At 48.7% G+C, this 71,428-nt stretch overlaps 1 protein-coding gene across 4 annotated transcripts; it reads right to left on the bottom strand.

Moving 5' to 3' along the window:
• Positions 1–31,793: 31,793 nt before the first annotated feature.
• CXCL12 (C-X-C motif chemokine ligand 12) lies at positions 31,794–68,498 on the bottom strand. 4 transcript variants are annotated; one of them, XM_059662153.1, is made up of 4 exons: positions 68,340–68,498; positions 63,923–64,040; positions 63,133–63,219; positions 31,794–31,815 (listed from the first exon to the last, which is right to left on the bottom strand). In XM_059662153.1, the coding sequence occupies exons 1-4, from the start codon at positions 68,398–68,400 to the stop codon at positions 31,809–31,811; spliced, it is 273 nt and encodes a 90-aa protein (XP_059518136.1). In that variant the 5' UTR covers positions 68,401–68,498; the 3' UTR covers positions 31,794–31,808. The 4 variants fall into 4 exon arrangements, with proteins under 4 accessions (XP_059518136.1, XP_059518133.1, XP_059518134.1 ...); XM_059662150.1 differs by lacking the exon at positions 31,794–31,815 and adding an exon at positions 42,187–42,292; XM_059662151.1 differs by lacking the exon at positions 31,794–31,815 and adding an exon at positions 55,193–58,206.
• Positions 68,499–71,428: the final 2,930 nt, after the last annotated feature.

Below are 71,428 nucleotides of genomic sequence, written 5' to 3'. Positions count from 1 at the left end.
GGCTGCTAGCTCTCCCTGCCCCATGCCACCCCTCTTCACCCACTGATCTCAGCTGCCTGCAGGCTTTACATTGATGCCGCTGGGGGAAGCCTGTGGTTCCATAGCTCAGGTGAGCTCACATCTTCTCGCTGGGCCCTGCCTCCTTAACAACTATTTTCCAGAACGGGTGCCCAGGCCCCAGCCAGCTGCTTTCACTCCTTATCCGCCCTCTTTTCCTAACACCAGCCAGTGGCCCAGGCAGGCAACCCTCCGTGCATCAGTAAGAGTGCCCTCTGCTGGCAGTGGTGTCTTCTCTCTGGGCCTTTCTCTAGACCAGCGGTTCTCAACCTGTGGGTCGCGACCCCTTTGGGGGTCGAATGACCCTTTCACAGGTGTCACCTAAGACCATCGGAAAACACATATATAATTACATATTGTTTTTGTGATTAATCACTATGCTTTAATTATGTTCAATTTGTAACAATGAAATTGGGGGTCACCACAACATGAGGAACTGTATTAAAGGGTCACGGCATTAAGAAGGTTGAGAACCACTGCTCTAGACTCAACCCTGGGGAGGACACAAACCAGACTTAAGGTCCAACCCTGCACAAGCCCCCTTGTGCCAACCTGGAAAGTACCTGTTTGGACTCTGCTTAAACACTTTCAGTGATGGGGAGCTCATTAGCAATCCATTACATTGTGGTCAACTTGGACCATTGGGAATATCTTCTTCATGTTGAGCCAATATCTGCCCTTTATCATCCATTCCATTTGCCCTAACTCTGTCCTCCCAAGTCACCCTGAGCAAGTACAGCTCTGCTTACCATGAAAACCTTCAGATATTTGAACCCAACAATCACCTAACCCAGTTCTTCTCCTCTTTCTAACCCTTCCTAGGGCCTTTAGCCATCACCATGCGATGTAATTTCACCATTTGTATCCCTCCATTCTGGGCCAAATCCATTTCTCCCCCCCACACACACACCATGTGGTGCCTAGAAGTGCACCTGACCCTGTAGGTGGGGTCTGACCAGCACATAGATGAGGTGCACCTCCTGGGTCTGTCAGCTGGACTTGAGCACATAGAGAAGGTCATAGCCATTGATGTGCTAAAGCCTTTGCACCTCTGATGCACTTTGAGATTATGTTCAATTTTAATTCATAGGTAAAGATATGCTGCTAATTAATCTCATCAGTGAATCCAGCCAGCAAGCATTTAATTCCTATTATGTGCCATCCATTTGCTATTATTGTTATTCAATCTTGGTATCTCTTCATGATTTCTATTTCAATTTTATCCTGGTTTATTATGTCCATAACTCTGATCTATAAAGACCATTTATGTTATTGAGATATAGATAGATGATAGATATAGATAGATTAGATATAGATATAGATATAGATACAGGTCTAGGTATAGATCTAGGTATAGATATAGATATAGATATAGATATAGATATAGATATAGATATAGATATAGATAGATCTCCAATATATCCATGTATACCTTCCAGATCAATTTAGTGAGTTTGACAGGCAGCCTTTCAATGTCCAATGTGTCTGAACAGCACAATCATGTTAATATTTAATCAAAGGGGCTGCACAGCTCCTAGAGAGCCTGCTGGGTCCACATCCGTCACTCCCCACTGTGAAAGCTTTTCCAGCCAAGCCGTCATGAGGAGCACATGAGGATCCGTGTCGGTTTAGATGTATCGAAAAGCTTCCACATGCCACCTTGTCGCATGCCGCAGAGAAACCTGGAACCACTAAGCCCATCACATTTCCCTACGTGTGGCCTAGTCATTGCATGAGTGTCCCTGCCCTGCACTGGGGTTTTGACGTAACATTTAAGCCCCCCGACCTAGTAGATTCTATGGCTATTGCTCAGCTGACCCTGCTGGACACAGAGGCACACTCAGTTCTGGTGCAAGCTTCTGCTCTGCACCCTTGACTCAGAAAGGAGGCTGGGCCTCAGGCTTTGTCCCTGTGAGTGTCCCCTGGGAGGGCTGCACTTGATTTCCTCCCTGGGCTTAGCAGTGTCTCATCCTGGCTGAAAGGCCTCAAGTCACCGGCCCACCTGTGTCCTGGGAGAAGCAATTTTAGTCTAATAATAAATGACAGATTTAACAAGAATTTCCTGATTTCAGTCATAAATTGTCCTGCACTGACTTCATACTATCATTCCCTTCTGCACTATTATCCCCTCCTAACACCCATCTCCTCAGGGAGTGACTGAATATGTGCACCATGTGTATTGTATGTATGACAAATATCTTTCACAGATATTACTGTTGCACATGTATTTTATAATTATGTATGGTATGTATAATAAGGATCTTATACAAGATATTACTGTTGTAAATATATTTTATAACACATATAATATGTTACTGCATACGTGTTTGTGCTATTGAGTTGCTTCTACCCCCTGGCGACTAGAGGCCTGGTGCACAAATTCATGCACCAGTGGGGTCCCTCGGCCTGGCCTGCAGGATTGGGCCAAAACCAACTCTACAACATCCCCTGAGGGGTCTGGGATTGTGAGAGGGTGCAGCCAGACCTAGGGACCCCACTGGTGCACGATCGGGGCCAGGGAGGAATGGGGGAGGTTGGCCAGCCCAGGAGGGACCATTGGAGGTCTTCAGGGCATGTCCAGCCCATCTCACTCAGTCCTGATAAGTCAGACAGACCCCCGCAGCAAGCTAACCTACCGGTCAAAGCGTCTGCCCCCGGTGGGCAGTGCACATCATAGCGAGTGGTTGAGCGGCCTTAGTATATCATTAGCATATTACGCTTTGATTGGTTGAATGGACGACTGGATATTAGGCTTTTATTATATAGGATATTATGTATGGTATGTATAATAAGGATCTTATACAAGATATTACTGTTGTAAATATATTTTATAACACATATAATATGTTACTGCATACGTGTTTGTGCTATTGAGTTGCTTCTACCCCCTGGCGACTCTGTGAATGAGGGATGTTCTCAATGTCCCATCCTCAATGCCCTTCTCAGTTCCTGCAGACTCCTACCTATGGTTTCTTTCACAGAGTCAGTCCACCTCATATTTGGTCTTCCACTTTATCTGCTGCCTTTATTTTCCCAGCATTATTGCCTTTACCAAAGAGCCTGTCTGCTCATGATGTGCCCAAAGTTGGCCAGCTTCAGTTTTGTTATTTTTGCCCCCATCAGTGTTTCAGTCTCAATTGACTCTCAGACCCACTTGCTCATTTTCCTGGTCCAGAGTATCTGTAGGGCTGTCCTCTAAGGACTCCTTTCAGATGAATCATTTTTTTCTTCACAGTGTAATTTATACAGGTGTCCCAAAAAAAATGTACACATGTTAACAGTTGATAGCTCAATTGATGCTTCTTTCTCTTCAGATTTAACCCACTGGAATTAATAATGGCAGTCAACGTGTGTATACATTTTTGGGGACACCTTGTGTATATACTATACTATACTATACTATACTATACTATACTATACTATACTATACTGACTATACTTTATGTACTGTAAAAATACCTATGGAAGTTGAAATTCTCTTCTCACTTCAAAATATAGTAATGTGATGGCTGAGGCCTACGCTGTGTCCTTGGCCTGGTGTGGGAGTGTGCGACTAGACATCGGGAGTCCACTTTAATCTGCTGAGTGGCTTTGGAGAATTGCTTCCTCTCTTTGGGCTTCAGTTTTCTTGCTTATATAATGAATGGCTGGGACTAGATGACCACAAACATCCCTCCCAACTCTTCCCAATGTACCTGGCTGATCACTCCGAATACAGAGCCATTATTCCTGTGATGGGTGACTTCATGGACATCGTAGTACTGCTTTACTACTAGTACTCCTGCTAATAGACACGCATTGACTGTGCATTTGTGACTTTAGATTCATCAATTTTCTTCATACTTATAACAAACCTATGACTTAGATACGCTATTCTCATTTATACACGAGAAAGACTGAGGTCTGTCATGCGCAAGTCACTTGTTAAAATTAACACACATTATGTGGCAGCTGGTAAACCAGCCCTGCCTGAACGCATTCTGTTCTCCTGCCAGGGGCTACAGCATGGCGATTCTACCTGAGTGGACACAGAGAATCTAGAACCGTGCCGTCCAGTGTCCAGTGTGGAAGCCACCACCCCATGTGGCCGCAGAGCACTTGAAATGCGGCCAGTCCCAGCTCAATGTGCTGTAAGTGTGAAATGGGCACTGCATTTTGTGTAAGTGCAAAATATCTCATAAATAATGTTTGTGTCAATTATATGTTGAAATGATATTTAGTTAAAGCAAATATATTATGAACATTAATTTCACCTGTTTCTCTTTGATGTGGCTACTAGATAGTAAAAACAGCTGGTATGGCCCAGATTGTATTGTATTGGTTTTGGACAAAACTGACCCAGGGCTTGCATCTATTATTTGAATGGGTCTTTGAAGCTCTCCCCACCCATCCACTTCCTATGTTTGCAAGCATGCTGCTACAAATGGGGAGCTGCCACGGTTAGGGTTGGAATCCACCACAAACTCACTTCCGAGCTGCTGCCCTAGGGTATTGGCCTGCATGAGCTGGAGAGTGAGACAAGGGGTTGGCCCACACAGCATGAAAAGGGGCTTCCTGGAGCCAGGAATGGAGAGAGAAGCTGGGGCTCCCAGGAGAGCACTGGTTTAGGAAGAAAGGCCTATGCAGGGAGCAGGTGCTCCCGTAGACAAGGGTCCTGAATTCAGCTCACCTGGCTCTCTTCACGCCTTGGGTAGCCCTGGTGAAGGGGAGTTAGCTTCTCCCCTTGCAGGTAAAGAGGTGGCATGATTACCAGCAAGACTATTACTTACTTCCAGTTCATAAACAGGGGCCCAGTGAGTTCTGCTCCATTAAAGACTGCCCGGCTTACAGGTGGCAGCAGGGGGCTCACAGTCACTGAGTGTTGCCTCTGAAGTCTCAACAATGTGCAGCACTTCCTGCAGCCTCTCAACCACGCAACAGCACCAGTTCCCCCAGCTTCCCGCTCTTACTTTGAGTCAATTCTCTATTGTTGTTGCTTTAGTGCCACTAAGGATAGGTTGCCCTGCCCAACCCACTTCTTTCTGTGTTGAAATAAATAAGATTGGTCTCAAAGCTGCACCTGGCCAGTCAATTGGGAGGTGCTCCTTTCACAGGCCCCAGCCTCTCCCACCAGCACTGACTCCTCCCACCTGCCCCAACCCACCATCATTGCCCTCTCCCACCAGCACTGGCTCATCCCACCTGCCCTAACCCATCAGCACTGGCCTCTCCCACCAGCACTGGCTCCTCCCACCTGCCCTAACCCATCAGCACTGGCCACTCCCACCAGCACTGGCTCCTCCCACCTGCCCCAACCCATCAACATTGCCCTCTCCCATCAGCACTGGCCTCTCCCACCAGCACTGGCTCCCACAGCTCTCTTTGCTCCTGATGACTAGGGGGATCTTCAGGACCTCTGACCTCTCTTTTTGGTCACTGCTTGCTGGGGATTATGACTTGTAACAGGACTTGGAAACCTTTTTTCTTTTACTACCCCAAACCACCCCCTCTAAAGGAAGTAGGGGTTTAGCTGATGCTTAAAGGTTTGGCAGTTGAGGGGAATTGGGTGAAATGCCAGTAGCATGTGTTAAACAAATAAAACTGAATGTAAGCCAGCCCTGTCTTTCAAACTGCGTGGCCATCCTATGCGAATAGGAATTTCTCACTGAACACATTTCTCCTAAGTGAATCACATGGCTCTCCCCTCTTGCCTCCTCCTCTCCCCTGAAATGCATCCACTTTTATCACTGGCCTTTCACACCCGCGCTCCCTTTGATTTCTTAAACTATGTATTTTTGTCTATATCTTCTATGGATTTTCCCCAAATAACATCTTGGGAGCCTCCTCTTTCACATTGCAGTGGCGGACGAAGGTATTTTGCTAAACAGAAATCATCTAATCTGTAGCTAAATTATTCCACTAATTCAGGTTCAGAGGTCAACAAGTGTATTTGGGGGTTTGTGTTGCTTGTTTTCGCTCTGTTGCACACTCACAGACACAAAGCAAGGCTTTACTGTGAACTGTACCTGGTAAGGGCCAGAGTGAGAATATCATTCAATGTGTCCCGTCATACATCCCATGGATGCTGTTGGCTGTTACTGGGCCCAGATCCTTGTACATTTCACTTTGGATCATGATTTCGGGTCTGGCTCCATTTTTTTTCTGGCTCCATTTTTTAAGCAAGACAACTGTGTGTTGTAATTAGAGTGACATGCCCCTGATGACTTCCAGATTTCCTCTTAAAAAGACTTTTTTCAATTATAACTTGAGTTTATCATTTCATCATCAAATAACTTAGTAGAAAATACTACATTTGGGTCCCATCATGGATAATTACCCTAAAGAAAGGGTTCCATTCCAGGAAAGACTGAGGTTGAGAAATCTTGGTGAATTTAAGGCTGGGAAGCCAACTGCCTTAGCAGACTGAGCTGCATGCGGTCACCCTGAGACAGCTGGCCAGGAGGGACTAGGCACTGTCTCCCTCCACTTCCCTTTCTTTGCCCTGGGTCAGGTGCCCTGCGTCACCCTGTGACAAAGAAGTGCTTCCGCTTCCTATCCCTTCCCGCCTGTGGTCTCACTGCACGCTGAGTGGGAGCTACGGAGGAAAGGGCCCTCAGGCCATTAGGAGCTATAGAGACTGTTGCCTTCCTCCTGCAGGTGTGAAGGGAGCAAACCCGTGGAGCCCTCTCCTCCATCCTTTCCCATATTGTATTTGCATCTTATATTCTCTTCTGCCCCAGAGAATGTTGCCCATTCTCTGTATTTTACTCTGTATTTACTGTATTTTACTTCTTGTCCTGTTTCAGTTCCTGGAGACATTGACCACATGCATTGTACATCCAGCTGCAGCATGTGTGGCCATATGGCAGGGGGCAAATGGACCTGTGTATTATCTACCTGATCTGGCTTCATCATCATAGCCTTCAGATATGCACAGTGCTCTACGGTTACCATGCATTTTCATACCCATTCTTCTTATTTGATAGCCACATGCCGGGTTAGAAAGGGAAAGCTGAAGTGATTGTACCCCCTGTGATAGTGGGAAAGTTAATGTGGAGGCGGACAAGGTGCTTCTCTCAAACAGGAAAGTGGTAGGTTTTTAGCATCTGGTCTAGACTACTTCAGTTCTACTGAAATGCATCAGAAAACAGAATGTATTTGCCTATTAGTCTATTAAATACTGGGGCATCATTATTCAAGTGCAAATAAATTATATAAACATAAGAGGGAAAGTTGTTATCTAGAGTTTTGATGACACCAAAATAGCTTCAAACAGCTCCTGGGGTATGTGAGGGCTGGAGAATGAAGCGAACTGGTGGTGGGAATCATAGGAAAAGCCAATTATGCTAGCTGATAAAAGGCATCTATGAAAAGCTCACAGTAGATCATACCTAATGGTAAAATACTGGTTCTCTAAGATCAGGAGCAAGACAAGGATGTCTGCACTTGCACTTCTGCTGAACATTCTAGCAGGGTGGCAATCAGGCAAGAAAAGGAAATAAAAGAGATCCAGGTGAGAAGAAAGAATTAAAACTATTTCTATTTATACATGCTATGATCTTCTATAGAGAAAGTCCTAAGGAATCCACTAAAAAACTCTTAATACTATTAGAAATGATTTCAGCAAAGTTTCGGAATACAAGGTCAATATACAAAAGTCAATTGTATCTTTATATACTAGCAATGAACAATCTGAAATGAAATTAAACAATTTCATTTATAATAGCATCAGAACAGCAACAAATTTAAGAATGAATTTAACAAAAGAAATGAAAGACTTGTTCTTTGGTAACTACAAGACATCATTGAAACAAATTCAAGAAAATGTAAATAACTGGGAAGACCTCCTATATCCATAGATTAGAAGACTGTTAAGAAGGCAAAACTTCCCATAATGTACATGTAATACAATTCCTATCAAAACCGCAACCTTCTCTTTTGAAGAAGTGAACAAGCTGGTCTCCAGATTTATATGAAATTGCTAGTGGCTCTAAATAGTAAAAAAAATCTTGAAAATGGAAAACAAAAGTTGGAGAACTCACACATCCCTAATTTAAAACTTATTACAAAGCTACAGTAATCAAGAGAGGGTGGTACTGGTGTAGGGATGAACAAAGAGATCAATGATTAGAATTGAGAGTCCATACATAGACTCTCACATGCATGGTCAATTGAGTTCAAACCATTTAGTGGAGGAAATCATAATTTCTCTTTGTTGAGTTGATTATGAAACAACTGGGTATCCACATGCAAAAAAATAAAATAAATAAATAAAACTGGACCCCTACCAGACATCATATAGAAAAATTAACTCAAAACAGATCACAAACAAATATAAGAGCTAAAATTATAAAAATTTTAGAAGACGACATGGGGCAAATCTTAATAACCTTTAACTTGTCAATGCATTCATAGATATGTCACAAAAAGCACATGCATGAAATGAAAAAAAATTAATCAGTCAGACTTCATCAAAATAAAATAAAAATCTTGTTCATCAAAGGGCACTATCAAGAAAATAAAAAATTCAGCCTATATGGGAGAAAATATCTGCAAATCTTATATCAGATAAGGGTCTAGTATTCAGACAAGTAATTTTAAAATGGGCAAAGGATTTAAATAGACATTTCTCCAAAGAAGATATGCAAATGGCCAATGAGCCCATGAAAGGATGCTCAACATCATTTGGAAAACCCAAATCAAACCACCTCACACTCACTAGGATGACTATAATAAAAAAGACCAACAATAACAAGTGTTGGCAAAGATTTGGAGAAGTTGGAGCCCTTATACATTGTTGATAGTAATACTGTATAAGATGGTGCAGCCACTTGGGAAAACAGTTTGGCAATTTCTGAAAGGTTAAAAGTAAAGTTACCATATAACCCAGCAATACTACTCCAGGATATATGCCCAAGAGAATTTAAAGTACATGTCCACACAAAAACTTGTACTCAAATGTTTATAACAGCATTATTCATGATAGCGAGAAAGTGAAAACTGTTAGGATGAACCACCCTTAATCTCTCCTGTGTGGACATGTTTTCTAAAATATGTGTTGTTATAAGCCTTTCCCCATAGCTTGGAGCAGAGGGCCAGCGCCTGCAGAAGCAAAATAAGATGAGTCCCCCTTTGACTGACAACCTGTGCACCCTCTTGCCTTCCTTGACAGATTCCTGGCCTCCTCTCTGCCTGACCGACTCACGCACCACATCCAAGCCCTATATTGCATACTTTTACCCTATATGAGAGAACCTAAACACCCCCTTAGTGCTGACACCGACAACTGGTCTCAATCTGCTGTGAGAACATGTAATAAAATTTCTTAAACTCTCAACGTCTCTTGGCCCGGCTCCCGCTGGCGCAGACCTAATAAAAACAACCTAATGTCCATCACCCGATCAATGGATAAATACAAGTGGTATGTCAACACAATGGAATATTACTTGCCACTAAAAAGGAACACAGTATTGATAATGCTACATCATGGGTGAACTTTGAGAAGAAGCTAAAGAAATAAGCCAGACATGAAAGCCCTCATACTTATGATTCCTTTTACTAAAATGTCTAGTATAGGCAAATTTATAGAGACAGAAAATTGGTTACTGTGGCCAGGGTGGATGTGGTTGAGGGTTATGATGAGGGTGATTATTATTGGGTATGGATTTTCTTTTGAGGGTGATAGAATACTCTGAAATTAGATAGTGGTAATAGTTGTACAACCTCATTAATACACTATACATCACTTAACTGTACACGTTAAGAGGGTGAATTTTATGATATGCAAATTATATGTCAATAAAGCTGTTATTAAAAATAAGTTTATTATTTGTTAGTGTCACAAAACTTCACAGTGTATAAAGCTGAACTTTTTGTCCACTTAAGAAGATTTGATCTTGATTACCTTAGAAAAGAAACCACTTTTAACCTGATGACTGGATAGCTGGACTGTGAGCAGGATGCTCAATTGTGAAAGGTGGGCTGAGACTATAGCACCGAAGAAGTGCAGGTGCTACGACCATCTTGGTCATGAGGCTGTTCTTGGGTGAAGCTTCGGAGTGATGGCACAGCTTCTTTCTGTTACTATGGTGCGGTCCTAGGCTCCAACAGGTTGCCTTGATGCAAAATAAAGTGCGCTTTCCAGGGGAGTCTCCTTGGTCAGTTAGAAAGCCCATCCTCTCCCTCCTTCCCCAACTCCTGGAAAGGTTATTATCTAGGGTCAGAGGTTACACTTTGCCATGAGTGGGTATGGCCTGTCTGCCCAGCAGCCCAGCTCCCTAAGCCTCATCTGACAGGTACACGGGTGGCCTCCTGAGCAGATCAGGCAGGGCCAGAGCCGAAGACAGGAGATGCAGGGCTGCACACCCACCTTCCAGCACAGCCTGGGGTGTGTGTGTGTGTGTGTGTGTGTGTGTGTGTGTGTGTGTGTGTGTTGAGACTTCAGCTTGCCTGTGCTATAGCCCCAACTGAAAATTAACAATATTTTTTTAAAAGAATGTCATATAGTTGGACTCACATAGTATGTAGTCTTGTCATATAGGCTTTTTCACTTAGTAATGTGCATTTAGTTCCCTCCATGTCTTTTTGTGACTTGATAGCTTATTTATTTTTAATACTGAATTATTTTCCATTGTCTGGATGTACTACAGTTTATCCGTTCACCTACTGAAGGCCATCTTGGTTGTTTCACAGTTTGGGCAATTATAAATGGAAAAGTTACTTTTTAATAAGAAGCTTATTGCCAATAATGTCCTTCTCATTTCCCAACAACTCTTCATAGAGCAAGATGTAGAGGCAGCAGTAGACCCAGGGACATAGGTCCTGACTGTCACCTTCCAAGTGGACCATGGTGGAAAAAATAGGGAAAAAATCAGCTACAGGCAACTAATTCCTCTGGCTTTCTTTCTTCTGTTTTTCTTACAATCCTAGGAATTCCCAATTGCCAAGATGACCAATGCTGTTCCTATTATAAGCAGAAAAATACTTTTGGTAGACTCTAATCAATGTGTGCCTGGGACAGGTGACAGGAATACTCCAGCCCAATTCCTCTACAAAGCCCCAAAGCCCCAAATCTACTGAAAAAGCCAGGAGTCCCAGCATCAATCTCTTTGCTGTCCCCTCAGCCTTGCCCTTCCCCTTTCCTTAATTGCCACCATGGTCATGCTCCAGCTGAGGCTGGGTTTAATCTCAGCCTCCCCACTGTGACTGTCCCTGCTCAGAGCTGTAGCATCCCAGGTTATGAAGCTTTCTAAGGAAGCTCTGTATGCCTTGCCTGAGCTCCAATGTTATGGCCCCAGGCTTGTCAGCCTCCAGGGACTGTATGCATCCTTTGACTTCCTGGGGCCCTATTGCCACACTGACAACATTCTCTCCAGATACTGTTGTCTCTGTAGGCCTCCAGTATGTCTGGCTTCTGCTTTCTGATCTCAAATTTATTTTTCTGAATGGGGTCCCCTCTAGTGATAAGAAATAGAAAGTAGCCATCATCTTTTAATGACCATCAACAGGCACAGAATTATTATGACTCATAGAGCACTTTTGATCCAATGTTACACGTGATTCTCCAAAATTATTTTGGCTCAGGTATTATTGAGCATCAGAAGTGTCAGATGGCTTCCCCAGCAACACCGGGAAGGTGGAATGAAGCTAGAATCTCTGTCATCACATTTGGCCAGACCCGTATCTTCCTGCATCATTGCTGTACAACGTTATGTTAAGTGGCTTTCCTCCATGACTGAATTCCCATTTGGCTGTATCATTTTCACAGCAGTCTACCTTCCTCCTTTAATTTTTCCCTCAATCATATACAGGGTGGAACAAATGTAAGTTTATAGTTGTTCATAAAGAAAATAATACAATAATTAATAAATAATAATACAAGAATGAACTCTGTTTCACGTACTCATAATTGTAAACCTACTTTTGCCAACCCTGTATTTAATTTTCTCTGTAGTTACTCACCTGTTTCCCTTAGATCTAGTTCTAGTTTCTCCCTAACTTTTGGAAAGTATAAGACAAAATAATGGATGTCAATTGATGATTGATCCAAAAGCAGGTATAGCTGGAGTGGCACTTGGTAGGGTCTACACATCTGCTGAAGCAGCCATTTCTTTTAGGATGAGATTTTTGGGGTGTCTGGCTGGCTGGGAATGTGGCTCTGCATGGTAGTAAACTCAGTTTCAGTTGTACTTCCAGGTAATGGTTAGCCCTTGCCATCTTGGCTCTTAGCTGTTCCTGAGATTTTTACAAAATCTTGGGCATTTATATCATCCCAAGAACCTCCACAGACTGCCCTGGCTTCCCCCTTCTTCTGTATTTCCCCTTCATATCCTCCCTTCTGTGGTATCCTGGAAGGTAACTTCACACTGGCCTCAGTGTGGGGGATGGTGGGGAATGGGTGGGAGGAGCAATAGGACTGAGAAGGGACACACAGGCTTCTGAGTCAGAATCTCTCAGGATTCAGTCCCAGCTCTCCCACCTGCCTGCCATGGCCTTGAGTGAGCCAATGAGTTTACCTGCCTGTGACATTGGAATATTACTATTAGTATTACTTACTTTGGAAAATTGACGTGGGAATTAAAAAAAACAATATGTTGAAGGAGCCTATTACTGTGCCCAGCACAAATTCACCATTAATGTTAATGAGATAAGATGGGGGGGGGGGGAGTTTTCTCCTTCAAATGCTCAAAATCCCAGGGAAAGAACAGTCCATGAAAGGATGCTGGACAGCTGTTTGCTTTGAGAAAATGTATTGAGGGAAAATAGGACATTGTTTCCATTTTTATGAACAGCTTTTGTAAATAACTCAAGCAAACCAATTTTTTCCACATCCTCTGAAGCTAACAAGATTATATTTTTAAATACTTATGGATATTTACCATATTTGATGAAATGTTCATTTTAGGGGCCAACTATATGAGATCTAACTGTTTACAAATTATTTCCCACATAATTTTAAAAGAATTTGAGGCAGTTACATGAAAGACACATTTATAATTCCAATAATGACATACTAAGGCTGGATTTTCACATGGCATTGACTTTTTAAAGCACATAGAGTTCTCTTATATAAATAGCACACAGTGCATTCAGAACCAATATATTAGTGAGTTGCAGTGTGAAAAATTACTTTCCTGCAAAACAGAAAACTGGTTCTAGTTTTCTCTGTATCTTTAAGCAGCTGTGTGACCTGAGGCAAGACTTGCATCAAAATTAATGAGAGATACTGGCCTGTAGTTTTCTATTTGTTGTACTGTTTTGGTTTTCTATCTGTAATATTAGCCCCATAAAGCAGGTTGGGATGTGTTCTCTCCTCCTCCATTTTTTTGGAAGAGATTATGTAAGATGGATGTTAACTCCTTTTTAAATGTGTGGTAGAAGTCTCTAGGAAATCCATCTGAGTCTGAAGATTTCTCTTTGGGAAATTTTAAATTATTAATTCCGTTTCTTCCACAGAACTATCTAGGATGTCACTGAGTTTTGATGGATTGGTTCATTTGTCCTAAGTTATTGAATTTATAAGAATAAGTTGTTCCTATTATTTCTTTCTTATCCTTTTAATGGCCTCAGAATCCTTGGTGACATCTGTTTCATTACTGATATTGTTGATTGCTGTCTTGTCCTTTTTCTTTGCTAGAAGTTTATTAATGTTATTGTTGTTGTTTTTAAAATAGTATTTTATTTCATTGATTTTTTTCTCTATTGTTTTTCTGTTTTCAATTTAATGAATGGCTGTTTTTCATTATTTTCTTTCTTTCCTTCTTTCTTTATTTTTATTTATTTATTTATTTTTTTTTTGCTTGTTTTGGGTTTATCTTGATTTTTTTGTTCCAGTTACTTAAGGTAGGAACTTAAATTATTGATTTGAAGTTTTTCCTCTTTTCTAAACTAAGAATTTAGGAATATCAATTTCCCTCTAACTGTATTTCACATATTTTAATGTGCTGTATTTTCTTTTTGATTTAGTTTGATGTATTTTTTTATTTCCTTTGAGATGTTTCTCTTTGTCTTGTGAGTTATCTACAAGTATGCTATTTAATTTCCAAGTTGTTGGAGATTTTCCTGTTGTCTTTCTGTGATTTCTAGTTTGATTCAATTATTTTAAATTTGTTGGTTTTTTTTTTTATAATTTAGGATATGGTCTATCCTATGAATATTCTACAGATGCTTGAAAAGAATGTGTTCTATGGTTATTGAGTAAGATGCTCTCTATATATCAGTCAAATCCTGTTTGATGATGGTGCTGTTCATTTCTTTTACATCTGCTTATTTTCTGTCTAGTGCTCCTATAAATTGCTCAGAGTGAGGTGTTAAAGTCTCCAATTGTAATAGTGGTTTTGTCTATTTCTTCTTTTAGCTCCGTCCAGTTTTTCATATATTTCGAGGCTTTGTTGTTTGGTACATGTACATTTAAGATCAGAGTAGCATAAACATTTTATCATTATGTAATGTTATCCTTTTATCTCTTTTTTTGTTCTGAAGTCTACTTTATGAGAAATTAATAGAGCCACTTCTGCTTACATTTTAAATTAATTTTGTTATGGTATATCTTTTTCTGTTCTTTTCCTTTCAACATACCTAGGTCATTGCATTTGGTGTTTGTATGTTGTATTTGCATATGTCTTACACACAGCATATTTTTTAGCATATTGTTAAATCCACTCAGTCAATTTTTGTCTTTTGCTTAGTATTTAATTCATTTACATTTAAGGCAATTATTGATATGACAGGACTTAAGTCTGCAATTTTTTTCTGTTGTTTTCTTCTATTTCTTGTTCCTTTTTTCTCTCTTCTTGCCTTATTTTGTATTACTTGAACAATATTTTAGGATCCCATGTTGATTTATTTGTAGTTACTTTCTTCTTTTTTTTATTAAGAAAAGTTGCCATTTAAATGGCATGAGCTTTTTCTGCGTGAAAAGCTCAATTTAGATACCACATGTGACTAGGGCAAAAGCCACAGCACCTAGCACCCAGGCTTCTGTGGGGTGGAGCACCCATAACTGATGCAGGCTCTTTCTACCCTTCATCACAAGAACATTTAATAGAGCTCACAGACGTGAACAACAGTAATCACCAGGACCATCCCCTGGCACTGAGACAGAATTGCCCACATTTATCATAGATGGAGATACCTGAGAGGGAAGATAGAGCTTTCCATGGTTTGCAGGATGGGTGCTCCAAATCCAGCTCGATAAAACTGTATTGGCTTCAGTCTGTACCCAAACCTAGTGAAGACTATTCCAGAAATGCTAACTCTGTCTGTTCTTAGTCAGAAATATGTCTCACTGCAATCTTTTTCCCAGCGGTGCTTTGGATGTAGATGTTCTTTAGGAGGTGAAGAAGCATGGAGACAACTTCCACCATCCAACATGCCCCACAGCAGGTGAGACTGCGTGGCCATGTGTCCTGTGGCAAGCATTTTTCCCAAGATGCTCAGAGCTTTCACAAACTCAAACTAATGAGCCCTTGAATTAAACTTCAAGGACATTTTATCTGTCCTGTATAAGTGAGAAGATTAAAGAATAATGGATTCTTGCACAAAGTCACATGCTAATCTAGTTGTTGAATTAGCAGTCAAACTCCCCCTTGGGAAACATGAGATAATTGGCTATATAGGCTAATGTCTGCAATGCTAATTATTTCTTATGCTTAATTTATAACAAAACTTGGACTTCTGCCTTTACAGAATGAAGTGTGTGTTCTGTTCAGTGAGACCTGGCTCAGCCATGGTTTATTAAGCATGATATATAATGATGTGTGTGATGTATAATGATAATAGTGCACCTCACCCCAAGGCCTTTGGGCCTTTTTCTGAGAGTTTTTATTGGACTAATCCTTCATTACTTCCTTCATCCATCAAATAATCCTTGTCTAAGGCCACTAGAGCCAAGCAGTATCCTGAGTCAGGAGCTGTCAGGTTGGTGAGAAAGGCAGCCAGGTGAACAATTAGAGACTCAGGAATATGTGCTATGAAAAAGGGAGCTAGGAAAATGCAGAAGATAAGAAGAGGGGCTAAAGCAAACTCTTCAGAAGTGGCTGCGCTTTATTTAGAAACCTGGCAGGCAGCCAACGGGCAAAAGCTATTGGCTGGAGACCAGGAGGGCAAGCGTAGATTTATGGGGACCTCGGCCTCGTAGAGAAGCTGAGGCCAGAATAGAAGAGGCCCCGACGTCCACCACCTCCAAAGCAGTGCACTGTGGTGGAAAGAGCACTGACACTTAGGTCACATTGAACTTTGATACCAACTCTGCCTTGTTTAAGGGATTTTTTGCTTTTCCTTCCTCCCAGTCATCCAAATAGTTGTCCAAGGTGTCTAAGGCACTAGGTGTGTAAAGAATGGATTTACAAAACCATAAATATACCACCGTAGTGTCATTGAATAGTTTGTATATGTGCCTGGATATAAAATCAGCTATTGGGGCTTGAAGGTACTTTGCTCTGGTTATAGGATCTGGTGAAGCTTAAGAAATTGGCTGGGAACCAAGCTGTTCAGAGAAATTGTTTGCCAACATTTGTTTCCAAGGTACCTGGAGCAGCGGCCCTCAACAGTCCAACTCTCCACTGCTCCCTTACAAACACCTAGGGAGCGAGCTCCCCAGGGTCCCAGCTCAGTGCGAGGAATGCTGACATACAGATCTCAGACTGGTTAATGGTGTCCACAAATAACACTTGCATTCACACACTCTTCCTAAATTTGACTCTGAGAGAGAAGTTCCTGGGATCAATATCAGTCAAAACTGATGCCCTTTCTCATCTTCCTCTTTTTTTCATTCCTTCTTACTTCCTTAAGAGATGGTGATTTATTGAGTACAGTAGCCAAAACTGGAAAACCGTGTCTATGAAACCAGAGCCAATGGACTTACCACTTCGTTTAGAAAGCTGTCTACACCCAGGCTGGGTGATGCCTGCGTTGACAGTGCTGGGATGAACGAGAAAAATGTTATAGAGATTTAAAATGTGTGACCAAGTGACTTCATTTTTGATGCTCCACCCTCAGAGGCGCCTACTTGGAAAACTGGATTTTCTAGAGCTGAATTCAGCAACTGCCAAGAGAGGTCATCGCTTCTCAGCTTTATTTAAGGACAGCCAATTGATGTACACACATTACTTTGTACATACCTCCCAACTAAAAATATGCATATCACACAGATTCACACCACAGAACATGGGCATGCAACTTCCTCCTTGCAGAGCCATCATGCACGTCCCACTTGGGACGAGGAGTGGGGCAAATCAGCATGACAGCAGTTGTAACCAGGCAAGCTCATATGCGAGGCCAGGTGCTCAGACAGCGAATCGTCAGTAACCCTTGAGGCAAGCAATGGCCTTTCATTCACAAGTGGAGAAACAAAGGCTCATTGAGGCTAACTTACTGGCTCCAAATCACACATCAAGTCACTAGGTTTGTCTGATTTTCAAGTGCATTCCCTACACCCTACACCACACCGAACCACAGACAACTGAATCAAAGGGAACTATGAAGAAGCCCAATTCCCACAAAGAGGAATCTCATGCCCATCCTTCATAAATGCATTCATTCTATCGCTTATGCCCATCATTCATAAATTTATTCATTCACTCAGCAAACTGATGTACACAGGACCCACTACATGCCACTCACTGCTCATTCTGAGAACCCGTTAGAGCCTGAAACAACATCCCCGAAGCAGCTCCATCTCCAACTCCAGGTTTCCATTTCATCTGCATCGCACATGCCCTGAACAGAGATAATCCCAAAAGTCAGGCAATCAATAAAACAAGAGATTAGAAGTATCTGTGATGTCTCCCCCAGGCCCCCACCCTAGGTCTGTGTATTAGTTTCCTAGAGCGAGTGTAACAAATTGCCAGATATTGAGTAGCTTAAAATAATAAAAATGTATTCTCTCATGGTTCAGGACGCCAGATGTCAGAAATCAAGGTGTCACCAGAGCCATACTCCCTCCAAAGCATCTAGGGAGAGAACTTTTCATTTCCTTTTCCAGTATCTGATGGTCACCATGAATCCTTGGCATTCGTTGGCCTGTGGCAGCATAATTTCTGCCTCTGCCTTCACAATGTTTTTCTTTAAATCTATGTGTCCACTCCTCTTCTTATAAGGACACTAATCATATCGGATTTAGGACCCGTCCTAATTCAGTATAACCTCATCTTAACTGATTACACCTTTGAATATCCCATTTCCAAATAAGGTCACAAACTGAGTTTCCAGGTAAACATGAAGTTTGGAGGGACACTATATTAAGAAACAAATCAGGGAATATGTAGTTTGGCCTCCCATTTACTCCTTTGCTGCCAACACAACTATCAGCTAGTTTCTCAATTTATACCTTAGTATCTACTTTTCTCACACCTGTTGGCCCAACAAAATCTTGGTTGGAAATCCTTGGAATCACTCTCTTGCTCCAGACCAAGGCACTCAGGACAATAGACCCAGTGTTCCAAGATTCTTACTCAGCTAGGAGAGGATATAAGCCAGTGGGGAAGATAAGTAGAGTCAGACTAACATGGGATCAATTTTCAGCTCTACCAACAAGTAATGAGGTCTTGGGAAAGTGATTTAGGTTTCATAAACCCCAGTTTCCTCATCTGTACACTAAGGAATATATAACTCTCAGGGTTATTGAGAGGAGTCAATTAGGGAAGATTTAATGCTTTTAAATGGTCGTTGTTAATAGTAGTAGTAAAGTGAAAGACACACAAGACCTTCATGGTGGTTACAGTAAGCTCTATGAGTTTACCAGAAGAATATGACTTGGATGAAAGACATTAGGAATTCCCTCCCTTGATTGCTCCAGAAAGTGGTAGAGTCTTCTACCACTGTACCTGAGAGACCCATTGTCCTATTTTACCTGCAATGAGAGATTGAGCAAGAGAGACCTAAATAGCTCAGAATGCATAACATATTTCTCCTTGTCTACTTCTCTAGCACTTTATGGATTTCCTCTAGATTTTACTTCCAATTGTCCATGAACTCCTCTCTCATTACCTGTCTCTCTTCCTGGTGGAAGAGTAAAATTAAATGACTGGGTTAAATAATTCTGAAAATAAAGAAGAAATGGAAGCAATTCATTACAGCAGGTAAAATTTATATTATAAAGCTATAATAATTAAAACAGTATGGTTTTATGAATGGAATTGTGTCCACTCCATATTCACATGTTGAAGCCCCTTGGGAGGGTGCCAGATGCAGAGCTCATGGCTGGCAAGTGCTGCTGCAGCAGCACAAGCCTCTCCCAATCGGTACTGATTGGGCGCGAGCCTGCAGCAGGCACAGTGGGGCCAGGATGCGTGGGATTGGCAGGTAGGAACTGCAGGCAGCATTGGACTACAGGTTTCAGCCCAAGCCCTGCAGGCCACCCAGAGGGACCCCACTCATGCACAAATTCATGCACTAGGCCTCTAGTTACAACAATAAAAAATACAGTTAGAAAATTAGATATAAAAATATGCCATTTTGAATCCTGTCAATACAACCACAGATCTAGTAATAAATCTAATAATAGATGTGCAATAGCTCTACACAGAAATCTCTAAAACATTGAGATAAATTCATATCATACCTAATAAATTAAGAGATTTACCATGTTCATGGATAAGAATACTCAATAATACAAAAATTTTAATTCTCTTTTAAATTGACCTACAGACTTAAGGCAATCTCTAAAAAAATTTATATGAAAAAATTTTAAAAGCCAAGAGTATCCAATATAATTTTAGCAGAAGGACATAGTTGGAGACATTACTCTGATAAGTATCCAGTCTTATAAATCTTCAATAAGTAAGAGTTTGTGACAATCCAGCCAGTATAGCTCAGTGGTTGAGCATCAACACCAAAACCAAGAGGTCACTGGTTCTATTCCTGGTCAGGGATAGATCCCCATAGAGGGCATGTAGAAGGTAACCAATCCCTGATTTTTTATTTTTTTACCATCGATGTTTTTATCTCTCTACCCCTCTCTCTTCCTCTCTCTCTAAAAATCAATAAAAACATATTGAAAAAAGAGTTTGTGACATTAGGAAACAATACACAAATAGATAAATGAAAAAACAGAGAGCTCAGCAATATACTCAGTTAAATGTGGGTAAATAATTTATGATAAAGTGCAATTATAGAGCACTTTATTCAAAATATGTTTTTATTAATTTTAGAGAGAGAGGAAGGGAGAGGGAGAGGGAGAGAGAAAGAAATATCAATGTGAAAGAAAAACATTGATTGCTTGCCTCTGCACACACACCAACCAGGGACTGAATCCATAACCTGGGCATGTGTCCTGACCAGGAATTGAACTGGCAACCTTTCAGCATGGGAGAATGCTCAACCAGATGAGCCACCCCAGCCAGGACAAGAAGGCTATTTCATGAAATGATGCTGTATATATTAAAACTCTTTGGGGGAAGAAATGAAACTTGAGCCATATTTCACATCACAGATACACAAACAAAAATACTTTCAGGTGAATTATGACTATGAATGTAAAAAATGAAGTTTTGGGAAGATAATAAAGGAGAATATCACATGATTTGGTAGATACAAATATTTCTTAAATGGGAGCTAAAAAGAACCAATCACAAAATAAAATTTAAGAACGCCTGCACATTAAAATATCTAATTCAGAAAAGGAAAAGGAAAGTCATGAAGTAGTAGAAAATAGTTGCAACACACAAAGCTCAACAAAATTCCTTGTATCAAGAACATATGAATGCAGATTGGTGCAACCACTGTGGAAAGAAGCATGGTGTTACCTCAAAAAATTAAAAATGGAACTGCTCCACTTCTGGGAATTTATATGAAGAATCCTGAAACACTAATTCGAAAGAATATAGGTACCCTAGTCAGAAATATTACTGCCTATGTTTTCCTTTAGAAGTTTTATGGTTTTGGATTTTACATTTAAGTCATTCATCCATTGGGAGTTTGTTTTTGGAATATAATAAAAGAAAATGGTCTGGTTTCCTTTTTTTGCATGTGTTTGTACAGTTTTCCCAACATCATTTATTAGAGAGACTACCCCATTCTTGCCTCCTTGTCATAGATTAATTGAACATATAGGTATGGGTTTATTTCTGGGCTTTCTAATCTGTTCCAATGATCTATGTGTCTGGTTTTATACCAGTAGCATTCCTTTCTTATTTGTATATCCTTGTAGTATAGCTTGATATCAGATACCCTGCTACCTCCAACTTTTCTTTCCCAAGATTGCTGTGGCTATTGGGCTATTTTGTGTTTCCATATAAATTTTAGGATTATTTGTTCTTCCTGTGAAAAATGCCATTGGTATTTAATAGGGATTGCATTTAATCTATAGATTGCTTTGGGTAGCATGAAAATTTTAATAATGTTAATTGTTTTCTAACTATCCATAAGCACAGCATGTGTTTTTATTTAATTGCATCTCCTTCAATTTTTCTTAAATCTTTTTTTTTATTTAAAATTTTTTTATTGAATCTATTGGGGTGATATCTTATATCATAAAAGGCTAATATGCAAATCGACCGAACAGTGGAATGACTGGTCGCTATGACACGCACTGACAACCAGGGGTCAGATGCTCAATGCAAGAGCTGCCCCCTGGTGGTCAGTGCACTCCCACAGGGGGAGCACCACTCAGCCAGAAGCCAGGCTCATGGCTGGTGAGCACAGTGGCAGTGGCAGGAGCCTCTTTTGCCTCCGCGGCAGCGCTAAGGAACCCTTGGGGGATGTCTAACTGCCGGCCTTAGCCGTGGGGAGCAGGCGTAAGTCGGCAGTCGGACATCCCCTGAGGGGTCCTGGACTGAGAGGGTGCAGGCCAGGCTGAGGGGCCCCCTGGACCCCAGTGTATGAATGTCATGCACCAGGCCTCTAGTTGGTTAATAAAACTATATAGGTTCTAGGTGTACAATTCAATACTGCATCATATGTAAATTGTATTGTGTCACCACCACTAGTCAAGTCTCCTTCCGTCACCATTTATCCCTCCTTTACCCCCATCCACCTACCCCATCGTAGTCACTATACCAGGGGTGGGCAAACTTTTTGACTCGAGGGCCACAATGGGTTCTTAAACTGGACCGGAGGGCCGGAACAAAAGCATGGATGGAGAGTTTGTGTGAACTAACATAAATTCAAAGTAAACATCATTACATAAAAGGGTACGGTCTTTTTTTTTTTTTTTTTTTTTTTTTTTAGTTTTATTCATTTCAAACGGGCCGGATCCGGCCCGCGGGCCATAGTTTGCCCACGGCTGCACTATACTGTGCTTTCCCTCTGGTAGTCACCATACTGTGGTGTGTCTATGAGATTTTTTTGTTGTTTTTTTGCTTAATCCCTTCACCTTTTCCACTCAACCTTCCAACCACTCTCTCCTCTGACAGCTGTCAGTCTGTTTTCAGAATCTATGAGTCTGTTTCTATTTTGTCTGTTAGTTTATTTTGTTCATTAGACCCCACAGATAAGTGGCATCATATGATATTTGTCTTTCTCTGACTGGCTTTTTTCACTGAGCATAATGATCTCCAGGTTACCTTTCTCCAATGTCTTATGATTTTCTGAGTACAGGTCTTTTACCTCCATGGTTACATTTATTCCTAGGTATTTTTTATGTAATTCTAAATGAGATTATGTTTTAAATTTCTCTTTCAGAATAGTTTGTTATTGGTGTGTAAATATGCAACTGATTTGTGAGTATTAATTTTGCATCCTGCTACTTTACTGAATTAAATATGAGAGAAAATATGCTCATGCTAATGTGTTTGTCAAAATTGTGGAAATTTAGAGACTTTTTATTTTCCTCATTACCTGTATCTGTATTTTCAAGATTTCCTACAGTTGAACTTGTATTAATTCTACAATCAAGCACTAAAGTTGTTATTTTAAAAGAAGATAACATATCATACTTAATACCTTTTAGTGAGTACTTTTGTGCCTGGCACCAATTTGCCCTGTGAGGAAGTGGAGACAGAGAAAGGGGGAAAGGGAAGCAAACTAATAAAGCCCGATGTTCTTCAGAAAGAACAGGCATGTCTCCTTCTGCCCTGGACTCTGAGTGATCTCAAGCTGGCTGGAGGTGTGTGTGTGTATGTGTGTGTGTGTGTGTGTGAGTGTGTGTGTGAGTGAGTGTGAGTGTGTGCATGTGCAAGCGCGATTGTGTGCCAAGCTTACTGCAGAAGCTGACAGCACAACCTCAAATCTCAGTCGGGCCCAGTGGCCCACATCCCAGGAGCCTTTTAAGGTGAGCGGGCTCCTGATTTGCAGGATCTTGCCAGGCACTGGCTGGGAGGCAGACCTCAGTTTCCACGTCCACCTTGCCCATGCTACTGGGTGACAGAGCCATTCCCAACACTCCCAATCCCCTCTCTCCCTCCCACACCAGGCAAATCAAGACTCTTGCCCTGCCTCAAAGCCCTGAGGCTCTGGAGATAACAAAGACCTGCGTCCTTTTGCTGAGCACGCCTGCCTTTCTCCCAGACCCAGCTGTCCAGTCCAGATGTGCGCGCGGCCACTTCCAGCCCCGGTCCTGAGGCGGGCACAGTCAAAAAGCCAAGGTCAGAGGGTGGATTTGCTTTCTTCTTGCTCAGCTATAAATGACATCCTTCTGAGGAAGAAACCGGATAATTACTCTCAAGCCCCTTAGAGCCCACACCACCACCTGCTTGATTTCCTAGGGATGTAAGGAGGTCCCCCGAGACTCCAATCACGGCCATATGCTGCTGAGCAGCTCCAGACTTTCTACACTTCGTCTTTTTCCTGTCTGTCTCTTAGAGATTCTCTCACGGAGACTAACCTTTCCTTTTGCCATAGCCCATACTGTGGGGGCAGGGCTGGGGCATCTGCCCCATCTGTGTGCTCTCTGAAGTCCCAATGTAGGCAATGCAGCATTCAGATTACACAGGCCCCGCCCACTGGGGCTGGCGTCAGGTGTCCCAGCATAGGCATAGAAGAGCCACCCCCCTCTTCCCTGGGCCTGGCCCTCCCCCTGGAAGACCAGCACAGCCACCTGCTTCCTGACGAGAGCAGGTGGGAAGGGCCGGCTGGGCTCTGCTGGGCCGAAGTGCTCTGAGGTTTGTGGTCCTGGGCAGGGGTTAGCGGTAGTTATTCTTAGCTGGGAGATGTTCATGACTCACGGGATACAATTAGAAACCAATTCCCTGCTAACTCCCATGCCCTGAGCACAGCTGTGGAAAAAACAAGACACAGAGAGGTCAGCTTGACCAGGGAGCAGAGGGTCCACCGTGGGAGGGGAAGAGGGAGGACAGGCAGGGCGAAGGCTGAGGGGCGTGACGAAGGTGGCAGAGTGCAGCTGCCCTGGCCTGCATGGCGAGCCCGTCTGCATGGGCTCCTGGCCTGGCCCACACTGCACCTGCCCTGGACCGGCTCTGTCCTGGAAGTGTGATGTCTGTCAGCCCTTAGTTTGAGGATTTCAATTTAAATGTATGGACTATTGCTAGAGTGGAACACAAGCTTTTAGAGCTGCCCTAGTGGTTGTGAGAAGCCTAAAGAGCCGGTGTGGGTATGGATTTTAGTCCACCAAGCCCATCTGTGTCCTTGGAGAGGAAATCTAATCTCCCTGTGCCTCAGTTTCCTCATTTGCAGTAGAACAAGAGAACTGGCTTATAGTCTGTTAAAATAATTTAATACATTGGAGCCCTCCCACACAGGGCCTGGCACAGAGTAAATGTTGACTGTGTGATTATAATGATTCATGGTATTTAGATATAGATCCAACCAGGAGGGTCTTTAGCTACAGTCTGTGCCTTCAATTCTCATGTTCCTAAAACAAGTGCAGTTGCCTGCAGGTCACAGGTGGGCACCGAGCAGGTGAACAGCATTCAGTCAGGAAACACTGGAGACACCTGTGCTCCACGCCTGAGCCCTGAGCCTGGCTAGGCCCACCCCCTTCAGCAAGCAGCACACACGTGCTCTGTGCAACTGCAGTGGATATGCCAAAGGTGCAGGCCCCGGGGCGCCGGGAGGCTAACACAGTCAAAGATGCAAAACAAGAAAAGGGAGGTGCAAGCCAGCTCGGGCCCAGCCTGGATGCTGAGCATACAGCGAGGACAATTGCTGAGAGGGAAAGTCCCAGGTCTGCAGGGTAGGCTGGAGGCTGGAGAAAAGGCAAGTTGATGTTGCATTGCAGTCCTGAGAGCCAGGTCGGCTGGAGGCAGAAATCCCTCTTCTTTGGGGGAGGTTAGTCCTTGTTCTCTTCAGGTTTTCAACTGACTAGATGAGTCCAACCCACGTTATGGAGGGTCATCTGCTCTATTTACAGTTTACTGATTTAAATGTTAATGCATCTTAAAATATGCCTTTCACATCGACATACAGACTAAACTAGTGTTTGATCAAGAATCTGTATATCATGATTTATTTAATGTGACATTTAAAATTCACCCCCATAGGCCCTCTCTCTTGGAATCCACACCACGCTGGGAGCCACCTAAACCTCACGCGAAGGCCAGGAGGAAGTGCTGTGGTCAGCAGGCGGAGCAGAGCCTGGCCTGCCTGCAATCCAGCCCTGGTGCCAGACACTGAGTGAGAACACCCCCAAATGGCTCTAGACCAGCCCCCCCACTGTTAGCATCACCCCTGGCCACTCAAGTCGTTCCAGCTGTGGCCCCAGAGATCATGGAGAAAAAACAAGCCACACTCTTCCACCCTATTCAAACTTGTGGCCCACAGAACCTGTGAACACAGTGAGAGGGCGGTGATTTTATGTCACTGCACTTTGGGGTGGTTTGATAGACGGTAATACATAACTGGAATACTGACATCTTTAGGAGAAAAGTTCTGATACAGCCGTCAACTGTAGCTGAGGGAGAATATTGTGTTATGGCTGAAAGCCACTGCTCCCCAGTCTTCATTAAACCAAATCATAAGACTTCGCACATCGTCCTGTCTCATCTTTGTTTTTATTCCACAGAAATATAGCCTTCCCTGAGCATTCCATGAAGTCTAATTCTAAAGCAGCCACTCCCCAGCTCCCCCTCATTTCATCTTCTTATGTGCCACTGAACTCAGCAAACTGGGTCTATGGGATGGATCTGTTTAAGCTTAATAAATTCAATTATATGTAGGCTATGAAATCTTTATTTTAAAACATTTAGCTGAGGCTACATTGAGGATTACTCTTTTAGCAAAAAGAAAGGAATGTCACAATGACGGGAGTTAGTGAGTGATTCTTCCATGTGCCGGGCTCTCTTGTGAAGTTCAGAGCTAGCCCCCAGCCCGCAGCCGCCTGTAAGGGAGGACACTGGAGCATGCACAGATAGAGGATGCTCTGGCGCCTGCGTTTCTTTGGGAAGGAAAGAGTAAGATACAGGCTGCTTGTTTCCTGCCTCCACTGCCCGGACTGGTGGGAAAGCCACGCCCGCTTCGCTGAAGGGAAGGGAAGACAAGAATGGAAACCTGGCTCTCCACCTGCTGGCTGCCGATGGGCTCTGGGCCCCTCCAGGCCCTTCCCTGTAAACTTTTCTGGGAAAGGATGTTTGGAAAACTGTCATTTGAACCTCGGCACACCTCTAGCACATGAAAACATTGATGGAATTATGGAATGCAAAGTGCTGCTGCTTTTCACATTGGGCGTGAATGAGTCACCCTCCAGCTGAGAGAGGCAGGGGAGGCTGTCCCGTGGATTAGATGAAGGGGAGTCCTAGCTCCGCCTCTCCCTCAGGGGTGGTGGGGGGGGGGGGTCTCAGCCCTGAGGGGTGGCGGACTGCACTGTGGCCCACAGCCCAGCTTGCAGCTGGCTTTGCCTGCGGACTGAGCAAGACCCACGGGAAGGTTTCCTTGGCAAACACCCTTAGCCTCAGGAGCCCTAAACTACCCATCCTGGCAGGACCCACACACGCTTCCCTGTTTGGCAGCCACCAAAGTCATTTTATTACTTCTTTTAATGAAATTTTTCTTAATTTTTAAACAAAACACACCTATCTGTTAAGCAGATGTATTCCAGGCCTATACACTGGTTGGCTTAGAAGTGTCACTTAGCATCCATCATAGAAGCCATACAAGACTCAAGAACAACCAGGAAGGTGTGTCCTCCATTGCCACCTCCACCTCTCCCACGCAGGCCCCGGGGACATTTACAGGGTGCCGCTAGACTCCAGAACAGTGGTTCTCAACCCTCCCAATGCCGCGACCCTTTAATACAGTTCCTCATGTTGTGGTGACCCCAACCATAAAATTATTTTCCTTGCTACTTCATAACTGTAATTTTGCTACTGTTATGAATTGTAATGTAAATATCTGATATGCAGGATGTATTTTCATTGTTACAAATTGAACATAATTAAAGCATAGTGATTAATCACAAAAACAATATGTAATTATATATGTGTTTTCTGACGGTCTTAGGCGACCCCTGTGAAAGGGTCATTCAACCCCCAAAGGGGTCGCGACCCACAGGTTGAGAACCACTGCTCCAGAAGGAAAGAGCCAAGGAGAGTTAGACTCAGGGCAAGAAAAGGCAGAACAAGGACCAGAACTGCCCCAGGGATCTGGGAGTCCCCCTAGAGCAGAAGGAATCATCCTGCCATGTTCTCTGCACTTCAGGGTCACACCTTCCACAGGGCAGCCTGCGCCCCAGTAGAGTTTTAAGCTCATCGTGCAGTGCCAGCGGTGATTCAACAAATGCCATGGCCCCATTCACTTCCCATTCTCTTCTCATAGGACCTTCAGTCTCTGCAAACCTTGGAGTCTTTTGGCCAGATGTTGATTCAGCCATAAAAATGTAGCTGAGAGATCCCTCCTGCCCTCCCCCAAGAGCTGGTGGCTTTAGGGGTGCTGCTAGGATCTGGGACATCACTCAGGCACCCGGGGAGCCCCATGGCCTGGGAACAGGGCTCTGCTGGAAGGAGAGAAGGTCACAGACCCAGACACAGGTCCTCTGAGCCTGAGTGGAGGAGGGGTTCTGTGGTCCCTTCTGGAAGCCTGGCCGTGTGGCCAATACCCCACCACCTGGACACTTCACCTGAGGGGTCTGCATTGCTGCCAGGTAAGTGCCAGCCCTGAGCTCACCCAAGGAAGAAGGTCCTGGGCTATTGCTTGGTCCATGGCAAGTGCGACCAGCTTCCCTGATGGGGCCTCTGAAAAGAGAAAGTGTGGTTTGGCAACACTCCTTTCAGAGAGAAGCAGGTGTGATAACAGGTATGAATCTACTTGGCAGATGGGCGGGAAAAGCATCCCTTTCCTTTATTGTTTTAACTTTAATTCTGGTCTCACACCCCTCCTTAACGGGGAAGAGAAGACACCCAGACTCAGTCAGCCTCAGGGCTCAGCCTACAGAGGTCACAGGCCTGACCTCTGTCCCTTCACTGCCTGGTCCTGTAAGAATGGTGGGCCACCCTCCCTGAGCGCCTCAGCCCCAGTGCAGTCCTCTCTGCTCCTCTCCAGCCAGGGCATTCCCTTGTCTCACATTCTCCCAGTCAAGAAGCCATGACCCAGGGAACCAAGGGCTCCACTGCTCTCAGAAATCAGTCAGGACTTCGAATACACATGGAGAATTGAGCAAGCACTTCCCTTCCTGTTTCCATATGATACTTAGCATTACTTTTCTCAAAGCACTTATCCCTTCCTGACATTATATTATATGTTACTTCCTCTCTGCCCTCTCTACTTAAATGTAGGCATCAGGATGCTTGCCTGGCCTTTGTCGGTTTTGTTCCCTGCTGAATCCTCAGTGCCCAGAACAGGTGTCAGGTACTGTTTGTGGAGCGAATGAATGGTGTCAATCTGCTAGGGAAGCTGTAACAGGATACACAGACTGGGGGCTTGCACAGCAGAAATGTGTGTTCTCACAGTGTGGAGGCTGGGAAGTCCTAGAGCCAGGCCCAGTTCGTGTCTGGTGAGAGCTCTCCTCTTGGGTGGCAGACCACCTCCTTCTCACTGTGTCCTCAGTGACATGGTGCATCCTGCCATCTTCTCACCGTGTCCTCAATAACATGGTGCATCCTGCCACCTTCTCACCGTGTCCTCAGTGATATGGTGCATCCTGCCACCTTCTCACTGTGTCCTCAGTGACATGGTGCATCCTGCCATCTTCTCACCGTGTCCTCAATAACATGGTGCATCCTGCCACCTTCTCACCGTGTCCTCAGTGATATGGTGCATCCTGCCACCTTCTCACTGTGTCCTCAATAACATGGTGCATCCTGCCACCTTCTCACCATGTCCTCAGTGACATGGTGCATCCTGCCACCTTCTCACTGTGTCCTCAGTGACATTGGTGCATCATGCCATCTTCTCACCATGTCCTCAGTGACATGGTGCATCCTGCCACCTTCTCACCGTGTCCTCAATAACATGGTGCATCCTGCCACCTTCTCACTGTGTCCTCAGTGACATTGGTGCATCATGCCATCTTCTCACCATGTCCTCAGTGACATGGTGCATCCTGCCACCTTCTCACCATGTCCTCAATAACATGGTGCATCCTGCCATCTTCTCACCATGTCCTCAGTGATATGGTGCATCCTGCCACCTTCTCACCGTGTCCTCAGTGACATTGGTGCATCCTGCCACCTTCTCACCGTGTCCTCAGTGACATTGGCACATCCTGACACCTAAGAGTGAGCTCTCTTCCGTGAGTAATCCTGTTGGGTCAGAAACCTGCCCTTATGACCTCATTTAATCTTAACTATTTTCTGGGCATCCTGTCTCCATATTTGGTCACATTGGGAGCTAGAGTTCCAGCGCATGTTTTTGAGTGGGGGAGACACAAACCGTCAGTCCATATTAAATTTGTATGGAATATTATGTCCAAAGATCACAGCCCAGGCAAAGGAAAATGGCCACATGCATGAGGAAGCCCAGAATATAAAAATATAAAAAGCAACAACAAGCAACAAGAAAAGTACAAAATTAAATCCTGAAAGAAACAGAACATTCTGGAAAGAGACCATAAAGGAAGAACAAAAATCTTCAGTTAGTAGAGTCAGAGGTTTGAGAACATATTACATCCATAAAAAAGTGCAAGTAATGTTAAAAAGAAACCTTCATATAATAAGAAATAGCTTTTAAATATTAAAAATATACTCACTAAAATAGAAGGGTGGGAGAAAAATGAAGACTGGCCAAATAGGGTCAAGAAAGTATCTCTAAATATAGACGTGTATGGCAAAGAGAACAAAAAATATGAGAGGATATTGCAAAACATTATTGAATATCAAGCCAGAAAGTTTAATATCAAATTACTAAAAAGAGAAGGAAATTAAAAATAGAGGGGATAAAATTTGAACAAAGAATAAATTTCCCCCAAACTGAAGTGGATCTTGAGGTACACTGCAAGAATGCCTCAAGAGTCCAGTCTAGTAAATAAAAACAAGTCATACGTAGGTCCAGCCTGGTTGCATGTGCTAATTCAATGCCAACAGTGACCCCCGAGATGGACAGTGGCGAAGAAGGAAACCTATTCACTGCCAATGGCTCAATTGTCATACAGCACAACTGTGAGGACAGCAGGGCTGTGGAACGGCTCGATTGTGTTACAGTTCAATCATGAAGCAGCACAGCTTCTCGCACCTCCCTCCCCCAGGATCCAATGTCCCCACCTTGGGAGGGTGCTCCGCAGCATGAGGGTTGTGTAGGTTGGACACTAAACTCTTACCCGATTCCCATGGCACTCATTGCACACATCTTGCTCATTTTCACATCTATTTTCTTCCCACTCTCCAAGGTCCTCAAAGTCAAGGGCATGTCTTATTGTGAGGCAACTTCATGTGGTGGTTATGAGCACACGCATGGCAATCATCAGATGCTAGTGGACTCCCCCAGTAATGGCTGAATGGCCTTTGGACTCAATTCAACCTGGGAGAACCTCAGGTTCTCCGTCTGCAAAATGAGAAAACATCCACCACACAGGATGGTGGGAGGATTAAAGGAGATAGATGTGAAAACCAAGTGGTTAGTCATCACCTGCTGTTGCTACTCATCTTAGAACCCTGTCTACAGCACAGGCCTGGCATGTAGCAAAGGCCTCATTTATGAAGTTCAACAGACTAGTCTTGAAAACCTGGGAAATGCATCTTTGTTCTGGACTGGGCACCTGGAACGGGTGGAAAGTATGTCAGACTTTCCCATTATGCAGGGAGCACAGAGGTGTTTTTGGGTCCACCCACCTGGTGGCATGTGATCATACCCACCTGCTGGTATGTGATCATACCCACCTGCTGGTATGTGATCATACCCACCTGCTGGCATGGGATCATACCCACCTGCTGGCATGTGATCATACCCACCTGCTGGCATGTGATCATACTCACCTGCTGGCATGTGATCATACCCACCTGCTGGCATGTGATCATACCCACCTGCTGGCATGTGATCATACCCACCTGCTGGCATGTGATCATACCCACCTGCTGGCATGTGATCATACCCACCTGCTGGTATGTGATCATACTCACCTGCTGGCATGTGATCATACCCACCTGCTGGTATGTGATCATACCCACCTGCTGGCATGTGATCATACCCACCTGCTGGCATGTGATCATACTCACCTGCTGGCATGTGATCATACTCACCTGCTGGCATGTGATCATACCCACCTGCTGGTATGTGATCATACCCACCTGCTGGCATGTGATCATACCCACCTGCTGGTATGTGATCATACCCACCTGCTGGTATGTGATCATACTCACCTGCTTGCACAGATGCTCCACATAAGGCAGATGCATGTCACCTACAGGCAACTCTGCTGTCTTCCCTGTGGGCACAGCGTGTTCTGTTTACGGATACTTGCCCTTATCTTGTTCCTTCTGAGCTTTGACAAGAACCTTGAGAGGCTGATATCCTCATTCTCTGTGTTTTATGGATGAAGAAATAGAGGTTGAAAATGCTGAGGGACTTACTGAGGGTCATGCAGCCACCACTAGCATGTGGTCTCAGCTCCAGAAGGTGCTTCTTTCCACCCTCCACACTGTGCCTTCCGTGCTTGGAGAACAGGCCGCCAGGACCGTGTACACCCCAGTGTGACCAGCCCCCGTGTGGCCCCAGTGTGGCGGAGACTCCCCACCTGGTGTTGCTTCCCAGGGCTGGGATCTGGCCACGCCCCTGGGGAGGAGAGCACGGGCCAGAACACAGGATTTCTGGTGAGACCCCTTTCTTGAAGGAAAGTGTTTTATAATCCGGGAGTTCACGGAGTTCCAGCCCTTGAAACGCCCCACGTTGGTCCCTTCAGCTTCCCAAAGCTCCACTTCATTTAGCTGGTTTACTTTAGAGAAATTACATAATCACTCAGCTCTTTCTTTCCCTCTTCCCATGTGTCTCACCCTCTCCCTCCCTTTCCTCTTGTTATTTCCTTCCCTTTCTCACCCTTTTTCTGTCCTATATTCAGATTTCCTCCCTCTCTTACCTCCTCTCTCCCTCTCTCTCTACCCCTCCCTCCTTCCCCCAACATGGTGATTGAGTCAGGAAGGAGGGAAGGAGAAAAGTGTGGAATTCATTTTCCTACATCAGAGCTATGGCTTCAAACCAATAGTGAAACTGTTTGGGAAAAGAAACCTACAAGGATTTAGCACTTATCAAAGGCACATCAGCGACTGGGCAGGGGACATCCTGTTTATATAACTTCTTCTCCTGAGAGGCTCAGCTGAGCCTGGCCAGCTGCAGCCTGGAGAGCTGCTAACTCCAAAGCCCAGGAGCCCACTAGTTGGTGTCACGCCCAGGCCTCCTACTCTTGGTCCCCTGAGCCCCTAGTGCCCGTGCCTGCCCCCAGCTCCCCACACCTGAATGTCAGCTTCTGCACGCACCCCTTGCATGTCCCCAGTCTGCCTTCGCCAGGGCACCGTGGGCCTACCCTTCCCAGGAGGATGTGTGCAGCGTTTCCTGCCTCCGTCACCCCCTCTGTGAGGCAGGTCCACAGGCTCCTGGCCCTCAGTCCTAGAGCCAGGACTCCGCATCTCTGCCTTGGAAAGGCACCTGGGAAAGCGCTCACCATCCAGTGCTCACATATGAATCACACACTCACCGTGTCCTCAGCCTCCGTCAAGGGCTGGCAACACAGGTGGGAAAGACACTACATTCACAGAAGATGAATGAGATGCTCAGATCACCACCAGTGGTGTGGGACTGTCAGAGGGGAACAGAGGCAGAGGGAGAGGTGGGGCGGGTGGCCACTGGGCGCAGCCAGGGGATGGTCCTCTGAGGGGGTTTCTTTAGGTTTGGGGTGAAGAGAGGGCAGCTTGGTGATGTGGGGATGTGGGGGGCAGAGCTCCCGGAGAGCAGTCAGTGCAAGTGTCCTGAGGAGGGGCAAGCTGGGCCTGGTTGAGGGACATGGGAGAAGCAGCTGGGAGGTGGATGGCAGGAGGCCTGCAGGGTGGGTGAACGAGCAGAGCTCATGGGCCTCTGGGCTCTGGAGAGGCGTTGGAGTTTTAGTCTAAATCTACAGAAAATCGGACAATCTCACTCGGGAGAAGGGTGTGAATGACTTTATGTTTGAAAGATTGAACCACCTGGCGGGAGCTGCCGGACCTGTGGTAGGTGGCCCGGTGCCATGGGGAACCCCTGTGCCATGGGCCTCGTGCGGCTGGGGCTGGGCTGTGTGGTGGAGCCCTGAGCCCTGAGCTACATGAAGGTGGGGTGCTGATCTCCCCAATGCTCCCAGGACCTGGGCCAGGTGAGCAGAAGGGAGCAGGCCGGCGATGGGCAGGCAGAGTGCAGTGTGTCCAGGGAGCACTGTTCTCCCCAGCACCTTCCCACAGCCTCCTTCACAAGCATTTGCTCCAGGCCCATCTGGATGGACAAGGAAGGGTCCCTCAGGCCAAGGGACACATGGCTTCAGGTTGACTTTCCACCTGCACACCCAGGGAACCCCTCTGGCTGGCATCACCCGCATTGTGCTGACTTACAGAGGCACAGTCGGCCTGTCACAGTGAGCAGAGTGGTGAGTGGGACAGCAGGGACACGGTGCCCTTATAGCGGGATTGTTCCTGCATCCACGCAGGAGCAGCATGAATTTCATTCAGGAAAAAACTCTTCCTAAACAGCAAACACTAAAAACAGCCCCCACACCACACTGAGCCACCCCCGAGCCGGCAGGTGACTGGCAGTCAAGCGCGGGAACTGGCACTCTGGGGACCTGGGACCTCGGTAGAGGGATCTGTCCACCGCAGACACCAGGAGCTAACACCTCTGTGCACGAGGAGAGCCTGGAATGGCTGCAGATGCCCAGGCTGTGAATTTTCTGCCAAATTGACGAAGACTTTGGCAGAGGGCCTTGTGGCTGCAGGCAGACCAAGCTGGGCCTGCACAGTGTGGGCCATGCAGCAGAGGTGGGCAGATAAGGGCTGGATGGACATCGCGAGCGGAGCCACACTGGGCCGGGACAAGAACACCTTCTAGCCACACTTGCCCTGTGAAAAGAAGCTCTCACCACTGCACTGTACTGTTAATCACTCTATATATGAAAGAGCACTTACAATTATAATGAGATTTTTTTCTCTGTGTTTTGAGCATTTATTGGGTGCTAATTTGATAAACATTTTAAATATATTATCTCAGAGTTCTCCCCACAGGCAAATAGTCTGCAACGACATGGTTGGGGCTTAGAGAGGTCAGGTGACTTGTTTGGGGTGACAACAGCTGAGCCTGAACTGCAGCCCAGGAGGGCCTATCTCCAGCCTGGGCCCGGGCCCTACGGGCTTGCTGCAGGCTCGCAGGCTGTGGGACTGAAGCAGACTGAAGTGACAACGTTGTCACTCAGAGTGTGAACCGAGTCCTTCCCGGCAAATGTCCTTGGCACCCTCATAACTCACCGACTTAACCCACACACTGGCCGTCGGCATCTTTAGGCCCAGAGGCTGTGACTGGGTCGGCTGTGTGTCCCCATGGGGTTGAAAGTTGGGCCCAGACTGAGCCAGGGCAGGGAGCAGCACTCCCTTCGCCACCCCTCCCGGCCATGAGTGTGCCCAACGCTGCCCTTCCTTGTTCTTTATCTTAGCGGTTTACTTTTATTATAATGAGCTTTTTATAAGAAATACAGATATCATGGAAAAATATAACCTGAAAATGTAAAGGTGAGTGTAGCAATCAGGATCCTACAGAAAACACATGGCTCGCTTCAATCAGGGTCATTTCATAAGAGTTTCATAAAGGGACTCTTTACAAAAGCACAGGCAGGACAGTTAAGCAGATGCAAAGTGAGGTACCCGCTGCCTCTGGACAGAGCCTGGGCCTTACCGCCCAGCCTGTGTGACCTGGTCTGAAGGTCCCAGGGACTAAACATCCTGACTTCTCCTCTCCCACTGCCCTCGCCTCCTGCTGCTGCTGCAGACGGCAGTGCTGGCCAGGTTGGCCCGGGGAGTGGGCCTGGGTCTGGGGGGTGGCAGATATCCCGCAGTCTCCCCAGAATCCCATTCCATAAAGTAACCTCTTTGGGTGGTGTGGTCTCTAAACAGGATACTCACTTAGCCCGGAATGCCCCCCCCCCCCCCCGCCCCACACATACACAGACACACACATCTAAGTCCCTGCAGCCAGTTCTAAAAGACATTGAGGGAATAGAATGAAATCTGTTGAATACACTCCGAGAATCGCATTAATTGAATGAGAGCAATGGCAACACTAGTGGGGTGATAAGAGGCTGAGTCCACAGTGACGGGCTGGGAAGTGGAAAGGAGGAGGGTACCCGGGCTGGAAGCAGCAAATGGGCTGGACGCCTGCCCCCATCATGTTTCCAGGACCGGTCTCCACCGCTGTCTCTGGGCATCCCTCCCAGCCCTCCACTTGCCAACCCCGTGTGCTCTCTCTACACTAAACATGTCAAACTCAAAGGCTAACATGGGCCAAATAAATGAGGCATGTAGTCTATGGGCCGCGAGTTTGACATGCTTGCTTTACACCCTCTGAAAGCTCCCAGTGCAGTCAGATGGGGCAGCAGGCAAGGCAGGTGTGATCAGGGGTGGAGGCCCAGAGGCTCTTGGAAGCTGTTAGAGAATTTGAGTTTGATTTAGCATTTAAACAAGCCCTGTGGCTCTGTTGATGGTTGGATGGGGGTTGGAGCTGTTCATCTGAGGGAACATGGGTGAATCTGGGTTTTGGGCTGTAGCACGTGTGTGATACCTAAGACAGGATGACTGGGAGAAGAATATATTCGACCTGAGCAAGGGGATTGTGAAAATCAAGGTTACGGTTTTGTCCATGCAAAGTTTGAGGTGCTTCTGATATCCAAGTAAGGAATTAAATGAGTTTGAAACTCAGCTGAGAAGTCAGATGGCAGATATTCCCGTGGAACTCTTAGCACCTGGACCTCAGAAGTGGCCGCCCTAAGGACCTCAGCAGCTGGGGTTTGGGTAGGTTCACGTTCTTCCTCATCAACTGGAATAATTCTCTCTCTCCTGCTCTTTTGCTCGCATTCTAGCAACCCCAGGTGAAGTAAGAAATCCAGAATGGGTGGAAACACTAAGTGGGTCTAGGATGCTGTGTTTCTAGGCATCGGAACAGAGCAAAGGGTGTGGAAATAAATCAGAAAGAAGGGAGACTGGGAGCATCTTCCAAGCTGGAGCCCAGGCCCTGTGCTCACTGCCAAGCCCGGGATGGGATAGTCTGGACCAGGGTTCTCATCAGACTTCTTAGGGCCCACCTGAGAAAGCATGGAGTCAGCCCCACCCAGCCCCACAAAGTCTTCCATTCCACAGAGTGAGAGAGAAGAAACCAATGGGTCTGAGACGGTGGGTGGTTTCCTTTAGCGATAAGGGCCAGGGCTGCCCCAGTTTCTGACTGCAAAGGCTCAGGGACAAGGAGGGGCTTTGATAGGGTCTCATAGCTAGTGACAGAAGTGGAATCAAATTTTACATACATGACCTTCCCTCCCACCCCCGTCCATCATGCTTGATTTTGTGGAGGGCCAGGAGTCACAGGGGCATCCCTCCTGGGTGCCAAGACGGAGTTGGAGGAGGGGAGGCACTGGAGTGTGAGCAGGCTGAGAGCAGACCCTGCATTGGGCAGGCACAGGCTGGGAACCAGGGAACAGCACTAGCACTCCACCCAAAGAGGCATTGAGGAGATGTTTAAATGAGGAACCAATATGATAACCCCCTGGTCTTCATATCACCTGGATAATGCAGCCTTTTTAAAATTTTTGTGGATTTTTTGTTGATGTTATTTTTAAATTTATCTTTATTGTTGAAAGTATTACATATGTCCCCCTTTTCCCTCCCATTGACATCCTCCCACCCCCAGGCCTTCACCACACTATTGGCTGTGTCCATGGGTTATACATATCCTATCTAATAAAAGAGAAACATGGTAATTAGCATACGTCCGCTACCCTTCCCATTGGCTAATCAGCGAGATATGCAAATTAACTGCCAGCTAAGATGGCGGCCGGCAGTCAGGCAGCTTGAAGCTAACATGAGGCTTGCTTGCTTCAGTGACGGAGGAAACCAACATTCCCCGCGTGCCTTGCCAGCCTCTGAGCTTGCAGTTTGAAACATTGTAACAAATATAGAAGCTAAACAAAACCCCAGAAACCTGCTTTCAGTGAGCCGGGATCTCAGAGCTGGAGTTGATACAGTGTTTCTATTATAGAACCCAAACAAACCAGATACCTGCTTTCAGCAGCAGGGGCCTCAGAGCTGGAGCCAGATCTGAAGCTGGCCCAGAATAAAAAAAGAAAAAAAGAAAAAAAGGAGCAGTTGGGAGCTTCAGTCACCAGCCAGCCTGAAAACAGCCCTCAGCCCCTCACCCAAGACTGGCCAGGCACCCCAGTGGGGACCCCCACCCTGAAGGGTGTGTGACCAGGTGCAAATAGCCATAATCCCCTCACCCAGGCTGGCCAGGCACCGCAGTGGGGACCCCCACCCTGAAGGGGGTGTGACGAACTGCAAACAGCCATCATTGCCTCATCCAGGCTGGCCAGGCACCCAAGCGGGACACCCACCCTGATCCAGGACACCCTTCAGGGCAAACCAGCCGGCCCCCACCTGTGTACCAGGCCTCTATCCTATATAGTAAAAGGGTAATATGCCTCCCAGCACCGGGATCAGTGGAGCCACGAGGCCTCCCAGCACCAGGATTAGCGTGACAGGGGGCAGCGCCCAAACCTCCTGATCGCCCTGCTGCTCTGTGTGTGACAGGTGCGGGGCCACAACCTCCCTATCCGCCCTGCTCTGTTCATGACAGGGGAAGGTGCCCCAACCCCCTGATCAGCCCTGCTCTGTGCCTGATAGTGGGGAGCTCCCCAACCCCATGATCGCCCTGCGGCTCTGTGTGTGACAGGGTGCGCCACCCAAACGCCCCCCACCCCCGCCCATGGGCCCTGCTCTGTGTGTGACGGGGTAGAGCCATAACCTCCCCATTGGCCCTTCCCTGAGTGTGAGAGTGGCGGCGCCCCAAACCCCTGATCGACCCTGCTCTGTGGGTGATAGAGGGTGGCGCCCCAAACCCCCCTCCATGGGCCCTGCTCTGTTTGTGATGGGGTAGAGCCATAACCTCCCCATCGGCCCTGCTCTGTGCATGACAGGGGGGAGCTCCCCAACCCCCTGATGGGCCCTGCTCTGGTCGTGACAGGGGATGGTGCCTCAACCTCCCCATCGACCCTGCCTTGAGTGTGACTGGGGGTGGCACCCCAACCCCCCAATCGGCCCTACCCTGAGTGTGACTGAGGGTGGCATCGCAACCTCCCGATCCACCCTGCTCTGTGCATGACGGGGGTGGCGCCCCAACTCCCCTATTGGCCCTGATCTGAGCCCCACCAGGGGCTGCACCTAGGGACTGGGCTTGCCCTCTGCCACCCGGGAGCAGGCCTAAGCCAACAGGTCGTTATCTCCCGAGGGGTCCCAGACTGCGAAAGGGCACAGGCCGGGCTGAGGGCCCCCCCCTTCCCCCCCGAGTGCACAGAGCAGGCCTCTAGTCTTATACAATAAAAGGCTAATATGCAAATTGATCAAACGGTGGAATGACTGGTCACTATAATGCACACTGACCACCAAGGAGCAGTTGCTCAGTGCAGGAGCTGCCCCCTGGTGGTCAGTGTGCTCCAGAGGCAGTGCTAAGGAGCAGGGAGCCCGGCTTCTGGCTGAGTGGTGCTCCCACAGGGGGAATGCTGCTCAGCCAGAAGCTGGGCTTACGGCTGGCGAGAGCCTCTCCTGCCTCCACAGCAGTGCTAAGGACCCCTCGGGGGATGTCCAACTGCCAGCTTAGGCCCACTCCCCTAAGGACATACCCCAAGGAGTCCTGGACTGCGAGAGGGTGCAGGTGGGCTGAGGGACCCCCACCCCCAGTGCACGAATGTCATGCACTGGGCCTCTAGTACACATATAAGATCTTTAGTTAATCTCTTCCCACTCACTACCCTCCTCCGCCTTCCCTCTGAGATTCCGCAGTCTGTTCCATGCTTCTATGTCTCTGGATCTGTTTTGTTCATCAGTTTATTTTGTTCATTAGACTCCACATGTGAATGAGATCATGTGATACTTGTCTTTCTCTGACTGACTTATTTCCCTTTGCATTGTACTCTCCAGGTCCTTCCATGCTGACTCAAAGTGTAAGAGGTCCTTCTTTTTTACTCCTGCATAGTATTCTAAGTTGTAAATGTTATTATACAGCTTTAAAAAAAACATTTGTCATTGATTTTTAGAGAGAAGGGAAGAGAGAGAGAGAGAGAGAGAGAGAGAGAGAGAGAGAGAGAGAGAGAGAAACATCAATGTGAAAGTGAAGCATTACTCTGCTGCCTCAGGCAGGTCTCTTGCCAGGAATGGAACCAGCAACCTTTGGTGCACAGGATGATGCCCAACCAACTGAGCCACACTGGCCAGGGTGGATGATGCAGCCTTTACTACCAGGTTTGCTGAGACCAATGAGTAGAAGGTATGGCTAACCAAACTCAGCTCTGTTCAAGAGAGGATTTCACAATAATCAAATCTGGGAGAAATGTCCTGGACCCCCTGGGAGAAAGGGAGATCCCTACACCAGAGTGAAGGAGTGCATGTGGGGGGGCCACTGAGAATTAGGGTCCACTCTCCAGAGGCTGAGCCACTTCCACTCCTGAGGTCTGGGGTTCTCTTACCTCATGGCCTCAGGACAGTACAAGGTCAATGCCTATGCACCATGCAAAGCCTTCAACAAGGCGGAATGCCTGAGGGCCGAGCACAGGCTCTCTCTCGCCCTTCAGTCCTGGGCTGAAGCACCTGTTAGCCAGTTACTGCTTAGGTCTCACCCAGACCTGCTCAGCCAGAAGCCCCGGGGGTGTAGCCAAGAAATCTGTGTCCTGGGAAGCCCTTGGACAATTCTGATCATCTCTCAAGTTTGAAAATGATTGGTCCAGAGAAGTGACTTCCCACAGTGACATTAGCTGCAGAGCAAAAAAATGCTGACAACAGATGCCACCCCAGGCCCCGATTTCATCAGTGACAGCCTGGAGATCGGACCCTGGAGAGCAGCTCAGGCTAAGAACCCCGTCCAGGCCCCACCGGGAGCACCACCGCCTCTGGACTTGGCTTTCACCCCTCTGCTTTTCTGTGTTTCTTTCCCTAAATGCACCTTTTAGATTTGCTTTCTTCTCTTTTCTTTTATCTACTCACTGAAAATGAGTTAGAGCAATAATCTCCTTTCTAAACATTCACAGAAAAAAGTGCTAAACGGGATAGATACTTGTCAGCAAGTTCTTAGTAGGTTTTCACAAGCAGGTTAAAATAGCATATTCCATTGTTCTTAATCTGTAGTCCTGGGAAGTTATGGTGTTCTGTATTAAACTTGCTAAACAACATTGTTTTTATTTTTTAAACATATTTTTATTGATTTCAGAGAGGGAGGGAAAGAGAGATAGAAACATCAATGATGAGAGGGAATCTTTGCCTCCTGCACACCCCACACTGGAGATCGAGCCCACAACCCGGGCATGTGCCCTTGACTGGAATCAAACCAGGAACCCTCAGTCTGCAGGCCAATGCTCTATCCATTGAGCCAAACCAGTTAGGGCAGCAACATTGTTTTTAATAAAATCAATATGATAGTTTATGTAAACATAACATATTGATATATATTGCAAATGTAACCGCATGGAAGTGTTTAGAGAAATATTAGCTTTCCTTATTATTCGAATTATGATCATTTGACCAAGGCAAAATCCTCAGGGCATATGGCAACTGCAGCAAAAACCAGGCACCACTTGGTAAATAGTTGGCATGTGTCGGGCTTGCTGCCTTCCGTCTTGGGATGGTAAGTCAGGCTTTGACCAGAGAGAAGGCAGGCAAACTTGGACTTGACTGTGTGATTGGAGAGACTTCCAGAGAGGAGAGGCTGCAGAGCAGCCAGCTGCACTCAGAGGGTATCCTGTCGGGAGCAGCTGGGATGTGGAGGCACAAAACTGTCTGCTCTTGGAGTTGGAAGCCAGTGGGAGGATGGGCCACAGACACTCAGCAAAGGAATGATGGTGCAGAGGACTGTGCTGGTGAAGGAAGGGGGAGGGAGCAGGACAATTAGCAGAGAGGCGTCTTGGTGGACAGGAGGGTGCAGCTGAAAGATAGGAGGAGTCCTGGGCAGAAGGTCTAGGAAGAGGACTTCGACAAAGGGAAGGGTATTTGAGGACCCTGGGGGAGGCAGGAGGCAACCAGTATGATTGAGGATGGGGAGGAGGAGTGGGACAGAGAGGGGAGTCATGGGAAGTTCTTAAGGTTTCAAATAAAGGAATGGTGTGACCGATACAGAACCTTTTGATTGAGTGCCTACTGTGACCAACTTTATTGGGCAGGAAAGGGAGCAAGAAGCAAGGTGAGCTGGTCTTTCTGCTCCAGAGTCTAAGACCTTGCTACCTATGACCTTTTTAATCTTCTAGGAGGAAAGAAATTGATAGCATCCAACATTCTAAATAACTCTAGACCATTAAAGGCTCTCCTCACATTGTTTAAAACTGAATGTTTAATATTATTTAATAAATTCTAATGCCCACCCATTTCAACCTTGCTTGTTTTTTCCTTTATACTCTCCTCACATCGCTTCTCACCATGGATGCAGGTGACCTCTGCTGGCCCTGCCCTAGGGGTCAGGAAGCGTCTGTGTTCTGTCCCTGGTGCTGGGAGGGCAAGGGGCCAGGAACCTCCTCCCATTTCACGATGCATCGGACGGACGTGACCAGGCAATGGCCGGTCAAGGCCGGAGACGCCCCCAAAGGCTGGTGGCAGCGGCCTCTGGCTCATCCAGTGTTGGGGCTTGGCTGGGTCTCTGACATGGAGTTTCTCATAAGTGTCTTTAGTTCCTGTCACAGCTCCTGTCACAAAGCCCAAACCTGCGGAGGATGCCTTTTCTGTATCGGGTCCTTTTGATACTGAACAGTGTGAACCTGTAAACAAAAACAAGGGGGACGCAGCATTTCAGTGCTGGGACCTCATGAGTTTGATCGACTGCTGTGAAACGGCTCCTGGTGTCCTGGGGGCAGAGGAGAGGGAAGTCTTATTTCTGAGCTGCATAAACATGTGTGTGTTGCCCTCTAAGCAACCTCTAGATGGAACATTCCTAAAGGTGGGGGAGCCTGGTGAGGGCTCTGTCTGTCATCTGTCTATCTTACTTGGAAACCGTTTTGCGGGGCGAACATCTCTGGCTGCTCAGAGAAGAATCTCTGTGTTGGTTGCACGGGGCCCCTGGCAGCTCAGCCGGTGCGATGGATTTGCTGAAACTGTAACAATTGGGAGTGAAGGATGAAAATTGGGAATTTAAACTCGCAAGAACACTGTGGAGATCTGTGCTTTGTGAATCATTAGCAAAATTAAGAAATGGTGAAATCCAGATGAAAGATTTTCAGTTCACAGATAAGGGAGCACAAACGGACTTCCAGCCACGTCCTTGGCAGCCGACTTACGACTGCGTGCGCTGTGTGCCAGACCTCAGGGGATGGCGGCCCTCAGGAGGTGGGTGGCCCAGCCCTCCCAAAGCTGCAGGGCAGGGAGCTGCAGTGGGCAGCGGTTACATAACCCCGGCGTTTGTTTAAATATTCAGTTCAGCAAGTCATTAAATGTTCTCGCAATAAGTTAGTGGTGGCCCAGGATGGGGACTTAGGAGCTGGAACTTACATGAATCTGGCAGAGCTGGCGACTCGCCCTGATGGACCCAGGGCCAAGGGGAACAGGGCCCAGATTCATTAATTAAGACACGGGTTTGACGACAAATGGACATAGGAGGCTGCGTGGAGAACGGAGGGACAGGCCTGTGGGTTTTGAGGGGCACAGCCAAGAGAGAACCGGCTTAGTACTGCCCTCTCTGGAGCTCAGGAGATCAGCTTTCCAACCAAACCCTGCAGAGGCCGGAGGCGGGTCCAGTTCCCTGCTGATCCCTAAGGCCTGGGAAGCCCCTGGCTTCCTCCCTGCTGTGCCGGGTGATGGAGCCCTGTATCTAGAGCAGCCAGCCCCGAGTCTGCGCCTAACCAGCTCCTGGGGACCTGAGCTGGCATCATTTTTATCTGTCTTCCCCCCATTACGCTAGCAGCCTTTGCTCTGGCTCCCGCCTCCCTGCTGACTGGTCCGGGCAGGGTCAGAGCTTCCCTTTTGTCAACCCCAGAATGCACTTCCTTGGCCCAGCTTCCTGAGCCCATGCTGCTGATGGGTGTGTCTGTCAACACTGTCACATGCAGGAGACACTTCCATGTGGCTCCTGTGTGCCTGTCCCCGTGTGAGCATGAGTCCTGTCACCCTGGGTCCAGGGCAGGCCCCCAGAAGGTGGAAACATACCCTGTGCCCTTTAGGCTCCAAGTTCTCCCCCAGGTCATCACAGCTCCTCCTTCCCCAACCCCCCTCCTGCATCTCCGCATGGTTCTCTGCCTGGCTCCACTGGAACGCACAGGAAGGAGGGCTAACTGCTGACACAGGGGCTCAGTGAAAACACAGATGCAGGTGCTGCCACTTGTACGTGCATGGTTTTGGAAAGGGCTGTAACTTGTCTGTTCTGTCATCAGTACAACAGGAACGCCAGCTCCCAGCAGAGAGCATGGGGCATCGGCTGGTGTGTGCTGTGCCCAGCTATGGAAGGGTGCCGTGAACTCGCCTGGTATTTTTACCTGCACCAGGTACAGCCCTGCCCCCACTTTGGGGACATCCAGGGCCGCCCCATCTCCCACTTTATGACCCCAGATGAGGAACTGCAGACAAGTAGGCCAGAGCGTAGGGAGGCTCGGAGACTTCCCCAGGTCTCAGGTGTGGTCCGTGACAGGGCGGGCATTGCGCACAGGCCCAGGGATCCTTCGCAAACTGGGAGCTCTGGGCTGTCCTTTTCCTGGGCCAGGTTCCCGGGCTTGTATCTGGTAAAATGGGGAACCCAGGGCCAGGCTGGGGACTCTGCTCCAGGTTCGGATGGAGATAGGTGGCAGGGGCCGGGGGAGAAGCGGGATGTGGACCCGAGGTGGAGGTTCAGGCTCTCCTGGAGGGAGAGGAGGGGACAGAGCAGGAAAAGGGTGGGAAGGGGCAGCATCCTTTGCCATTTTAGGCACGCACTCCGCAAACCTCAGAAATCCATTTATTGTTTGATAATGTGGCCATTGAATTTGTCATTCCAGCTAGGACATTCTGAGAGAGAAAGGGACTCATTGGTCATTTCCTGGGAACACAGGCTGGCACTGGGACTGTCCGGGCCCCTCAGGGTGCATGGTGACTGAGTTCTTTAAGGACATTGAAAAGGTATCTGATACGCTGGCTTGCGCAGGGGCTGATGCCCTCAGAGGGGAATCTTGGGGTTCAAGTCCTCTGCTTTCTGGGACCTCTGGCTCCCAGCCCCTGCCTTTTGCACCTTCCCGGGTGTAAACCAAGCACCCAGGCCCAGGAGAACCAGGCATGCTGAAGTCAGCAGGGCCCCTGAAGAGGCATCCTGGTGGGGCCTGGCCCTGGCCTGCTGCCAGTTGGGAGCACAGGCCTGGAAGCTACAGGGAAAGTGTCTTGAGGGTGAGCTCTGTTTTGTTTTTCTAGAAAATCACAGTCTTCCCCAGAGAGCGCACAGATGAGCGGCGGGGCAGCCCGTGTGCGTTCCAGAGCCGCAGCTGCTGGCCCTGCGTGCTCCCTGCCTTCTGGAGCCTCTGGTCCTCACCAGTGCCAGGTCAGTGGCGTCTTTATAATGCAGGTTAGCCAGATGCTCTCCTCTTGAGGGACTGAGTTCAATAGATTCATATCAGAGCACAGAGTAGGAGGCCCAAATAGGGGAGCAATGGGGACCACGGTGCTTTCGATCTGAAATGTCACCAGTTAATTGTAAAGCCTATGGCGCTTTAAGAATGGACAAAATAGCCATTAGATGAATATTGTGAGTGTAAATGTATCCTGATTAGAGCGTTATTTAAACTCCTCGTGTCAAGGACGTCTGGTGTTGTACTCCAACTTCTTCCTTCCTGCTCAGGGAGGGGGTCACAGTCATCGTCGGGTGTTACGTACACCCCTCAGCATGCTGTTTCAACCACAATAGACAGTAAAAATTGCATGTGACATTGTAATACACACACGCACACACACATGGAAATTGTTCTTTCTCTTAATAGGTATGACATATGCACATGTTTTCCATACTATTCTCTTCCCTGTTTTTTTTTCTAGTCAACTTCTATTTCATTTTTTAAAGTTGTTGCTTCTGACAGGCTATATGACTTCACAGCCTGAGTTTGCCCACCATTTCCTCTAGATAGACTCTCATTTAAACTCCAGAAATACCCTTGCATACAGGGCAAACTCAGAGCTTAGCCCACCTCTGCCCGGGGCACCGCTTTGCAAAGTGCAAGAACTGGTGGCTTGGTTCACTGGAGCCAAGCAGCCCAGGGTCAGGCCCAGCTCCCAGACCTCCTGGCTCTGAGGCTCGGAGGTCCCACAGCCGCCTTGGGTCCCCTCTCTGTGTCTATCACCCAGGAGAGGGCTGGGCTCTGGTGGGGTGTTGGGCTGGGCTCTGGTGGGGTGCTGGGCTCTGGTGGGGTGTTGGGCAGAACCATGCTGGGGTCCTCGGTGGGCTTGGCTGTCCCAGGCTGCCCTGGAAACATCCCCCGAATGCAGAGCGCCTGGCCAAGGTGTTTGTCTCCCCTCCTGGGAGCTCTGTCCCGCTGGCTAAGGAAGTGCACAGTGAATGCAGGAACCTCCAGTCCCCCTGCCTGAGCCGCGCCAGGCCAGTGGGCCCCAGGCAGGTGCTCCTGGAGGAAAAACTGCAGAAGCTGGTCCAGGGCAGCTCCGGGCGTCCAAGCCTGGAACCTGCAGGAGTGGCAGGAGGGCTGCCTCCTCCAGCACAGGAATGTCCAGAGTGGTTGCTTCCTCATGGCCTGCAAGCCCATGTGACCTGGGCTGATGGTCCCATGTTCAGGGAAATGCCTGCGAGGAGGCCTGGACAAGGGGTGCCCATGGTGCACCTGGGGCCCTCTGGACTGCCCAAGACAGGTCACTGCTTTTCCTCAGCAAAGCTGAGCACAGCCAGCCTGCGACAGACCTTCCTGAGATCAGCCCTTCTCCTCACCCTTTCCAGGGGGCTGGCCATCCCGCCTGGGGCTGGCTGTCAGCAGCAGCAGGTGGGCTGAGGCCTTCATTTGGCAGGACCGTGGGAAAGGTGTGGGGTCCCCTAGAAGCCAGGCAGGGACCCTGTGTGGAGCAGGCCTGTGCTGCAGTCCCTGCTCTGCCACTTCCCATGAGTCATGTTTGGAAGGCACAGCCTTGGTTTCCAGTAGCAAGTCCGTTAACTGCTCTTTTACACTCGGCAGCGTCCCTGGCTGGATTCCTGCTCCTCTAGGGCCCAGGCTGTGTCCCCTGCCCCAAAGGCCTAGATGACAGCAGAGCTCTCATCCTGGGCAGCTGCACTGGCTGTAGCTGTCCCCCCTCGACCCCAGCCCAGCACTGACCACCCTGAGGTCTGCACAGGAAGGATGTGCAGGTCCTTATATGGGGAGGAGCACTCAGAAGGAGGTGCCTCTGGGGGAAGGGATGATCCTCCCCTCACCCTCACCCCAGTATTATCTTATCTAATAATAGAAAAACATGTAAATTGGCTGTACCTTCGCTATGCTAACCAGCCAATCAGGAGAGTATGCTAATTAACCCAACAAAGATGGCGGTTAATTTGCATAAGTAGGTGCAAAGCGGCGGAGCGAAGACCGAAGGCGGCTCTGGCCGGAGTGAAGGCCTGGGTCCCAGGTGCCGGAGGAAAACCGGTGTGGGCAGCCAGGGGAAGGGAAAGCCTACTGCATGGATCTTTTCATGCAACAGGCCTCTAGTTGAGAAATAATTGATACACATCACCGTATAAGTTTTAGGCATAAAATATGATGATTTGATTTATATATATAGTGAAATGACTACCACAATAGGTCCAGCTAACATCATCTTCTCATATAGACACAATAAAGGGAAAAGAAGGAATAAAAAGAAAAGATGCCCTAGCTGGTTTGGCTCAGCGGATAGAGCATCGGCCTGCCGACTGAAGGGTCCCAGGTTTGATTCCTGCCAAGGGCACATGCCTGGGTTGCAAACTCAATCCCTAGTTGGGGGCGTGCAGGAGGCAGTTGATTAATGATTCTCTCTCATCATTCATGTTTCTGTCTCTCTCTTTCTCTCTGAAACCAGTAAAAAATATATATTTAAAAAGAAAAGAGGAAAACATCAAGTTCTTGTGCACTCATAGGATTACTCTCCTAACAACTTTCCTCTGTGTCATCCTGCAGCAGTAGCCATAGTCATCATATTGTACCTTACATCCCTAGGACTTACTTATCTTATACTGGAGTTTGGGCTTTGACCACCTTCCTCCAATCTCCCCTCCCCCAACCTCTGCCTCTGGTAACCCCGATTCTGATCTCTTTTTCTATTAATTTGTGTGTTGTTGTTTTTTAACCAATTATGGCTCAATAACATTCCATTATACTTATGGCTATCACAGCTTCTTTATTCATTCACTCATTCATGGGTATTTATGTTGTTTCCATGTCTTGGCTATTGTAAATAACGCTGCTATGAAATGAGGTGCAGATAATTTTCAAGTTAGTATTTTCCTTTGAACATATTCCCAGAAGTAGAATTGCTGCATCATGTGGTAGTTACATATTTAATTTTTTGAGGAACCTCTAACTTGTTGTCTATAGTGGCTGCACCAATCACACTGCACCAACAATGCATGAGGGTTCCCTTCCTCCACATCCTCACCAGCACTTGTTATCGCTTGTCTTTTTTATGATAGCCATTCTAAAAGATGTGATAATATCTCATGATTTTAATTTGCAGTTTCCTAATGACAGGTGATGTTGAGCATCTTTTCATGAACCTGTTGGTCTTTTGTATATATTGCTTTTTTTTTTTTTTTGAGAAATGTCTATTCAGGTCCTTTGTCTATTTTTTTATTGGGTTATTTTTATTTATTATTTTGCTACTGAGTTGTATAAGTTCTTTATGTATTTTGGATTTTTTTTGGTTTGCAAATATATTTTCTCATTCCATAGGTTGTCTTTTCACTTTGCTGATTTCTTTTGCTGTTCAGAAGCTTTTTGGTTTTATATAGTCCCCCTTGTTTATTTTTATTTTGTTGCTTGTGCTTTAGGTGTCAGTGTGGCCTTGAGTATGCCAATCAATGCACAACTTTGTGAGGTGAGTATGGGTATTTTTATTTTAGAGGTGTCCAAAGAAAGGTTCCAAAAAAGCACTACCAAGATTCATATCAGGAAGCTTTAGTCTTATGTTTTTTTCTAAGAATTTCATGACTTTAAGTCTTAAATTTGAATATTTGATCCATTTTGAATTAATTTTTATGAATAGTGTAAGTTATAGGTCCAGTTTAATTTTTCTACATGTGAATATCCAATTATCCTGGCATCATTTATTGAAAAGACTATCTTTTCTCCATTGAGTATTTTTGGCCTCCTTGTCAAATATTAGTTGACTGTATATGTGTGGGTTTATTTCTGGGCTTTTAATTCCATTCCATTAATCTATTTGTCTGTTTTCATGTCAGTGCCATACTGTTGTGATGACTGCAGCTTTATAGCATAGGTTGAAATCAAAAATTTGATGTCTCCTGCTTTGTTCTCCTTCCTCAGGATTTATTTGGCTATTTGGGATCTTTTATGGTTTCATATAAATTTTTCTACTTCTGTAAAAAAACCATTGGAATCTTGGTAGGGATTGCATCGACTATATAAATGGATTTTGGTAGCATTGACATTTTAACAATATCCATTCTTCCAGTCCACGAACATGGGATACCTTTCTATTTATTTGTATCTTCAACAATATCATGTAGCCTTCAGAGTAGAGATCTTTTACCTCCTTAGTTAAATTTATTCCTGGTTTTATTGTTTGTGGTATTATTATAAATGGGACAAATTTCTTTATTAGAAAATTCATTATTAGTGTATAAAAACATTCCTGATTTCGTATCCTGCAACTTTACTGAGTAAGCCAATAAGTGAATTAATTGGTTAAAACTAACAAGTTTTTGGGTGGAGTTTTCAGGATTTTCTATATATAAAATCATGTCATTTGCAAATAGAGACAATCTTATTTCTTCCTTTCCAATCCTGATAATTTATTTCTCCTACTTGCCTAATTGCTCTAGCTGAGACTTCTAGTACTATGTGAATAAGAGTGGTGTGAGTAGGCTCCTTTGTCTTTTCTGATTTTAGAGGAAAAGCTGTCAGTCTTTCACTATTGAGCATGATGTGGGATGAGTGAGTCTTTAATCTTGGCTCACATGAAAAGAACCATTATCCTTTGTCATGTTCTGGAGATTCCTAGAGGATTCTAGAAAAGGGTCAGTGTGTGTGACACCTGATATATGAACATTGGAGTAAGATGAATTTGGGTCCAAGTAATGGCTTATCAGTGTGACCCTGAGTATGGAAATAAGTGTACAACCTTGTGGGATGAACTTAGCTATTTTTATTTTAGAGATGAGCAAAGAAGGGTTCCAATGTGTTAACATCCAGTTAATTTATTGGGAAATCATTAGAAAATATGTCTTTAGTGCCTTCAGAGTGCCATTCACAAAGAAAAACTAGTGAGCAAAACAGACTAAGCCCCTTTCTTCCAGCATTTGCTATTAGTCCTCTTTGTGGGGAAGCAGTCAACAAACAAGTAGACATGACAGGTGTGCTAGGGAGGAGAGCAGCAGAATAAGGTGGTCAGGGCATGTCAGACAGGGGGGCTGCTGTTCAGGGCGGGGAAGTCTACAAAGACTTTTCTAAGATGGTGATGGCGAGTGTAGACTAAAGGAAGGGAGGGGGTAAACCATAGTTTCTAGGCAGAGACCACCCAGTGCAAAAGACCTCTGCCACAGGTGGGCCTGACCTGTTCAAGGGAGAGGAGGCCAGTGCCCAATGCGGCTGGCACAGAGAAGGGGTGACGTCAGATAGTTGACAGGAGCCAGTGAGTGTAACTTCTGTTGGCCACTGGAAGGTCTGAGTAGGGGTTACATTCCTGCTGCTGTGGAGAGGATCTCCCAGGACTTGGCAAAGGGCCAGCTCAGGGGCTAGTGCAGAGATTCAAGGAGAAAACAGCTGTGGCTTGGACCAAGATGGTAGCCATGAGAAGTGATTGGGTTCTGGATATATTTTTAAGATAACTAATTTGGTTTTTTTAATGGTTTAGCACAGAGCTGTGAGGGAATAAAATAAAGATGTCTATACGGTTTCAGCCTGAGCAATTTGAGGGATGGAATTGTCATTTGAAGAAATGGGGATGAACAGTTTGGGGGGAAGTGAAAATTAGGCGTTTTATTTTGCATATGATAGATTTCAGAGGAGGAGCTGGGTGTACCAGCCTGGAGTCTAAAAGCGAGATCACTCTGGATTCCTTAGTCTTTACATGGTGTTCAAGGCCAAGGGAGTTCAAGGCTAGAGGAGAATGTCTGAGGACTGAGCCTGGTGCCGTCTTTTGTTTAGCTGTCTGGAGGATGAGCAGGAAACAACAAACAGAAAAAGATTGTATGAAGCCAAAGGAACAGTCAAGCGTGGTGCTGAGAGCCAACCCGAAAATGTGTTTCAAGGATGGTGATCAATGATTCAAAAGATGCTGAGAGACTGAATAAGCTGGGAACGGGTAACTGACTATTGGATTTCCCCACAGAGCTTAGTGATGGCCTTGACAAAGAGCAGTTTAGTGGAGTGAGAGGTAGGGTCAAATTCTGCTGGAAGTGGGTTCAAGAATGAGAGAGACAATGTGGGCAATTCCTTTAAGAACCTTTGTGTGAAGAGAAGCAGAGAAATGCTGCAGAAGCTGTAGGGGAGCACGGAATAGAAGGATAGAGACTAACTAGGACTTTTTATTTTTACTTCGTTTTTACTTTTGATGGGAAATATGCATGTTAGTGTGTTGACATAGAAAGTAAAACATAATTCTGGTGATGGAGAGAGGGGGAGTCAGGAGAGATGTCCTTGGGAAGGTGAGGCATCCTGGGCTCCACTTCCCAGTGCAGGGTGGCTGGGACCACAGCGCTCATGCGGGTGACGGCAGAGACGGTGGATACAGATTGAACAGACAGTGGATGAGAGGCGAATTCCATTCTTATGACTCCCTTTTATTCTGACATAGAAGGCAGACCAAGCTGGGCATCATGCCGTGCACTGAGGGGTTGCCGGTTCTGTTCCTGGGCAGGGCATATGCCCAGGTTGGGGGCTTGATCCCTGGTGGGGAGCATGTAGGAGGCAGCTGATCAATGTTTTGTTCTCACCTTGATGTTTCTCTCTCTTTCCCTCTCCGTCTCTCTCTAAAAAAAACAGCTGTGGCTCAGAGAGAGAGAAGAAAGTGTGCGATGAGCACCTAAAGAGGAGCAAGTGGGACAGGGCTGTGCAAGAGGATCCCGGCAGCATGGAGGATGCACTGCTGGTGAGTGTCACGAATTCAAAGAGACCAGGCAGCAGAGACGCACTTTTCCTGAGCTCTTGTCAGCTGCAGAGGTGCCGGAGTAGAGTGACTGAGTGAGACTTCACGGGGATGGATCGCCCAGCAATGAGCAGATACTCACTTTCGCTTCAAGTCCAGGGCTCCTCCCGTTCAGCCTCCCACTCCATAAGCACCTCTTGCCACTCCTCTCTCCCCCTCTGTTCACAGGAGAAACAGAAGGGCCAAGAGTGTAAGAGGCTTCCCTCTGCTTTGTTTCTGTTTAGTTTCATGGGCCAAGAGTTTAGATGCAACTCATTTGCTCTGAAGGAAATGTTAACTCCTGAGAACTTAGAGCAACCTCCTTGAAATCTGAGAGTAGCTCAAGCGTCGGGTAGGAGCACCAGGGCTTGGCTGTGTCTTGCCGGGAGGCTGCCTCCCGAGGGCCTGTGGACGCCGCTCAACCTGAGGAATCAGCTTGCTCCTCAAATGCTGATTAAGCCCCCACCAAGACAAGCACTCTTCAGGGCACTGGGAACAAAGCTCCACATCTCCAGTAAGACAGTATGGAGCTTACAGCCTGGCAGGGGCTGCCCCAGGGATGGACGTGCCTACAACTGCTTGTCCCGGTTTGTTTTCCTCATGGGATGCACAGCCCATGGGGCAGACCCCATGACCCCTCCACACACCTGGAGCTGGGTCGGAGGGCCCCACAGACTGGCCATGGTCCAGGCATCTCACAACTGATGTTGGGCAAGTTGGGTTGGTGTTGGCGGGTCCCTTCCAGGGGGGAAGAGCGTCTAGGCCATAAACCAAATCTGTGTACTTTTTATGGGGAGGCTCTAGGGCAGTGATGGCGAACCTATGACACGTGTGTCAAAGGTGACACGTGAACTCATTTTTTGGGTTGATTTTTCTTTGTTAAATGGCATTTAAATATATAAAATAAATATCAAAAATATAAATCTTTGTTTTACTATGGTTGCAAATATCAAAAAATTTCTATATGTGACACGGCACCAGAGTTAAGTTAGGGTTTTTCAAAATGCTGACACACCGAGCTCAAAAGGTTCGCCATCACTGCTTTAGGGGATGCCTCTGAGTCATTTACCAATCCTAACAGGGCAGCAGGCACATCTCTGAATGGTCTTTCCTTGGAGTTCAATTGAAACCAAGAAAATAGGCAAAAGGACCCTTGGGGAGGCTGGGCAGGGAAAAGGGGGTAGGAAGTCTCCAATATAATTGTGTGCACCAGCCCACAGCCTCCTTCTGCCCCACCTGCCTTGTCCACTCTGCCTGCCTAATTGCCCCTAGTGTGGTTATGTGGGTGCAATGAGCAGAAATCCTCATTTTAGCTTTCAATCAGGAATTTTTTAGGATATACAGACCCCAAGAGAAGGACATAGAGCTGGACCACTCAAGGGACCTTCCCAGCCACTCCTTTCCCCTGTGGGCAGCCCCATCTCACCTCCCTCTAGAGCTAGCAGGTCTCTCATCCCCACTTCTCTCTTCGAACCCATTTCATCCAGTTGTAGCTCCCTCTGCTCCTCTGTCTCTACTACCCACACTTCCCTATCCAGGGTCTCAGCTGTAAGCAGAGAAGCCTAGGGCTCCAAAGAGGTCTGAACCCCAGCTTGGAGCTTCTGGACAGAAAACTGGGCTCCCATGGGAGCTGCACCTCTGGCAGAAAAAACTCCTGTTTCTAACTCAGAGCTTGGCCTCACATAGGCTCTCACTGGCAGTCCCTGTGGGTCAGGTCACCCCCAAAAGAACCTGCTCCCCTCAGGGCTCAGTTTTACCAGGGCTGGATGGCATTCTAGCTTCTCTGACTCCTTCCCTACCCTTAGCATGCGTTAGGAAAATGCTCCCTGAGTTGTGAGTCCCGCCCCCTGACTGCAAGGTCCATGAAGTCAGAGATGAAGCTGTCTTGTCCACCGAAGTCTCCACACCACCTAGAATAGGCCTGGCATGGCTGTTATCAGCTGACTAATACAGTAAGGGCCAGCAGCCATGCAGGGCGTGAAAGACCAGGGACTTTATTTTTAACTAGAGACCCGATGCAAGAAATTCATGCAAGGTGCTCAGCCCTCACAGCCTCCAGCTTCGTCTGGAAGGTTGCAGACGGTCATTCTACTGTTCAGTCTAATTAGCATATTAGCTCTTTATTATATAGGATGCTACGTCATTGTGAAGAGTCTACCTCATTCTTAAAAGTTAACCCAGAGATTGCTCATTCCTAGAGTTAGAACAGTGGTAGAGTGTGTGGACCAGCACGGCACAGCCTCTCAGGAACCTACAAAACCCCAACCAAGAGGCATCTCCCCACCTGTCAGCTGAGCTCAAGTTGAGTCACTCATAGCTAGTTGGTGTCTGAGCTTCGCTGAGGTCGAGGTAGAGGCAGGTGTGGACTGATTCCAGTGCAGTGAACCCTAGGGGACAGCAGGCTGAGAGAGGGGGGAAATGGCTGCCATGCACACTGTCCCAGTCTAACCCTCATGTCTCCTGATGCTACTAAGCCTAGGATCGCATCTGGGAGCCAAGGCTGAGACTCAAGGCAAGGGGCGAGTCTCACATTCCAGGGTGAGCAGAGAGACCAGGACTCAAGCACTGGCCTACCAGCCTTCACAGCCATGCTTGTCTCAGGACACCACGATGCCGCTCACTGTGGCCTCCTCTAACCCTTCTCTGGTCCTCCAGTCCATTCTGCAACTTGGCAACAACGCTGTGGTCACCCTGTACGTAGGAGGGAGGATCTGGGCTCAGTGGTGACGCGGTCGCGTTGAGCCTGGGACAAGAGAGGACAGAACACCCTGGGCTCAGACATCAGTGGTGTTTGTGTGGGCCTCCCTTCCCAGCATGGTTGACTGTGGACCAGAGAGAATGAGGTAGAAAGTGGGAAGGGCTGATTTCCGTGAGGACAGAGCCCTGCCGGTCAGCACTGCAGACCCCAGGATGGTGTTGGGTAGCCCTTGAGAGAGTCAGGGCCTGGCTTTCAGAGGGCCCCTGTCTGGGAAGAAAGGCTCTGGTGCAGGGTCCTCAGCAGGGCCCTCAGGGACGGGCCTGTTTGTCTCCCACTAAAGCCTGACAAGCCCAGAGTGGAGGTCTCTTTCCCACAGCCGCCAGCAAACACCAGAGCCCTCTCCCAAAGCCATCCCTTCTGAGCAGAGGGCTGCCTTGTCTTTCAGAGGGAATTCCAGCAAAGCCAAGGACACCTGGGGAGAGGGTGCAGCTTTCCCAGCTCAGGGTCAGTGGAGGAGGGGGGCAGGTGAGCTCCCAGAGCTCTGGCTCATGTTTAGCATTACAATGGCCTGTTTTCCACTCACCACTGCAGCTAGAATTACATGCCCTTGGGGCCCGAGGGAGGAAAATGAGGGAGGAAAACCAAGTCCCAAAAACTCCAAATGCTAACACTAATTTTCAAACCGGCCGGCTGCTGCATTTGAGTACATGTCTTTATTAGAACAATTGTAAGTGCATATACAGTACATCTTTTCATGGCTATGAAAGTAGAAATTGTTTCTCAAAAGGAATTGTTACTTATTAAGAAAGCACACTGCAGACAGGAAGCTGCCTTCTCCTGGACCATTTTCACATTATCTGGGAGATGCAATTTAAACAAAACAAGATACAGTATTTATCACATTGAACACTGAACCCATCCCTGCTCAGGGGCTGAGAGTCCAGCGAGGTTGGGGACTAAGGACTTCCCTGGGGGGTTTGTCAACTGGGCTATGTCAGTGGTCTGCTGAGAGGACATGGGTGGTTCCCAGGGTGGGTTCCCCCAGAAAGGGTCAGAGAAGATGTGTGGAGGGGCGAGGACCCCACAGATCTCATCCAGCGGCAGAAGGGCACTTCCCTGAGAAGGGTGATGCAGTCCCAGTGCGGGAGCCCGTGAGGCCACACCAGGCAGTATTCAGAAAAGGAAGGTGCCATCGAACCCCCCTCAGGACTCCCAGGGGCGCAGCAGCCTTTGCTACGCAGGCCCTCTGCTCAGACAGGCAGGGGGCTCCTTCTGAGGCTCCTCGCTGGGCTCTCAGCACCTGGCCAGAGCAGGACAAAGAACAGTACGAACAACACATGGCACAGATTCAGGTTCCAACACACAGCACACAAGTGAGCCCCAGTCCCCAGAGCTCATCCCACATGATGCAGAGGCTGGCGAGGAAGGGCTGCCCTGGAGGTCATGCTGAGCCCGAGGGAAGGTCAGGAAAGGGCAGCCCTGGGCCTGGAGGAACAGCTGGGTGACCCTGATCACCTGATGCACTTGACTTGAGTTTTGAAAGCAAGAGGGAGAGCCTTTCCTTTGCAAAGGGACTATTTAAACGTGTGTGCTTTAGCCAGAACATCTCCTTTCAGGAGCAGATTGCAGATACAGAAGTTGTTACACAAATAATTTTCCCTGCAGCTTCTACTCTTACCTATTTCCCCTCCTGTCAGGAGACACAGAAATGACTCTATATTTAACTGCAGTCAAGATTTAGGGCCGTATTTCCTCTGACTTAGGAGTTTAGTGGCTCTGGCTCATGGATTCCAGGGGAAGAAGCTTCCACATTTTCCATGAGGTTTTTAAATATCTTGGAAATGTTTTTAAATACATAGAAAATGAGCCTCCTGCTGAAAATGCAATAATAATTTCATGTATAATTCAGGAGCCCTGTAGTGACAGGTTAATTTTAAAAGAGGGTTTAGAAACCAGTCCTGTCTGCCTTAGAACTGATAAAAGCCCCCATGTTCTATGTTTCCAATAGAAGGCAGCCGCTTGGAGGAGGTGAATGCCTGTTTGGTTGATGGAATGGCTTTGTAGCATGAAGATTCACTTTTAAGAAATACTTATGGAAATGCCTAACACCTGTTCCTGATAATCCAATGATTATTAAATCTACAAACACCTACAATTCAAATTCATTTCCCTGTAACGTACTTCCTGCATGCAGTTTGCAGGGGCCTGTCAATGGATACATCCCTTGTTTTGCCTTCTTTTTTTCCACTTTCTGAATTTTAAAAACTTTACTGGATCTTCAATCAAAGGGGGAAAGTATTAGTGAGACCAAATAAAAAACAAAACAAGCAAAAACCCCTCAGTGCCTCCCTTTTTAAAAAGTGAAATTTTTAAGCTGTTTGATGTAATTCCACAAAATGCCCTCAGCAAAGGGAAACATCTCCAGCAGCAGGGCTCTTTGCCAACTTCCTGCACGTCCGTCTAAGAGGGAGGCCGGGGTGGGCCTCCCGGACGCAACGGTAACAGCAGCAGCAGAAGAGCCCAGGGCCACAGTCAGGTGAGGCATGATGGGCTGCCCGATGGGGAAGAGATGAAGTCAGATTTAATCAGGAAAACAATACCCACGATGAGGTATTTTATGGATTGTGTTTTTAAAACCAAGATAACAACTCTTTTCTTGTTATTTCTGTTATTCTCAAAACAATGCTGGCTTGACCCAATAAAGGCACAACTGTCTGTAGCTCTGAGCTATCCCCACCTATGGAATCGTGAGGGTCCGAGTTCTTGGAGGTCAGCACTGCTGCACACTGGCTTCCCTGGGGCTCCGTCCATCCACCATGGCTTTGTGCTCAGTGGGGAAAACAAGGCCACCCCACCCATGGCAGCCCTAACGAGGGGCCGGGCTCGAGTCCCCCGGGCAGCTCCTCTCCCTCAGCCTCTGCATGTGGGGAACTGACAAGGCAGCACCGAGGACACGGCTTTGAACAAGAAAACAGGATCAGACAACAGACAATATTGCAAAGTAGACACAGAGGTGCACAGCGTTTCCAGGACCGGGTAACAGAATACACTTTGGTTTGTTTCTTGAGGCCCAGTTTAAACAAAAGCTTTTGTCTTGAGAGTCCTTCCCGGGTCACGGACAGTCTCAGATGCACATGGTGATGGATGAGAGAGAGGATGATGCGAAGAGCATGATGAGATGGAGAGGAGAGCGCGGATGAGGCCCCGCCCTGGCCTCCCTCCTGCTGCCTGCCTGGGAACCCCTGCCTGGCCCTCTAGAACCTACCTCCTGCCCCCTGTGGCCGCCTTCGCTGGGGTTTGCCTGCAGATGGGTCCTGACCCTCCTGGTGGCTCTGCCCCTCAGCCTGGGGTCCCAGCCTGTGCAGCTCAGAGGCATACAACACTCAGGGACCCCTAGTCAGACTGGGGCTCCACGCTACAGATATAATAATGCACAGAAAATAATGGTTTTTGTCTAAGTTCCTATTTGTCACCAGTGACATTGGATAATTGAGCTAAATGAAAAAAAAAAAATCCAAATATATTTTGCTACATAATCAAACGGTGAAAGTAAGGTAAATTGTGCAAAACCAAGCCCTGGGAGCGCACTGGGCCCTGCCCGGCTGCGCCAGGTGACCACGGGCCCTTCCTAACACTGGCTTCGCCCAGCCTCCCCCCGGAGGCCTCCTGGGCGCTGACCCAGCCTGCGCCTCTCACATCTTGAGCCTCCTGTTAACAAGAAGAGAGGGAGACACCATTAAGGCAGGTTTCCGCAGAGGCCCGGCCTCACATGAGGCGCCCAGCCCACCGCGGAGGCAGCTCCTGACCTCCCTTCCGAGGCCCTGGGGAGGGGAGGGTGGTGAGAGACAGCATGGCCATGGCGAAGCACAGGGTGGTAGGAAGGTGGGAGGGGGAGAGGACAGATGGGCAGAAGCATGATCGTGGCAGATGAATGAGGGCACGGAGCCAGGTTGGTGCAGAGGCCACAGGACAAGACAGGCCTTCGCCACTGCAGACCTCACACACCACTCACCTGGAGCAGACACGGGACACTGCCCAGTGTCAGCCCGGCTCCGCACTGAGGCCCGGCTCTTCGGCTCTTCCCCAGCCACCCAGGACCCTTCCACGGGGCCGGGGCTATGCCTGCTTGTCGGACACAGTGAAGCCCACGGCCAGTGGAGTTGTGTAACGGCCGGACGATGCTGGCCTGCAGGTCCTAACCCTGGGCCAGCTCCCTTAGTCCCCGCAGCCCCCCCCTCCAGGACAGGAGGGCACTGTCCCCCTGAGCACTGGTTTGTCACCGCAGGCTGGCCACAGCTTGACCTGCTGCTGAAGGGCAGCTGCTCCTGTGCTCAGGGAGGACCTGTCACCCTCTCTAGCAGAGGTGGCTGCTCCCAAAGGGTAAAGAGCAAAGGATAGCATGAGGCACAGGTCTGCTCTTCTGTCTCGCTGGCGCATGTGCAAATTAGGAACAGCCCAGTCAGGCTCCCCGACCAGGCCTGCTGCTGCTTCTGCAGGAGGGACCGCGGCCCTGGCCACCCAGTGAACATTCCGGGTGCCTCAGAGGCAGGAGGGTAGTGTGTGACGGAGGATGTGAGCCCCCACGCGTCCAGGCACAGGCCTACCACCCCCGTGCTGGCAGTAGGAGTGAGGCTGGGAGCCTTCGCCAGCTAGAAGGGATGCAAAGACGTCTCTCCAGTGGCAAAGGGAAGCGGTGGTGCTCTGTGCTGTGACCACCAGGGGCACCTTAGAGCACCGGGGGACAGGGCACCTGGACACAGGGGAGTCTGACACACAGGCGCCTTGCACTCTCTTCTCCTGAAACCCATCAGCTCTAACCTCCATCCCCTGCATCTTTCTGGATCCGTGTGATGACACTGTGACCGGGGCTGGGGTGTGCGTGTGTGTATGTGTTCTGGGAGCGGGAAGGGCAGATAGGCGAGGCATCCTTTGTCAAAGCAGTGCTCACATCGGGGCCTTGCTCTCCCCCCGACCCCCGCCTTCCGGTCCTAGTTAGAGAGACTTGGCAAGAAATCTCAGACCTAATTCTGTAGGGAGGGCAGTGAGTGAAGTTCTAGAATCTAAACCTTGTCTCTTTAAGCAGATATTTCCCAGGAGTGAGAACTGAGGCAGCTGCGTCCGTCCTGCAACCTAACCGCAGGGTCACGGAGACTCTTCCAGAAGAGGGGGAGGGGAGCTAGGAGCCTCGGAGCTGCCGGCCCTTCACAGAGGGCCTCCACACCCGTGTAAGGAATCTAAAATAAATTACCCGGCGCACCGAGAAGCACCTCATACAGAGACCCACCTGAGCCTGGAGGGGGAGCCACTCACACAGCTGGCCTGGGGAAGGGGCTGGAGAAGTCCACCCGGGGCAGAGGTGAGGGCCAGGCAGGGGACAGGGGCAAAGGAGTCCGCTGTCACCTCGAAGAAGGGCCAGGCCAGCTCTGCCCTGAGAAGGCCTGGTTGGGCAGCACCACTGGCAGCAATGAGAGGGCATAGGCACATGCCCCCTGCTAGCCGGGGCCCGTGCTGGGCGAGCAGACTGTGTTGGGTGGTGGCCAGGCAGGTGCATGCTGGTCTCAGACAGGAGCAGCCTGTAGGTGTGCCCCGGAGGGCTCCTGGGCCTTCTAAGGGAGGGAGTGAAGGGCAGGTGGGAGGCTCAGAAACCCGGGGGATGATGGAGACCCAGGTCACTCTAGATAGAGTCCCGGGCTCTTCTAGAGGGTCCTGAGCAGGGTCTCCACGTCCCGGACCCCAACCTCAGTCTCTGCACAACTACTGTCTTCAGAATTTAGCAGGCCAGGAGGGTCTCAGTAAGCACAACAGGCAGGGCCAGCATGGCCACAGCGATGGCAGAGCGCTGCTCCCCTAGAGTCCGGGCGCCCCGGAGGCCGGGGTCTGCTCTGAGGAGGGTAGAGCCCATTTACAAAGCGCCGGGAGGGAAGCACAGCGCGCTGCGGTCCAGCTCCGGGCGGCAGAAACTAGTGCTTCCTCCTCTGAGCCGCCTTTCTCTTCTTCTGTCGCTTCTTTTTTCCTATCTTTTCTTTTTTCCCCACTTTTTCTTCTCTGCGCCCCCTTAGATAAAATTAGTAGAACCATTAATGACGTTGAAATAAACAGGAGTCTGCCTCACTCTGCACAATATTAACACTGGCCCCTGGACTGGTGCCATCTGTCCTCAGGCCTGGAGGCCCCCGGGCAAGGCCCTGTCCATCAGCACCTCATTGAAGTGAAGTAGACATTTTCCTTGATTCACAAAAATGCGCAGCTTCCCCACCCCTGTGAACTGAGCGCAGCAATCGCCAATTTGCCAACGTGACCCTGGCTCCCGCTGTTGCCTGCGGCTTGCAGTGGGGGAAGGAATTCACATCTGAAAGGGTGTGAAGACTAACCAGGGCCAGGCTGGACTGCATCTCTGTCTCCCCCCACCTGCTTTCCCAGGCTGCCTTCCTTCTCAACACAGAGCTGAGCTCTCTGTTTAACGTGAAAAATCTCTGCATTGCACATCAGAGGCTCGAGCCCAGGGTTTCGTAGGCCTGCCAGGAGGAGAGAAGGCAGCAGCAGCCCACCTCTCCTTTCTGGACGCCTGTGGAGACCCCTGGGAATGGCTGAGATTGTTCTGAAGAATGAGGGAGAGAGCTGGTTAGCAGAATTTTATTAGAGCAACTGGCTCGTGACTGTCACATTAAAATGATTCAAGCTGAATGGTATTTAATGATTTATGGGATACGGCCACCTGTTCCTGGGAAAGCTTGATATGAACCATGGGCTGGAAGGATGGGAGTTGTACATGGGAAAATGTGAGAGCTGGATATTATAAGGGTTGAGGCTCTAGAGATTACGTGGGGATGTTAGGAGAACCGAGGAGGAGGAAGGGGAAGAGGAATTAGTGATTCAAATATTATTCTTCAGAAAACTAGCACCGTTGCTTCCATTGGGTTAAAAACAAAACCAAAACAAAACAAAAAACAAACGCAAAAACGTGAGTCGCAGATTGCATTTGCTCCTGGGCGAGGCCCGTGTGCTGGCTCTCACACGGGAACCCGGCAGGAGGGACCCATGGCACCTGACCCGCGGCCAGCGCAGCGGTTGGGAAGGCGGGAAACGTGTAAGAGTGCCATGTCTCACAGCTAACGGGTTTACTTCAGACAATAACTCCCACATACAGTAGGATGCTCGTACCATGAAACAATTGGCATTTTATTGCTGGTGCATATAATGTCACATTCGATACAATCTTTGTACAAGTGAAAAAATACACTGTGCCCAACATTGAAAAGCTTCCATCACATTTCTAGGTATTTCTTTACAAACTGCCAGTAGCTTAAGGTAATAGAGAAATGTGTCTACTGACATTCATATGGCTCCACTTCAAACGTATGAATTGTTTGACTATAAATATATTCTGGAATACATTTGTCTTATAAAGAAATGTTTAAAAAAGTGTGCACAAAAATATATATAAAAAAAATGCCTTGCAAAACGTTACAAACACCACCAGGCCCATCTGTGGATCACATTTAGGGGTGGAAATTTCACCTTGCCAGCATCTCGGATTGAGCTGTTGGGGCTTCAGGAGCAGGAGTTAGTGGTAAGAGGCGCTTTCATTCATTTAATTTGCACCTCAGGTTTCAAAAAACTTAGCATTTGCAGAGCCTCCGGGGCACACACATGCCTCAGAGGCAATCACTGAAACCAGATTCCTCCAAGAACGCTCTCAGGTTGAAACTGCATTTGAGTTTGCAGAGACTTGTCTCTCGTGGGCAGGGGGGGCATGGGGCCCCACGCCCCGGGAGGCCAGCTCCGCTTTGGGGGAGGCTGGAGCAGATTCTCACAGAGGGCCTGAGCAGGAGGGAGGGCACGGGGAGGAGGGCGCTGCGGGCTGCAGCCCCAGGTCACCCTCCTCCCCGAGCACGGAGGGGAATGCGAGCGAGCGGAAGCGAGGTGAAAGCATGCGCTGGCAGGAGAGAGGCCGGGAAAGGCAGGAGAGGGTCTCTGAGCACAGTCCCCAGTGATGGCTGCTGCGTGGAGCCCGGAGGTCCATGCCCTGCGCTTGAAAGAGGGGGTGCTGGCAGCTGTCTAGTACGGCCAGTGTCTGAGGGCTGCCCTGGGCCCTCATTCCAGGGGGGGTGCGCCCCACCAGGGCCCCCAGTCTCCCTCCATGCCTCCGCTTTTGGAGGAAGGCCACTTTTTTGAGCTCCACGCTTGGCCATCACCTGACTGTGCCCAGACTCCCCAGGGGAGAAGAGGAAAAATCCAAAGCAAACCAAACACAGATATTAAGTAATCATTGATTTTAAAAGGGATAACGAGAATGATGATGATTGTGATGATCACAGGGGAAGTGACTGGTGGAAAATGCTGTTGGAATAATACAATTTCTCAGAAAAACCCCAGCTGTAAAACAGCCAATGTGCAAGGGTCCGGGTGAATGAATATAAGCTGTGATATCGTACCATAGGCTATAAATGCAGATGTCTACATGCCGGGCAAACCTCCCGCCCGTGCCCAGGCCAAAGCGCTGCCCCAGGCGCACACCTGGCCCTCGCCACGCAGGCCTTCCTCCCCACGCCTTTGCCCTCTCAGGACTTTCACACAGTTTTAGCTTTCCTCCAGTGGCTCTAGTGGAAAGTCCTTTCTGGCGGTTGTGCTTACTTGTTTAAAGCTTTCTCCAGGTATTCCTGAATCCACTTCAGTTTCGGGTCGATGCACACCTGTCTGTTGTTGTTCTTCAGCTTGGCCCTGCAAGGACAGGAGAGGCGGGTGTGCACCTGCGCCTCGGCTCACCAGCCGCCCACGTGGGACCCTCCCTGGAGCCAGGTGCTGGCGTGGCAGGGTCCCCATAGGAATCTTTGGGGTTGGGATTTGAGGGAAACAGAACACAGAGCCTGAGAAGCAAGAGCAGACACAGGACACGCAGGGAGCCTGTGGCCAGATGTAGGGGCAAAAAAGCAGGACCTTATCTGCAAGGTTATGGGAGCTTGTGAGGATAACTGGAGCACACCTGCAGATTTTTGTTTTGGTGAATCATCTTGACGGTACAAGGAAGACAGAAATACACGTAAGCCCAGGGACTGAGTGGATGGAAGTTCAAATCTGGGTACCACTGTGGGCTAATTCTGTGTCTGCCAGACCTGAACTTGAGCCCAAACTTTGGGGAGGCCCATGTTTCTCTAGTCCAGAGGCACGGCCACTTCCTGTGCCAGAGGGAAGATGCTTAGAAAGAAGAGGCAAGGGCCACTGTGGGCACAGAAGGGCACTGAGGGGCGGCTTTGGAAACTCCTGCGCTCTAAGTCCTTGCGGTAATAACAGCTGCCTCTAATTATGCCAAGTTCAAGGCCGGACACTTGGCATGTGTCATTTCTCTAGCTTCACCGAGTCCGCCAGTTAGGTGTCACTGTGCCCAATAGATGCAACATTCCCGGACGATGATGCCCAGACTTACACGATCTGAAGGGCACAGTTTGGAGTGTTGAGGATTTTGAGATGCTTGACGTTGGCTCTTGCAACATGGCTCTCGAAGAATCGGCAAGGGCATCTGTAGCTCAGGCTGACCGGCTTCCCTATAAGAGGCAATAAGAACAAGGCAGCTTGTTATTATCCCGCCAGGCCTCAGAGACACACACGTATCGGGGTGTGCAGCTGGGAAAGGATGGTAGAACGACGGTAGGATGGAGAGCGATGGGTGAGCCACTGGTGCATCCTGGCAAAGGCCTCCTCCTTGGTGGGCTCAGACTCAACTTCGCCAGGGCCAGAGGCCAAGAGGACCTGTGGAGAGATGGACCCTAGGAGGAGGGAGGGTGGGAAAACGACAATAAGCAGTCCCTGCTCAGATTTCTTAAGATAAAGGATATTAATCACAGGACAGAACTATTTCAGTCAGAGGCACCGAGGTTCCCAGCTAGTCTGTGCGAAAGTAACTCTCCAGAGCCACCTGGGGAAGTCTTCCCTGCTCAGACCCAGGTCCGAGAGCTAGCGCTCCTCCCTCCTCTGGCACAGGCCTCATCCCAGGAGCATCACCCACTTCCTGGGATTACTGCCCTCCAGGACCCCCCGCCCCCTGCAGTCTTCTCGCCTCATTTACCTTAAGCCCAAGCAGCCACAAAGGAATCCTGGCTGGCTTCCTACCTGGGAGTCCCCAGGGGACAGGACAAGGGCCTACTTCTTTCCAGCCCTTCCCAGAGGCATGGAGACTATCAGGGTGGAGTCAAATATGGCTTTCATTGTAGGGATCCTACGGCCTCCTGGGTTGGATTACATCTTTGTTTGCACATTCACCAATTTCCAAAATGCCATAATTGCCGCTCATTAGTGTAAATTAGCAAAGGGCTCCTGCCGAACCCACCCTTACCCTTTAAGTCTAGAATTGCAAGCCCGGGGAGGCTGGGATTTGTGAGGGTTTTTCCTGCAGATTTTATCCAAGCCCTACTTAATAACCCAAATTATTTGAGTTTGTGGATCCTTTCATCAGGGATTAAATATATGTCTGAGAATATTTAGTCCAGAGACTTTTTTTTTTTTAAGTGTCTTGTTTACAGGGCTCCCAGAGGTCTCCCTTTGGTTCTGAGGTTGTGCACTTCGGGGTAAGAGAGCTGGGGAAGCCGCAGGAAAGCTTGCAAAGTAGGGACAGCTTACATTTTTTTTTTCTAAAGGCTGCATTCAGTTGAGAAACGGCATGGGGTGGCCAATTTAGCCACCAAGTCCTGGAAGAGCAGACCCCTCCCCTAAACCAAACGCAATGTCCTGAGAAACAGAAGGAACAAAGCCTGGTTCGGAGCGCCCAGTGGACTCACGGTGCAGGAGAGCACAGAGCAGCCTTCACAGGGACCCAGACCAAACCCAGGAAGTCCCCGACGGGGCCTGGCTCTCAGCAACCGCACAGACACCTCCCTTCTGTCCTGCCTGGTAACCGGATCACCTGGAAAGCAAGCCCAGGGCCGGGCTAGGCAGCTGGGCTAAAGCAGGAGCCAGGTCGCCCTCTGAGTAGCCCGCCTCCAGGTTCCCTAGAATTCTCATGGGTCCTGCTGAGCTGAGCAGGGCCTGGGGCTGAGGTGAGCCAGGATAGGGCTCAATCCTGGAGCAACAGGGAGCTGGAAGGCACACGGTATGAGCGCTGCGGGGGTGGGGGGGGAGGGAGAAGGGGGGGCTGCTGCTCTCCAGTGTCCAAGGAGGCATCTTGGCTCCACATGGGGCAGGTCAGGCCTAGTCTGAACTCAGAACACAGGCTTTCTCATTTGCTCCTCTCCCTCCCTTCATCCTCTGGGAACATCCATTCCTTCAGAGCAATTCTTATTCCTACTCCCAGGACCCAGCTGCCTATCAAGTGGGGATTTTCAATAGTTTAATATTATTATTATTGATTTTAGAGAGAAGGCAGAGAGAGGGAGATAGAGAGAGAAACATGGATTTGTCGTTCCACTTATTCATGCATTCATTGGTTGATTCTTATATGTGCCCGACCTGGGATTGAACCTGTAACCTTGGCATATCAGGACGAGGTTCTAACCGACTGAGCTACCTGGCCAGGGCCTCAATACTTTTTTAAGTGACAGAGTCCAAGTGCACTTATGGAGAAAACTCAGGGCTGCGTCCACTGTGTCCTTTCCTACAGCTTCCTGTCACTATTCCTGACTTCCCCAACTGTTTTGGGTGTGACATCACATACAAGAAAGACACCTGACTAGCCCAGCTGTTACTGAGGGTTGGGACCTCCGCTTTATTTCAGAGCGGTTAGCAGAGCAACTTCCACTTGAATGAAAAGACAGACCCTGGCCAGACTCTCCAACCGAGCCTGGGAATGGGGCCCACCCTCGGTTTAAGCCCTGGAAGCTGGGACACCCAGAACACCAGCTTCTTGGCCGAGGTCAGCCCCCTGGAAGGGCAGGATCCCAAGCCTGAGCCTGCGCAAGGGCATCTCCTGGAGCAGCTGTGGAACTCAGCATCGGGACACGGGCCCCAGGAGTTAAAAAAAAATGCATCCTGGTCTGGGCATGCAAGGAGAAGCAGGCCAGCTTGGAGCCCAGCACTCTGGACTGGACACTTGGCTGCCATGAGGGGCAAGCGACCCCCCAGATCAGCGATGCCCAGGATTCAATGACCTGAGTCCTTGCATTCCAGTCCTTTCTGCAGCTAGGGCAGCAGCATTTATCTGGAGAGAAGGGTGTGTGGTGGCGCCTCCACTCTCACAAGACCATTCAATTGTTAATTCCCAAACCAGAATGCCTCCCTGACCTGGGGAGTCAATGTGGAGATCCCAGCCTAGGATACTGTTTCATCAGGAGAAACTTTTTAACTTGCCTTTGATCTGGTCCCTCTGCAGCTCTGACCAGCAACTGGCTACACTGTTAGAGAGCACTTTCCAGGGGTCAGCCAAGAACCCATTAGCCCAGGCCCCCCTGCCTGGTCCAGTTGCATGCGCGTTCACCTTACCCAAGCCGGCTCCCCCACCACAGCCTGCCACAAGGCAGCAGGAGTCTTCCCCCCAACCCAGCCGAGTGCTCCAGGCCTGCGTCCTGCACAGACCCTAGGAGCACCAAGAGCACTCAGCAGCGGTTCTCAACCTGTGGGTCGCGACTCCTTTGGCGGTAGAACGACCCTTTCACAGGGGTTGCCTAAGACCATCCTGCATATCAGATATTTACATTACGATTCATAACTGTAGCAACATGACAGTTATGAAGTAGCAACGAAAATAATTTTATGGTTGGGTCACAACATGAGGAACTGTATTTAAAGGGCCAGGAGGTTGAGAACCACTGACTCGGCGTGTCCTTCGTCCCTTTGCAGAGTCTGTTGTAAACTTCGCAGCCAAGAACAGAACAGGCAGCAAGGCCTTACTAACATGGTTTTGTTTTTGTTTTTTTGCAAGTTTATTTTGGTTTGCAGCAGCGGCGGTGTCCTGTGACAGGACAGGGCGATTCTCTCACGCTTCAAAAGGAAAAAAGCTCTCTCGCTCTCCCGGTGAAACTGGACACCGCCTCGCACAATGGCCTAAGGCCTTGGCGATTGAACCTTGTGGTAGAGCTCATTCTGAGGTGGCCAGCGCCCTGGCTGCACAAAGGCGCATTTCTGCAGGTGTGTTTTGGGCACATGGGCAAATGCGACTGTGATGACCCCAGGGCCTCTCTAGAGGGACCCTGTGAAGAGACAAGGAGGCCATGGCTGGGTGCATGCCCAGGTTTGGCGCGTCGCTTCGGACCTCGGAGCTGAGCTGTGTAGAAGCGCGGCCAGGTGGGTGGCGCAAACCCGACAGCTGCTCGCATACCGGGCGCCTGCAGAGTGAGCGCCGGCCGCTCGCGGAGGGACCGCCAAGCTGCTGCCCCGGATCGCACAGCCTCCACAAGCGCTTTGTCAGGCTTGCAAAGAGCTTTCCTACACCAACCACCCGCCGATCGATCGCACCTCCAGCCCTTGAGCCCACCCGCCTCTGGAAAGCTAGCCGGGCGCGGGAAGACTCTAGCTCCGGGGTGGGTGGGCAAGGGCCGGGTACCCCCGCCCCCCTCGGCTTCCAACTCGGTTCCACTCCCCCACCCCTCTCCGGCGCCCACTCAGAAACTCGCCCTCGGCGCGCTCACCCAGTTATCTGTCCTGCAGGACCTCGCTCTGCGCTCCCGCAACCCGAGCCCGGCTGCGAAGTGCAAAGCCGCAGCGTCCCGGCGCTAGGCTGCGCGCGGGACTCGACGCCGCACCCGGAGGGAGCGCGCCCTGCGAAACGGGCAGCGTCTTTCCCTGCAGAGCAGTTTGCATCGGGTTCGCTCCGGGCGGCGCGGACGAAGAGGAGTCGCGGCCCCGCGCGGAGCCCGGCGCCCTGAGCCGAGCCTGGAGCCAGGTGCCGGCCCGGCCTCCGCCGCAAGCACACTCACCGTCACTGAGGCACAGAGCAGCCAGCACCAGGGCCAGCACGGCAACTATCTTGGCATCCATGGCACGGGCTGGCGGCTGTGGGAGGACCAAAGCCAGACGCTGAGCTGAAGTGGCTGCGGAGAGTGAAAGTGTGGCAGCCAGGGAGGCGCGCCCGACGCTTTAGAGGCTGGAGGGGGCGGGCGGGACGGGGCGGGGCGGGACGCGCGGCGAGGGGCGGGCCCGGAGCCAAAGCTGCGACCGCCGGGGCTCTGACCAGCGTCCGGTCCGCAGAGCCGCTCCAACTGTCCCTTCCCTGCCACCTCTCCTCCGCGCCAGGGGCGCTCCGGGGCTGCGCGCCCAGGCCGTTGGCCTCCGCGGGTGCCTATGGGCCCTGCTCTGTAAGCCTGACTTGCAGTGAGGAACCGGGCCGGCCGCGCAGTGAGGCTGGCCTGAGGGCTCATTATTGTCCCCCGTGCTCAGTGCTCAGATGGAGACTTTGAGTGCGAAGGCGAGATCTGAATGAGAAGCAAAGAAAAACAAGGAGGAGCGGAGGGCGGAGGGCCGGCTGGGAAGGCTGCATCCGATGCGGCAGCTAAGCGTGTATTGTGTTCGGAGTGCAGGGCCTCGAGGTGACCTCCTGCCCAGGCCCACTGCGGGCCCCAAAAGCTCGGCCTAAGAGGACACGAGACCGTCTTTGCAGTCAGAGCAGCTCCCTTGCGTCCCAAGCCCACGCTACTGCTTACTAGCCCCGCCTCAGTTTCCCCAACTGTAAAACTGGGCTCTAGGTAAGATGTGCCACCAAAAGGACGGAAAGCAGATCGCCCGTGGCTCTTACAAAGCTCAGCCCCTTGCGCCTTGGTCTTCTCAACTGAGAAATGGGCTACTCACAGTTTCTGGGGCTGAGACTGGGGAAATGGACGGAGAAGTCCTCGGTACTCATTACATGGAGGCCAGGAATAACTGTAAACCTCAGTGCGTTCTCCCCCTCTCCAGGGAATGTCCTGCAGGACCCAGAGTGCGAAGAGGAGAACTCCTCTCCTTTCCCCTCTGCCCTCCCCTGACACGCCGCTGGCATTGCCCTTTCTGGTGGGAGAACAGCAGGGAGGTGCCCCTGGCAGGCCGCTGGCCCCTGTGGGCACTGAGAGAGCTGTGGTGGAGCGGGAAGGGGTGCAGCGGGCACCACTGGAGGGGTGGGGTGGGGAGAGCGCTGTTTGGGGCCTTCCTGGTGCCACAGGCAGCTCCAGCCATGTCTCCTGCCCTTTCCCGCATAACCAGATAGTGGAGTGGATTCTGTCCCCACGTCCATCAAGGGAGCACGCAGTGGGGTAGGCCTCTGTCCGGGAGGAGTCCAGCAACCTGGACCACCGAGGAAGTGGGTGTGCCCACGGTCCGAGAGGGTAGTGGGGGGGGGGGGGGCGGCAAGAACCTACAAGAGCTTCAGGACTCTAGTCCTGGGGATGGGTGTCTTTTGTCTTTTTCTCCAAAACTACTTTCCTGCCCAATTAGATGCGCTGTGAACTCGCACTCATTCTCCATTCACTCCGGCACTGGGGCTGGAGCCTGGAACCCCCCTGCCTTGGTTCCTGCCTGTGAAGAACTGACAATCCAGTGGAGAAGACGCCCTCGGACCTGCCTCCATCTCTTTGAGGCAGAGCTGGAGCGGGTCACCTCCCGGCCTGGCCTGCTGCCAACAGCACTCAGCGCAGCGGCTGGCTGGGCTCAGGCGCCCTCTGGTGGTGAATCTCCCCCGTCCTCCCCTAGGTCCCTCCCCCTGCCTCCCGTCTGGGGGAAGGGGGCGGGGGTCCTAGAGGCTCAAGCTAAGGCGCTTCCCCACATCCTTGTGTTGCTGGATAAACTAGGCGGGCCAGGATTTAGGGGCGCACCTGGCGTCCGGAACCCGGCGTGCGCTGCGGGCGACCTCGCCTGCCAGTCTGACCAAAGCAGAAGTCAAAGCCTCAGGCTTGCTTCCTTCTTGCCCCCAAATCAGTGCGGGAGAGGCTGCGTGGCTGGGGCAGAGGGGAGCCAGGGCCTCCTGGCTGGCGGTGCCCTGAAACCCCAGGACCTACACTCCAGAGCCCACCACCTCCACTGTTCATTTGCTGAAACACTTACTGAGCACCTACTAGTGCCGGACACATGTCTTTAATACCGAAATATTTTAGTAAGGAAAGCACAAAACCCCTGTCATCATGGAGTTTACATGGGGGGCGGGGGGAGAGGGGGGGGAGGCACTACACCTAACTAATTAAGCACAGAGTTTAAAGAAGGTCGAAGGTCATTCAATGCTATGGAAACAAGGAGTTGAGGAAAGGGGACGGATCTTAAATAGGAAAAGCCAAGGATCTGTGTTTTAGATAAAAATGCCCACAATTTTTCAGTTGGCAAGCTATTTAAATTTCAAACTGTTCAGGCCAAGGCTCTGGGGCCAGGGGCCAGCGAACTGTGCCTTTTTAACCTGGGCTCAGCCTCGGGGGCACCCCCAAATGCAGGGCAGCAGTGCCCACCACCCTTTCTCCTGCCCTTGGCTTATGCCACCCACCATCTCTGCTTGAAAGACTTCAATTCACCTTTTTCTCTTTCTCTGCCAGGAGCTCTGTCCCCACCAAGACTGGAGCAATGCTCCCTTCCCTGTGAGACCCCCCAGATCTCCCCACTCAGCGTTCATGATTGCTGCCCCTCAGGACACCTGTCCTGTGGCCTTGGAGAAGGGAGGGAGGCAGCAGTCTGCCAGTTGAGGTAAAAGGCAAGTGCATGGCCTGAGTGTGTGTGATGATCTCTAAACCCCAGGTACCTGCACGGCCCTCGGCCTGGGCTGTTCCATCCCTGAGGGTCCGTGGGTGGGCTTTTGAGGAAGAAGCAGGGCAAAGTTGAGGGTTTGCACCAAATCATTGCTTTCCTACAAGATGACTTTAGGTGTTACTTGGAAAACATTATTTTAAAAAATATGGATTTATGTATTTATTTATTTTTGTTTGTTTCTATTTATTTTAAAAGTAATAAGAAAAATATGACTGGCACATTAAAGCAGACACTTAGGATTGATTTCATTCTTAAAAAATATCTGATTAAGCTTTAAAAAGTAACTAGATTGGAACTGACAGCAAGAAAT

Source organism: Myotis daubentonii, chromosome 13 (assembly GCF_963259705.1).
Source record: "Myotis daubentonii chromosome 13, mMyoDau2.1, whole genome shotgun sequence".
NCBI classification, from domain to species: domain Eukaryota; kingdom Metazoa; phylum Chordata; class Mammalia; order Chiroptera; family Vespertilionidae; genus Myotis; species Myotis daubentonii.
The sequence above is the reverse complement of the archived record's forward strand: the minus strand, read 5'-3'. Positions and strand labels throughout refer to the sequence as shown.

Coding starts and splice junctions, on each gene's coding strand:
- CXCL12 (XM_059662149.1), bottom strand. CDS start 68,400: ATGGATGCCAAGATAGTTGCCGTGCTGGCCCTGGTGCTGGCTGCTCTG. Junction 63,220..63,922: donor AACTGTGCCCTTCAGATCGT/GTAAGTCTGGGC, acceptor CTGTCCTTGCAG/GGCCAAGCTGAAGAACAACA. Junction 60,553..63,132: donor CTGGAGAAAGCTTTAAACAA/GTAAGCACAACC, acceptor ATTTTATCTAAG/GGGGCGCAGAGAAGAAAAAG.